Source organism: Labrus mixtus, chromosome 7 (genome assembly GCF_963584025.1).
Source record: "Labrus mixtus chromosome 7, fLabMix1.1, whole genome shotgun sequence".
Lineage (NCBI taxonomy): Eukaryota > Metazoa > Chordata > Actinopteri > Labriformes > Labridae > Labrus > Labrus mixtus.
In genome coordinates, this window is record NC_083618.1 from 12,502,567 (window position 1) to 12,562,931 (window position 60,365).

The following is a 60,365-nucleotide window of genomic DNA, read 5'->3' on the forward strand; positions in this document are numbered from 1 at the left end:
TTTAGGCCTAATGAAGCAACTTGAGGTGGGAACAAACCGCATTGTCAAAGAGTTCTAAAAGAAATGTTGGGAGTAAAATGTAGGCAAAATATTAGGGTAGCTTACTAAAGAAACAGAAGGTTTAACTCTCCCTGATATTTAAATGCATATTAGTAAATGTAGGCCTATAACTAAAGCAAATGGTTAACAAAATGAATCCCATCATTTCATTGGCTACAGTTCAAATCAGCAATCACAAAGCATCTATGGATTTACATGAAACTTAAGCTTTTGGAGAAACCTGCAGCACTGGCCGGAGTTGATGAAGTTATGGTTGAGCTGATTAATCCTACTTACTTTCTTATTTATATTAATGATTTGTATTTGATCTCAAAGAAAGCATTTTTCATCTTGTTTGCTGATGATTCCAATATTTTTCTATCTGGTAGTGATGGGCAAAGATTGGTGTCCGAAATGAACAGTGAATTAAGTAAAGTTGACCTGGTTTAAGGCAAACGAATTATCACTCAATACAAAAAAAAGCTCATACATGTTATTTATACCCAGAAACCTACAGGCCAAATTTACTTTTCCCAATGTGTATATTGCCAATAATATCTTAGAAAGGGTAACCGTTACTAAATTTCTTGGAATTCTCATAGATGAAAATCTCATCTGGAAAAATCATATAGGCCTAACACTTATCTCAGGCAAAATAGCAAAAAATATTGGCGTCATCAGAAGAATAATGCATCTGTTATCAAGAAAAATCCTTCTTCATTTATATTACACTATGATCTATCCATACATCTCATACTGTAACATTGTTTGGGCTAGCACCTTTACCTCAACTGCATTTTTTCTCTGCAAAAACGGTTCATCAAAATGATCGCTTTCTCCATCAGATTTAGCAGCTCTACTCCTTTGTTCCAGTCCCTACGAATTCTCCCCATCTTCCACCTAAACCAGTTTCAGTTATGTATTTTTGTTTTCCAACCAGTCAACAACTTACTCCCCGTCTGTTTTCAAGATATATTTCAATTCAATTCTCAAATCCATCATTACAACACAAGGTCAGCCAGCTTACTTCAGTCTGCATTTTTCAGGACATCGTTTTCTCAATTCTCTATCAGATTCAGAGGACCTCATTGTTGGAACAATTTACCCAATCATGTTAGAAACAGCACCAGCCTCAACAAAAACAAACCATTTATTTCCTGCTTGGCCAATTAACCAATGCGCCATCATAATCTTTCTCTGCCATAAGAGCTTATTTTCCTTTTCCCCCTCGTCTTTAATTTGTCTCTTTCTTGTTTTGCTTTCTTTTACACCTTATTGAGCATGTGTTCTTGTTAGCTTTATTGTTTTTCTTGGACTACATTAATGGTATGTCTCTGTGTTACATGTTTCTCTTTAGGAGGGCCACACAAGCCCCTCTGGGTTTATTTGGCTCCTCCAGCACATTTCTTTCAAAATGTATAGTTTGTTAATTAACTAATCATTATGTACTGTCTGTTTTTCCATTGATCTATTATGTTTATGTTTTTTTTTTGTGCAATAAATAAATAAAATAAAAAAATACTTACCATAGGAACAACAACACTCCACGGCTCCTCCTGCTAGCCAGCAGCAAACCACATGTAAGGAAGTAGCTTACCTTGCTGTGTATTAATGCAGATCGTCCTCCTCCTCGTCGCTTTTTCACCTCCATGTAAGCGTTGTTTTGGTTCGTCATTTAATATTTACAGTCTGTGGTTCGTCCACACAAACATAAGACGTTCTCTCTCTGTTGCAATAACCAATTAACACAGTTTATATTAAGCGCTTCACAAAGTACGAACTTGTATAAACTAGAAACAGTGTAAATACCTAATGTCTTTTTTTGTTGTTTAACTCAAAATCTGACTTTAAATGCTGCCAACCAATTATTGTTTCAAAAACCAGCAGCAAAGTCAACGGTTACGTCATTACGTTATTGAAAGGTGTGATGGAGATAATGACAAATGGACAGTTGGAAATCCTGTCATGTTGAGGTTGTGTGCTCAAGAATCGCATGCCAAATTCCTTTAGTCAACAGAGATTTTAATAGGGAACAGTAGGCTACAATGTTTTTTTTTTTTTGGTATAGCAGCACATTTTCACAGCTCCTCCCACCTTTTTAGGGCCAATGACATCTAAACATCTCCTCCAGCTGCACCAACAGTTCATTCCTTATCAATTTAAGTGAGTTAATTTTGGAGTGTCAAAGAGTGCAGAGAAAAGGTGTATTGTGCTAAATTTCGTGGTGGGACGCGGAGCAGGGATGCAAAAGGTAGGTTCCCTCCCCCATGGGTGTGTCCACTACTACCGGAGGATCTCAGTGTATCCACCTGCAGAAGCCGCTTCCCGGCACTACACACTTGAGCGTCGCTTGCGCACGGGAGAAGCTGGGCTGTTACTCGTCTCCAGGAACAACTCTTTGTTTTTAACCTCCTTCAGTGGGAAATACGGACTCTTTTGATGCGATTTAGAGCTCACTTCAAGTTAAAGCGGCCGTGTCAAGTTAATTTAAATCCAAGCTTTGTTTGGCTGTGGGATAATCGTGCAGGATCTGCCGCGGATACACTGATACTCCAGCGTGCGGACGGAGGAGCTCAAAGGATCTGGGTGGATGGTTTTAAATGTTTAACAGCTTCATCACCACAGTATTCACTGGACGTAACTAAAGGGTAGGTCATAAATGAAGTGCTTAATTTATAGGGTAGCCTTCATGGCCAGTCAAATGTTATACATTCAGGCTATTCAGACTGATGTGATCCTAATTCAACAGGAAACCACATTTGTAGAATCGAGGATACATGAGTGATGCATGAGCTGAATATGATAGAAAACGGCTCTGATATGTTTTTTAAAGTTCTGATGTCTTTTTTTTTTGTTGCCCTGACTATTTTCAATATTTAATTTATTAAAATAAGAGCCTAGTTTTGTGCGTATTCCCTTGCGCGTGGGATGTAGTTTTAGTTCCCTCATACGAATGTATGTGTTTGAGTTTCATAGAGTTTTTGCTGTAAGTGATGCTCTTTTTCAAAGATCTGCCATGCACAGCGATGTCGTTTATATAAGAAGCCCTCTGTGCCACTTTTCACAATTTAGAGTCCTAGGTAGGTCTCATAAATGTCACGTGGTTCATGTTCATGCCCTCATAACTCGGAGCTCAGTCGTCACGCTTTATTTTGGTGAACGGTCTTGCTTTGGAGTTGTGCCTTCAGAGCTCAACGTGGAACTTGATCTTAAACCCTGACTGTCAGTTTGACCTCAGATTCAGACCCACGTTTACGAGCAGATCAGTGCAGTGCATGGATAATCACAGCAGAATAGTATCGCCTATGTGTTGTACTGTACCCAAACGTGGCACACTTGTTTCTCTGGTTTTTACGCACAATTGTGGCTCATTTCAGTCGCGCTGATGACCTGGATTTCTGTCGATAATTTTATGGGGATATTATTAACTTCAGCTCTCTTTGTTACTCTTAAAGCATGTTGATGCGCCTTGTGTGCACAGCCAGAGCGCACAGAGCAACTCCTGTACTGCTTGTGAAATTGCTTTTGCTGTATTATTGACGAGGTATTTGCAAAACTATTTTGCACGAGATAGAATATATACTATTATGCGTTGTTTGCACAAGAGCTGAGGGTTGAGAGAGAGTGGCTTGGCTCTCTCAGCTGGATGGAGACTCCCTCCATTCACTGTTTCCCTGGTTGTACACAGAAGCAGACAGAGGCAAGAATAATTGTGGGCGGTTAGGAAACGCACAGTAAAAATGAGAGACCAAGCAGAAACCACAGAAGCAATGATGACATTTCAATTCTGAACCATAGTTGAGTTTCTTCCCAGACTCCTACAACCCTCTGCTTTTCTGCTTCAGGTAACTTGGCATATATTGCACACCATAATGAAATTTAACAATTGTTACATGAAACAGATCCCATCTTGTTTGTATTTATTTATATCTTGTCTGGTTTTGGTTTAAGAGTCACTGTTTTAAGAATTTTCTATGTATCACGGTAAGAAAGGAAACAGGTCTATTGTTGCAGCTCAGTGGTTGTAAACTGGTCTTTGCAGATGGTTTCTGATTTGGAAGTTCAAGCCCATTGTCTGATGTGCGTCCCTCTGTGTCCCTCAGCTCCTGTGCTCTTCCTCCTCTCCGCTGTTAACACACAGAGGGATAATGTGGGACAAACTGTGCTGGCTGCTGGCCCTGCTGGCCCTAACGTCTGGGGCTTTGCCGTCCTCCATCGAGCCCCTGTCTGCTCCCAGGATTTTCCTCTCCTTCAAAGGTAAGACACTCACAACACTATGATCCGCTTTATTCAGTTTTTGTGTTTCTTTGCAGACAAGTTGATTTGATCAGGGAGTAATAGTGTCTTTTAGTGTTTTATTTCTCTCTCTTGTTTTATAACTGGAATGGGTAAACTATTGGCACTAGCTGAATTCAGGACTTGGCATATATTCCCTCCCTGCTTCACAGAGAGTTTGATTGTGTGTGGATGAGGGATGAGGAGATGTGCTGCTGAACATTCAGGGTCAGAGAATGTGTCTTCATTTAATCGCCTGGCTGCCATCAGTTGCCTAAACAGGCCTTTGTGTGGCCTCGGCTTCCTTCTGAAATCAAGTCAGATTTAACACTTGGCTGGACACACACTCAGGGCACAGATCCAGGATGTTATGAATGTTTGCCGGTGCCACATGAGACCCTGTGTGTGCATTGAACTGTCTTGTTAAAATAGGTCTGAACGATGTAGTCTCCTGAGCTTTGTCATTGGAGGGCTGGTGTAGCCATTGTGTCCATGTAAAGCTTTTATAGAAGTTTTTATTGCAACTGTTTCCTATAAGTACGCCTGTGAGTGTAAATGTGTGGAATTAGAAGCATTATGAACATTAGTAGCATTATTAAATAGGAACTGTCTTTTCTGGAAATCATTGAAAATTGGATTTGAATAATCCTAACTGTTTATATTTTAAAGAAGAAGCCGCATAGTTAGTCCTGAAATGGCTGAACTTATTTGTGCTAATTTGTTGCTCCCGCCCTTTTTTTCTTCTTCTTCTTATTTTTTGCCAAATTAGCTTTTTTTTTGCTGCTACTCAGATATGCCACTTACCTGTTTTCCCCTTAAAATCCCATCTCTTTCTCCCCATCTCTAATAGAGTTGGATTTCACCCTCTACTGGTCTCACATTCACTTGTTAGAAAAGGGTTCATTTTTTTTCTGCTGCTTTTAATTGAGTTTCTTTTTGTTTTTAATTAGTTTCTTGGGTTACTTTATGCCTCACGGAGCAACTTCAGATAGCTGGAGACTAGAAATGCACCTTGGCTTTGCATTTGCTAATTGTATTGGTGTTGCACCGTACTGCTGGGAATAGCTCTGTAATGTGCTTTTATTAATTATTTATGTGACCGTGAACTTAACCAAATAATAGGTTTTAGCTTCCCATGATATCTGTCTTGTGGTGGCATACAGATTGGTTGTAATAAGATGTAATAATAAGTAATAATGAGCTTTCATATTTAGATTGTAAAAGAAGACAAGCTTCAAGTGGAGGCGGCCAATTCTAGCAACTGTTAGAATGCATCTTTGTTGATTTGGCTTCTGTCTGTGACCCAGCCTCTCTTGTTTTTTCATAAAGGTTACACACTATCACTTCCCACTGATTATTTGCATTTTATAAAGCAGGGAGAGAAGATTTTGCTGCTTTTGGCGGAAATCCAACATTTTGACACAAGAGAACCAACCCTTTGTCTTTCCTTTTTAAATATTTGCTTTCTATCACAGCATCAGGCAACAGATTATATGCATACATACACACACATCTTTCTAAAGGAAAATGATAATATCTTGTTGGCATATATACAGTATTAGAGATGCATTTCAGTGTGACCATCTGCTATAAACGCTCCCCTTGAAATCACATTCTGCATACACTGAAATGTATTAATCTCTACATTTCCTGCCATTGAATTTAAACGCATATTTTCCTAAATCTCTTCAGACCTAAAAGCTATAGGATTATCATGTATGAAAAACTTTGTGAAAACAGATTGCATGTTAAATCACAGTGACAAACAAACAGCTTAAATTTCTGGCACACAGTCTGAAAAAAAATCCACCACCTTTTTCTTAAAATGGGAATTGTTTCTCTTTGTTCTCTAAATTTGATTAGTCAATTTCATAAGCCCCTTATTTAATAAATTGTATTGATTACAATTTTGTAATTGCACAAACGTGCAAGATAAAAAAGACCTGTGGATCTGTTAAAACTAAAGTTAACCATAAACAGCCATGAGCAAGCTAAGCTGATAATTTCTTCTTTTGAGGTTCCCAAAGTAGCTACTGAGTGTGTTAGTGCAAGATGAGTTATCGACTGTGATAAGGACCAAGAAAGCAAACAGAGGCTAAGACCAAAGGAATGTCTACGCAAAGCTCGCAGGGATCATGAACCAGGACTTCAAAAGAGACACACTTAAAACAAAACACACACCCTAATGAATCTAACTTAACTTTGAGTGTTAAAAAAGTGTACAGTAAGATTTATTACTATATATATATATATATATATAGAGAGAGAGAGAGAGAGAGAGAGATAATAAGAGTATCAAAGTTGAGATGACATAGAAAAACAAAAGGTCTTGTCTGTGTCTCCCCTCTCACAATGCCTGGAGGAGTCCGGCTCAGATCAGCTGTCTGAGAACTCCTATATTTACTTTCAAACAAGGTCTGTAATCACATGCTATTTTAGTGCGCAGGGCTCTGCGAGGTTGTGACCTCTTCGAACAGAAGCCATTCACACCAGAGGTTAACTGCCCTCAAACTGTGGGAGAATGGCACCATATTAACAAGTAATAGCTTGTTAAGCTAATCCTCGGGCCCATTTGAAAGTGTTTAACTTTGTTTATACTCAGCCCCTTTGGTCCTCCGAGGAACACCTGGGTACAAGGTTAGCTCTGGGAAAAAAACAGGCCGTCCTGTAATTGGACTAATTCTCACAATCTTAAGGTTACTCCAGCCTTTGCATTTTTTCCATGTCAGTCTTTTTGTCCTGCGTAATCGGTTGATGATTGTCACGACCCAACAAAGAACTCACTATCGGTTCATCTCTCCTGACAGTTTTGAGGGTCAGGACCAGAAATGGCGACATGCCCTCGTCGTCTTTATTCCTATAATAATTACGGGCTGATCCTGAGTTTGAACTTTACTGCAACAATAGACCTCATACCCCACAGATTATATTCTATAGACAGATTTATGTGTATACATAGTACATGAGTAGAGCCCTTTGTCTCCTTCAAGTCATTCCCCTCCGTAGGTGGTCTTGTTATTGTCCTTTTGACTTCTCTGCTGAGAGAAAGAATTACAGTCCTAATCATGGTATGAGTTGTGACTCCTCCTCAGATTGTTTGAAGGACACCAATGTTTTTATCTCCTTGTGACCTGTCTGCTCTCTCTGGTGTATGTAAATGTGACAAACCAGAGCCTAAGCCAAGAGTTACTGCAATCAGGTCTCAGCAAATCAATGAGCTGCTGAAAGCTATCTTGTCTGCTAGCCATTTAGGAGTTCAAACATATACCTTTCCAGACAAGGTGGTCACCTGCAACAATCCCACACATTGTCTGATTGCTCTGATCTGTCTCCTTCAAACACAAGTAAACAGACTGTATTTTAGCCTACTGCTGTGATTGGCTTATCACCACAGAGCTTGCAAATGCTTCAAAGTCTGCAAGTTCTCTCCCAAACCCTCCTGCTGTTCAGCCATAAAGTGATGTTACTAATTAGCCGTAACATCAGAACACATCACACATTATAGGGGCTTATATTAAATGCATCATTTGGGATTTTTAACATAATGAGACGTATAATTCACATGCTGTTTGTAAAGATCCATGGGGAGACTCAGAAACGTGCATATTCATATTTATTTTCTTGGTCTGCTATTGTTTTCATTTTGTATACCACCACAGTGTGACCCATGAGCTGATGTCTAATCAACTGGCACTCTATGCATGGGCAAAGCCAAAAAACATTTACACCAAAACATTTAATACGTTTTTTATCTTTACTTTTGTGTAACATATCATTTCACCTCATTTCAGTTATTTCTAAGACATGCTGTTCAAAGTGTATTTCGAATATATTTGCTTTTCCTCATCTAGTACAGATGCAGTTGTTATGTTACAAGAACTTATAAGGATAAGAGTTGATGACAACATGCAATTTTGGGGTCATTATAGAACACTATTGTTACAAGTTAAAGCTTAAATAATATAAATGACAAACAGAAGCTAAATTATCTTGACGGAAACAACGAGCAGCATGTTTATTGTTGCAAAACGCTGGTTTTCTAGTTTTTCAACAAAAGCAAGTACGCTTTTCACATCGGCTAAAGTCCACTGTGCACTGTTCAAACACTTTACTGCAATATCCAATCCACATCCTCTGTGTCTTTAGCTACCAGCTGTGCTTGTTTACTGCTTTCCCAGCAGATAATCATCATCATCAGTACATTAGGGGAACAAGTTTGTCACAGCCTCACTGTCTCTGTCCTACATGCATTCCAGTTCTGAGAAGTCATGGCAGGATGCTTTTATCTTTTGGTCACATCGCTGCTCTCTTGTACATACAGTACTCGGATGCAGCAGGCGTATGCATAACACATGCAACATTGTACCTGTTGGCAAAAGTCTGCAGTCCAGAACTCCCTCCCCTTTCCCTATTATCTCCATTAGAGAATGTCAGGGCACTGCAAAATGTTTCCACTGAGTAATGTGTGATGGCTGTGGCACGCAAGCCTGCAGCAATTATTACAATAGTTTGCTACTTTCTCCCTAGAGATGCTGCTGGGGGAGGAGAGGAGAGGAGGGGGGGGGGGGGTGCATCCCAGCAACCTCTGCTCTGCAGGATGCATGCTGTCAAAGTCTGATTATTCAGGAGAGAGAAACAGAAGGCGACAGCTCCGCGTGCTAAATATAGTGTCCTTTCTGTCTGTTTCGTTCTCTTTTTTATCTCCCTCTCCTCCTCTGCCTTTACTCCACACTCACACCCTCTGTATTTGCTTGGTGATAAGAGGTTGGCAGTGTCAGGTGAGGCAGGAGAGCACCCAGTACACCGCCCACAGCTGGAGCGTGCTGTTTTAGCACACTCGAAAGGCGAAATGGGAGAGGGGGGTCTCTAAAGTGCCTGGACTTTCCTTTAGAAGAAGGCACACAACAGTGAGGCAGCAAAGGAATGTTTGAAAGAGGAGTGGGTGGACATGTGCAACAGAAAGGTTTTACATATTAGCTCAGTTAACGTGCAGAAAGTGAAGCGCTAGATTGCAGCATTGAAAGGAAATACTGTGCCTCTATGTGCAGCTCTTTCTTTGTCAATCAACACATGCTGGCTCTTCACTCTTTAATGAGTTCACTCAAAAAATACACATACAAATAATTGAGAACTGATTGAGAACATATCTCGGCCTTTGCATTTTGATCACCCCCTGGGCGATAAAAATTCATCCAACATGTAAAAGGGAAAAGAAATCACTAAAAGTCACTCCGCTTTTCATTCAGAATAAAGCAACTGGCTAAATCAATCACATATCTAAGTGTTTGTGCTGGAGAGGAGCAGGTCTAATCATAAAGAAAATCATATTCCACTGTGAGATGTATCAAAGCACCGAACAGACCATGGATTTAGATCATAACATGTTGACCAGTGGCGGAGCTAGTGTGGCAACAGTGTACAAGTTTAGTTCAGGACTAGAGGTTTTCTGGGAGACCGGCATGCTGGAGAGCAAGAGACAACATTCCCTAATTACAATATAGTCATTTTCCCCCCTAAAATGTACATTGTATAGCACTAGGACAAGGTAAAGTGTTTTTTTGTTTTGTTTAGCTGTTTCTGTTTCTATGGAAAAGCTGTGAGCTGACTTTTAATGAAAGAAAAAAACTAAAAAAATTTAGTGTGAATCTGAGCCTTGGAATTGATTCATCTGACATTGTAGATCAGGACTCTTACTACAAGAAGAACCCTAGATGTCTAAGAAAGTTCATATCTCTGTGCAACCTCTTTACCATTAATAGGTTTCCAGAAATAATCAGTGTTAATGGCTTTCTGTCAGAGAGCTCATGTGTGTGGATCATAGTTTACTGCACGTACACTTGATGCCTGTGCTCAACAAAATGTCACTCCAGTCGTCTGTCTACTATTTAAAGGGGGACAACACTCAGCAGGGGTGAAAGACAAACACTCTGTTGTGGATGTGTGTTTTGGTTTGTTAGTGTGAAAGTGAGTGTGTACTCTTATAAAAACATCCTGGTGTCTGGTTTCTGCTGCATCCAATTTTGGAGATCGAAATGTGACAGACAGGGTAAAAATAGACGTAAGCCACAGTGGTACATAAGACAAATGTCATTTTTTGTTTCTATTTTGAAGAGCTTGATTGGCTCCTGTTGGTGAGTCTTGATCATTGATTTCCTTTGGGCCATTTAAATCATTACTATTAGAGGCATTCTGTATTAAACCTCATGGCTCGCAGAAGAAGAGGAAGGCAGGTTAGACCAAGAGGACAGCAATTGTTGTGGTTAGAGACAGAGATGGAGAATGTAAAGGTTTTACTGGAGGTGCTTTTCCTCAGATTCAAAGTGACATGGAGGAATTGGAAAGAGTCTTTTAATATTCATGGAAAGGCCATGTGGTTAAGTCTGCCTTGTTTGTGTGTGTGTTTGTGTTTGTGTGTTCACATTCTTGCAGAGCTTCTGCAAAGCTCTATATATATATGACAGTGCTTTGGTTCGGTTACCATAGCAGCATCTACCTGTCACTCCTCACAAACTGAATCGGGTTCAAATGCTTCTCTCGGCAGAGGAGAGGTGGGATGTAATCACAGCGCTGAGCTTATTTCCCCTGATGTCTGCTGCCTTGTCTGCTTGCAGGAAAAACCTAGAGTAAAGCAATGCGAAGGCTTCAGGGCTTAGTTAAGACAAACGAGACAATAAATGAGCTTAAACAATAGACTTTGAAGAGCCTGTGGTCTGTTCTTGTGAAGTTGCTGGGAGGAATGGAGAGTTTATTAAGGGAACACGTGAGGGATTGGTTTTTCTAGACGTGATCTCCAGATGTGGCAGAGGAGTGGGAGTCCTTCGGAGAGAGAGGGGAGGGGGATTGGGGTTCAGCCTGAACTAAAATTAAGGAGACACTGGGTCAAGGGCGCCTCTCCACTTGTTTACTCAGACAGCTATCATTCATTATCATTTGTCTGTCAGTGTCCAGATCCGGTTACAGCAATGCCATGACCTCGCTCATGTGATTGCCCTTGTGAACACTCGGGGTGGGAACTAGGAACACACACTCTGTCATGTATTCGTACCTACACTGATTGTGTGTTTGTGTGTGTTGCTTAAACACATCAAAAAGCAACTTACAAAGCTACTTTTTTAATTTTCTAAAATCATTCTCTCCATATCATTATCATTATATCAGGGTATTCAAATTCCTTCAGTGCTTGTTTTTACACAATAAAAACAGATACAGTGAAAACACAGAAAAGCACAAGACAAGCAACATCTGTAAGATCTGCAAGTAGCATGCAACAAAAGGAACAATATGTTGATCTTAAACCATGAATCATTCGACTGTTTCATCAAACAAAAGGAAATTAACTGGCAAACATTTTTATTCTATCTGCCAAAATCTATTGAATGAACAAGGGAAACACTTTCAATCAAATCTCTGGTCATGTTATTGTGATTCAGTATTTCCAGACTTTGTACTGCATGCATGATTGAGATGAGAACTTTTACACTGTTGGTGAAACTATACACAAAGCTTTTGTAAAGCGTTGTGTCATTTTAAAGATTGCATTAATATTCATAAAACTGATTAACTGAATCGTTTGACAATCTTCAAAACCACACTTGCTTGTAATGTCTTAAAAGGTTATCGTGAAATAATGAGAACTGTAAAACATTTCAGAAAATGTCAAAACACAACAAAGGTATTTGAGCTCTGAGTTTACCCTTTTCAGGATTGATGATTAGGCACTTGTTTTTGTTGTTTGTTTTTCTGCCTTTTCTCCAAACTACGACAGGAATGCTTACCAGTTTTAGAATAGATAATACGCTTGGTAAGTTGATAGGCTTAGGCAGGCATGACTTTGGAAATGGATAGATTTTCTAGAAGTATTTAATCAAGCAAAGTTGAGACCAGATATTAGAGCCTCTTATTTTTTCATCTTGCTTCAGTCTTTGCAAATGTAACATCGTTTGACTTGACTAGGAATGACCGTTGGGTGAAGAGCTCATACTGTGAGAAGGGACAAATGTTTATCCGTTCTGTGAAAGTGAAAAGAAGGGTCTGTCTGATGAAGAGAGAGAGGAGATACATTACAGGAGACATGCTGGAGGAGAGAGTTATATCTGATGAGCTATTGCTGGTACAATGTGTCTAAGGGGATTTTCTGCAGCCCCATCACAGTAATGTTATCTGAATTCAACATGACTAACTACAGATTTGTTCTCCTCCCCATGGACACAGACTGACATGTTGAACTCGAGGGGGTCCTCTAGGAGGGAAGGAGAAAGGGAGACAGAAAGACGAAGAGACTGAGATAAGGAGGGCAAGAGTCGAAGTCAGGACTGTCAGAAAGATAGAGTGAGCAGAGGGAAATATGATGGGAACGATAGAGCAGACACAGAAGGGGCGCTCTGAGCGTGCTAATGGACTATGGGGCATCAGTGTCAGGTTTGCTATCTCAGCCAGAGCAGGGATGGATAGATAGATGGAGGGATCTGAGAATGAGAATGAGAAGGAGGAGAGGAGTGTGGGTGCATGTAAAAAATCATACTGCAGACAAATTGTGTGTCTGCTTCTCAGTACCATACAATGTAAGGTCAATGAAAACTTCTGACTTTATTCAAACTAACATATTGTACAATGTGTTTTCTTTCCAGGTCCTTACTTTGTTAATTTGTCTAATTTATTGGACAACCCTAATGTTTGGACATGAAAAGTAGGGTGTGGGGGGGGGGTACATTCATTCCTTAATGTCTTTATTCTCATGAAAAAAACATAGATACAAGTTTAAAAAGGACAAACATACACACTTTGTAACAACTCTTTTGTGCTTCATACAAATGCATGCATGACAGCGTGTGTTGGTTATCGATACCTTGGGAATGTAAAGGGCTGTAATGTTAGATGGATCATCCAAGGGTAGGTGTTGTAAGTATTTTGGCACCGTGAACCATCTAAACCAAAGCCCAAAGAAGGGCTCTGAACTGTACACATATTCGTCAACATAAAAAAAAAACTGATGTGAAGCCAAAGTACATGTACGCGTATTTGGAGTAGTTTCTTCATGCTGAGTGTTAAACGTTCAAAGTAGTTTTCACTGGCAAGCTTTAATTGCACATGCTTCCTTTTGTAGATGAAAGGTCAAACTTGTTTTCAGGCAGGCGTCTGACAACCTCAACCTCCTGTAATCTGTCAGGTGTGGGACGTTCAGGCAAAAAGTCCACCAACCCTCCGTGTGTGTGTAGCTGAATGCTGGATGAAGACCAAGTATCTGTCTTTGAGATTATGGGAGAAATTAGTCCTGTGGTTCAGTCTGACCATGATCCTGTGGGAGGCTGCAGTAGTGCTGTTTCGCTATTGGATTAAAAAAAAAAAAAAAAAAGCCAGAGCATTCCTCCTCCCCATGTCAGAGCTGTATTTCATCTTTTGGCTTCAGCCTTTGCCTTCCTTCATTTCCCCCATATTCTCTCTGCAGGATACATAATTGGTGAAAACTGAGCCTCTGTCAGATGCTAACATCAATACAAAGCCCACCTTCAAGGTTCGAGATGTAAATGCTGGGTAAATGGCAAAGCCCTCCTTGTCAGATTGATCTTGCTTCAATTGGATTTGTATTCCAAATGTTCCATTAGCTGCTGTGGCTTCGAGCAAGTATAATGCCTTAGTTTGAAGGTCAGACCTTATGAGTGAGATCCCCCCTTGTGTGGTTCGGGAACCTCCCAGAACCCATCTCGTCCTGGAAGAACAACAGAGATGAGCCGAGCGGAGGAAGAAGGGGCAGAATGTGGTGAAACATGGGGCTTCTAGGCCTTGTTTTCTGGGTTCATGCACTGATGGGCTCACCGATAATGTGCTGATTGTGGATGGGAGGAGATGGCCTCTCGTCCCTGATCATTGTGGCGGTTGCATTGACTTGATGCCAAGTTTTTTTTTTCCCCCCTGTTCACGCCTCTTTGCCTTGGCGCTTTGTTAGCTAGCCCTGTTCTCAGGAACCCTCTCTAGGTGTCCCTAATGGTATGTTGGCAGTGTTGTCCATAGTATCTGTGCCATATGTGTGTGTCTGTGTGACTGCATACATATGTATGAATGAGAAACAGGAGTACGGGCCTCCTATGTTGCTGTTGTTATTGTTGTTGTTGGTGTCGACGCCTCACTCATCCCCGTGAATGGACTGCTTGGTCTAAATAGAAGAGGGGCGTTTGTGTGGGTTGGGTCCATCATTCATCCACTTCATTCATGTCCCTGGGGGAGCAGAGGGGGGAGTGGTATACAACACTGGCACGGCATATTCGCTCAAAGCATCCTCTTCCTCCCTCTGCTCTCTCTCTCACTCCGTCTCTCATCATTCTCCTCCCTCACTTTTTCCTGCTCTTGGCCCAAATGCTGAAACAGTCATCAGACAGAGCTTGGCAGTGATCCTTGGCTTTCATGTTTTGTAGGATTTCATTTGAGATGAATTGATGTGCTCCTCTGTGCCATGTGCTTCGCCTCACTACAATGATGGAAGACCACAGACAGCCCCCTCAGAGAGCTCATAGGAAGTGGTACCTCCTGGCACAAATACACAGAAACAAACTCTTTTCCACAGCTGACAGATCGAGTTTTAATGTGGTCGACTCAGCTGAGAATCCCACAGAGGAGACAAAAACTGTCTTCTGACATTGGGAAGATCTCCAACTTCAATGTTGCTTTGTTCAAGTGTAATCGCATTTGGAGAGTATAAAAAGCTTGGAATTCATTAGTCCATGGCTTCTGATTATACCATTGTCACTGGCGTTAAGATTTACTGCACAGTGTGAAATTTACCTTTTCACCACCGTGGCCGGATTACACTGTCCTATTAAACAATCTGTGCATGACTAATTAGTCGCAACCAATTGCAATGCATTATGAGCAGATTAGTTGCTGTGGTGTTCAATAGGATTGTTCTCCAAAGGCCATGTTGTATTGCAGGGAAACATTATTGCAATATGCAAATCATGTACAGAGATGCATGTGCAAGTTCTACCAATTAGCTTTGCATTAGCTTCTTATAGTAGTATTTTTTTGGTTTGGACTCCATGCTGGTGTTGTTTCTAAACAAATAAAATGATTATGCACGAATCATGCAGCATTTCCAACTGCATCATGCAAGTATGAGGAGATTTGTTTGTTTGTGTGTAGCAACTGCTCCTAGAATGTAAGTGTTTTATTCTGACATTGTTGTTGTTCCAAGTTTTGATCAATTTGGAGTTGTAATTGTTTTTTTTTTTCACTTGTCCTGCAACGTTTTTTAGCTCCAGCTTTTGTGTGAGATTGGATACAGGCCCTACATTGTATAATTTTGAAGTCGTTAAAGTCTAATTCAGGCAAGACATGGCATTTGTTTCAGCAAAATTCTGATCCATTTCAAGCAGAGGCGGTTTGCAAAGGTCAATTACCTCAAACTGAATATCTTTTATTCATGTATAAACGTATATTTGTATTAAACATTGAGACTTTTTTCATCATTAATGAACAAAAAGACATGAACTATAAAGATAAGGAAGCAGCTGGGGAGATAAGTCCTGGCTTTGCCCACCATTAATGTCATTGTTGGGCTCCTGTTTCGTATCATGAGATGGACTGTCCTTGACTCACTTTCAGTATCACAGCCGTCAGAAGCAGGCAGTAAAATTTGACCTGGCAGGTTGACTTGTAATAAACGCCTTGTCCCTTTATTTATTTATTTTAATGCAGGGCCTGATTGCGTGACGATCAAAATCAAATTCCTCAGCTCTCTCAACTCTTTCTTGTCTGAATGTTTGGAATGATTCACTGGTTCTTCAGATGATCAGAACCAGACTGCTGGAAAAGCTACAAGAGAAAATATGGCAAGCTGCAAAACAAACGAGCCCTTAGCAGGAAAAAAAAAACTTAACTGCTGTTCAGATCTGCTGAATGAAAAACAGATAAAGAAGATAGAAGGGAGTGTGAGGGAGAGCAAGTGTGACTGCTTTTTAAATTAAAAAAGTATCTCTCTCCATTCCTGGTGTTGGTCCAGTGTGTGTTTGGTAGCCTTATCAGTACAGAGCGGATGGCTAAGTACTGATTTATGAGCACACATGACAGTGTAAGATAAGAGGGTTTTTAGCCTCTATGTGTCTCCTTCAACACCCCATGTGTGGACAGATGGAGGGACTGTGACCAAGATTTCCCACTGTCATGCAGGTTGCCTCTCAACTGATAAAAATCTTGATTTCCGCTCAGAATTTTCTCTTGATATCTCGCCATCTCTCTCCCTCTCAAATCAAAACAGGTACTTCCAGCTCATTTTGTTCTTTTGTTAAAAACATTTCAAGCATCTGCCACCTGTATACATTTGAAGTACAGACATGTTGCTTCAGTAAAAGTCTGTTGCGCTGTAAGAAATGTCTGGTTATGAGATGCTACCGCTATGGATTTTGATGTGTTGCATCATGACTGTTTAACTACTGGAAAGGTCATTTCAACATTTCTTATCTCGCTCCATTTCTCTGCACACTTAATCTCACTGAGCACAACTGCCAACAATAACATGCCTGAGAATTTGCAGCCATTTTCTGATTAGCTGTTGGCATTTGGTTGAAAAAAAGCTTGTAATCAGGACAGGACAGGGGTAAATGTTATTTGCACATTTCATGCTGGTGTGCAGTACCTGCAGTGTAGTATTGACTTAAGGGCTTATGGAGCAGAGGTTTAAATTGATAGGGTACACATTAAAATCTTGAATTGTTTGATTGATTTTATGAATCTTTTACTTACTCTCTTGTTGCAAATAGGTCATCAGTTTTGCTACCTTTGCCCAATTTGTCGCCATTTGTCATCTAAATGTTCAACTGCACAATTTAACTTGAGAAACGTATCCCTATTAATATAAATGTAATATTTCTCATGCACACATTGCAGTGTAGTATTGTCATTAAAGGGTTTTTGTTGAGAAGAGGCCTAAATGTGGATTGTGTAGGACAGACATGACATCACTCACTTGTGTTTTTATGCATCTATTTCTCTCTTTCTTGCTACAAATAAGTTTCTAATTTAGCTACTTTTGCCTCCTTAGCCCGCAAGATCTCCCCTTTCAACTGCACAAATATAGAGGGAAACTTTCTATCCCTGATCTCTATTAATATGAATTTAATACTAACTAGAACCTTTCAAATAATCTCTCCATGCTGCCCCCAAGGAGCGGCACTCTGAGCAGCGACCCTTATGGTCATGGGTGAGAAAAAGGTCAAAGGGTCATGGGGTAGGATGTCCCATCTGTCCATCAAACATGAAAGCAGCAGAGTCTACAGGCGCTGGTGTTTAAATGGGAGGAGGGAGTGCGTCAGTCAGCACAGGGAGTAAAAAGGCGGGGGATTACACAGACAGACAGTAATCTATAGGTCTGTCAGCCTGTCACTCAACCTGACCTTGGCTAGCTTTGCTTTAATTGCAGGTTGGGATGAGAGAGTGGGGCCCAGACAATTCACATTATCCATTAAAGATGTAATGGCTGCCAACATGTCTCTTCTTGAATTACTTTTTTTTTTTTAACCTATCGGAATGTAAATGGTCATTTAAGCCTGTAACTATTTTGAGAGAAGCCTCCAAACTTTTAAGTAATGCAGGCTATTCATGCATGGGAAAATTGTTCTGTGCAACATTCCTCCGCTCACACCGAATTTAGTACAAGGATGCTATAGAAGAAACATTTTTTCAAAGCTGATGGCCCTTGGGTGGTCTAAACTGACTGCTTCCATGCGAGATCACACTTCTACACCACACCTGTTTGCTTTTTTCTGCAACTTAGATTTAAATCTTCCTTCACACCACAATAAACTCAGCTTTCACCTTGTTGAATAATCCTCTTCACAGAGAGCCTTTGAGATAGAATTAAGACAGGTTGCGAATGGAAAAAAAATGTAATGCTGAAAAGTATTTAGCATCTTGCAAAAGCTTGAAAAATGTGACTTCCTATGCTTTATTTTTTCCATCACAATATTCTGTTGCATTTCCACTGTCTGCATTCCTTTCTGCTATCTCTTCCACCACTTCAGCACTCCAACTCCCTCCATTCCCACCAACCATCATCTCCTTCATACAGCCACTCTTCCACTTTGAAAAAGATGAATGCCCTTGACTGACGGTCATCATGTCCCACTTTGTTTTCTCCACTCCTCTGCTCCCATTTATGCCAAAAAGACAGACAGACAGACAGCAAATGGATGAGTTAACATGGACGCTCTGTCACTCACAGCATCCAGTCAGCTTGTACTCCCCAGTAGGTCTCTCTGCCTCCCTTTCTTCCCACAGCTCTCACCAAACTGCCCTGCTGTGTTTCATTCAATGTTTGGATTGATCTGGATCTGGCAGTATTAAATGCCTTTGCCATGCTTGTAAATATACCAAAATAAAATAAATAACCATTGAAAAAAGCACAAACAAAAATGGTTGTGATGAAAAGAAGCCGTAGGATGCTTTCCACTGTTAAGAATATAACTTTGGAAGGTCAATTGTTGCATACTTGACCTTGAAGCTAATCATTCCAAATAAAAACTTGCTAAACTAAGAATTGCTAGACTTCAGGCCCACAGATAGAATCCAAGACATAATGATTCAGTGATAGATGATACTTTGTATTAGCAGAGTCAGTGTTGGAATATGTGAAACACTAGCAAATAACATCTCCCATTTGTGTTGCTCAAGCTGCTCACACCCGGGCCGTAGGAAGAAAACATAATATTGTTCTTGGGCAGTTCCCCAGTTCAAACAGCTCAAGAGTTACCTGTAATAACCTGCCTGGGAATAACTGTGTTTTTATTTGAGAATAAACTCAACAATCATCCAACTTTGTTGCTGGATATATATTTTCCTTAACCAAGCTTGTGGTTGTAGCTTAAGAGAACGGAAAGGCAGAGTTTGTGCTGTCAGTGTAATTGCCCTAAGTATTATCTGCCGAGGTCGAAGCCTTATTGATCTGGTAGTTAGCCGGTGCACAGTCAGCCACAAAGGGAATAGATTATCAAAAAATGTTATTTTCAATCTGCTTTCAAATATCTTCTCCTTAGGGAGAGTGTTTAGCTGATTGACAGTGTAGATGGTCAAGATTTTTTCTAAGAACTGAAGTGACAGCTGCCAAACTTAGTATTTGCACTATATTGGATGTCTGAAACAAACAAACAAAAAAACAACAACAAAAGAGAAAATGTCAACCATGTAGGTTAGCTTGTAGTAAAGTCAGATAGTATTATAAGGTCAGCAGTATTCAACTTCTGAAAAACCATAGATCGTCATGTGTGCTGACCCCTCGATCTGTTGATGAGATACTCTCATCTTGATTAAAGTCCTGGACCAACCAGCACCGCTACATTGCCATCCCTATATCCAAACCTCTTGCATTTTAATAAAGCATTTCTGAATCTGAAATATTGTTGAAAAGATATTTCATGTTGAAGGGTAATTTTAGTTGGCTTACAGCAAACATAAATGCCTTATGGTTATGCATGCCTGTCTCAGTCTTTGTGGGGCAACTCACACTCACTGTTAACCAAGCACAAAGCATGTCAGACAAATGAGCAGGTTCTCTATGCAGGCCTGGACTTTTAAACCCCATACGAGGACCGTGCCATGCAGCTAAACAACCAGCCGGCTAATTATGGAGCATTATGCGGTTGTCCCCTGCTTGTCATATGGCATTAGTGCACGAGGCTCCACCGGGGACCTGTCCTGACAAGTACCTGGTCGGGGGTGACCCAGCTTTTGTATAGCAGCAATGTGGGGTCAAGTGGATGTGTGCAGCAGAAGGGAGGGCACTATTTTGTTGAGCGTGCACAGGCAGATGGGAATTTGGTACTTGCCCATTGGTAGCTTGTACTATGATAAATTCTTAGAGGATGGAGTCATGGAGGTCAACTAGCTGCCCTGGCTAGCCTTTTGGAACCGAGGGCATGTTTATATAACTTAAACAAACCTCTAATTGACAATCTAATTTCTCACTCAGTAAAGGGCACAGTACATGGTATGTCCTGCATTAGACAAAGGATCCAAAATGTTTTCATTGACATATCTAATTCAAAGGATATAGCAGGCTGTATCACATGCTCATGGACTCTTGAGTCATTTTACAAAAGACTAGCTCATTAAAATGTATTACAAAAAGCTTTTTTTGGTCCACTATGGATATATAATTGCAATTTTTCACTCAAGTGGCATAACATTTGTATGCGAGTGTAGCTGTTTAATCATCTAATTTGACATATCTCTCAAACAGACATGTTTGAGTCTTCATGCTTGAGTTCGATACTTTCATTGGTTGAAGCACAACCATGACATTCATAGAGAAATACATCATCACTGCACTCATCACGCACACATTTCCCCCTATCACCCTGCTTCTTCCACCTGTGGTATGCTGGATTATAAAGAAAGGCGCAAGTGTTATCTCAAAGGTTTGGTATGCAGACAGGGGCTAGTGCTCACTGGCAGGATCAGACAAGCTAAGGGAAAGGAAAGGTGTCAGAGAAAGCTAGGTGTTAAATCAAAATGGCATTAAGCAGGCAAAGAGAGTAAGATTTAAGATAAACCAGGATGCTATACATTTTTGGTCAAGCTTCATACACTATAACATCTCTTACACAATGTTGTGGATGATGTACAGTGTAAGGCTGGTGGAAATGCTCAAACAATCTGATGCATGACAGGAAAGTGATAAATGATGTTGAGATGTTTGTTTCCTCATCACTCCTCACTAAGAGATTATTTAGTTCTGTTTCATAAAACACAGGAAGCTGCATTTTTGGTTGTCTGACTTTGGCCATCGCCTTCTGTAAATTGATTAGCATCCAAGTGAACGGTGTTGTAAACAAAGTACTCAGACTTAAATCTCCGTCAGCAACATGCCATATATGTGTTACACTTTATTATTACAAAGTTTAACCGATCTTTACCCCAACCAGGTAAACACTTCATTGGGAGTACATTTTTGGTCATGGTTCAAACGATCAACATTTACTGTCTATAGGAAACAGGAAGGCACAGCTTTCTCCCATGTCAAAGCCCATCAATTTGCTGACCCATCCATCACCCATTACTGCCTTTTACTGTAGACTTCGTCTGCTGTCTGACCACTTATTGTTTCTACACGGAAGCCATTGGACCAAAGCGCCATCATGGAGAAGATCTCAGACCAGTACACCATTGTTGTTTGAACTTGATGCTAAGAGTTCTGAGACATTTTTTCCCACCAACTAGCTAATGCCAATGCAAAATTACCCCAAATTACACTTGCATAATTAGGGATGTGCCTGAGTTGAGTCACAGGTGAGTTTTTGCCTGGAGGTTTAATGCCGTCTCATCTCTCTTTGTCTGTTACTTGATCAATTTAAATTTAGGTAGAGTCAGCATTTCCTATTTGAGGACAGCTATCGTCAAGCTTAACGCATCTTCAAAAAACAAATGGCTGACGTCACTGAGAGTATATCCATGTTTAATACAGTGATGATGTTACATAAATGTTACATTTAGCTTCTGAATGGCATGTGAATGAATATGGAAGTCTGTATATCTTGACTGCCAAATTCTGAGTTTATAGCACTACTTCCAACCTTCCCATTTTTATAAACATGACATCAGGGAACTTTTCTCTCCTCTCTTTCCACTTCCTTTCTACCTTAGCTGGCAGCCAAGATCTCCGGCAATGTATTTGTGTATTTTGGCACAAAATCAGCGTTTTGTGCTCCATCCAACTCATGATTAGAATACACATTGTAGAGCCTCTGAGTGCTTTTTATGAGCTGTGCTTGTGCTCTTCTAACAGCAGCAGAGTGGACCTCAGAGTCTCTGTTTTGGCTGTACAGTGGAACTTCGTCAGAGTTGGACTCAGAGTTTCCATGGCTCTCTCCTACTTGTTTTGATAAATGAAAGTTCTTGGGTTCCCTGTCAGACATCTCCCCCCCCCCCCGGACCTCTTCCTCCATTCTCAATCCTCTACCACACCATTTGCTGTTGTTGGTGAGAAATGACCATGGGGAATATGTTGGATTCTCAGTGCTAGACTGGGAAGTGGAACCACCCAGAGAGGGTAGAGTTGGCTGTTGTCCCCAGTGGACTGTGAGTCAACACTTGCTGCTAATGGTCTCTCTAAATTGACCTCTTATATACCCCCCCTCTTGTTGCCCCCAGCTGGAATTACTGGCCATGACCTTGATTCACAAGAAAGCAGGGGACATTTTTTAAATTAGATTTTTTCAGTTGTCATTAAAAGCAGCTGTAAGAAAACAGATTTATTGACATCTTATTTTAGGAAAGATGCAAAATGTAACCCCCCGCCCCCCCAAATTGAATAGGAGAAATCCATAAATAAGAATGAACAGACTCTCCTGAGAATGCATTGTGCATCTCTGTGTGTGTTCAGCTGACAGAGAGGGAGAGTATTTGTTCTGAGTTTTGGGTCAGAGGTTAGCGAAGGAGAGGAGGGTTTTTCACTCATTCACACTCGCTCTGTCTCATTATTCAGCCCTCTCCATAATCCCTCTAACCTGTGTTGTCACCACCGACTCACACCGCCGCCCGACCAGCACTCTGCCAACGACAGCACAGCTACAACAACAAACACAGCTTCATCATCATTACAGAGGCTCGCAGCATCTGCACAACCCCAATCACACATACACAAATACAGACATTCATGCACACACCAGCCAACCACAAGCCCAGACAGACAGTGACTTGGAATAAAGCATTTTGTAAACTACGTAAAGAGCCAACCAGTGTTTTTCCTGTCCTCCAAAATCTAGAGATCAGTCTTGTAAAGGAAGAGATTCAGCTAGAGATGCACAATGATTTCCTGAAGAGTAGGGCTCTATTATTACAGCGAAGTAGAAGTAGAAGCAAAAAAAACACAATTATTGCTTTTCACATCTTTGTGATGAGGTGAGATTAAATGTATCCTTAAATTGTCCCAAAATTGATTAACAAGTTATTTAATATAAATCACTGCAGCTACAAGTGGAGTTGTTCTGATACTGATACCACTGTTGGTACAGGCTTCCGATACAGAGACTCCATCAAATACAGTATTGGATATTTGGGAGCATGCTAGTCAATGCACCAATCCAATACCATAACCAAGAAGAATATAGAAGATCAACTGGTAAATAATATTAAAAATAACTGTGTGGTGCCAGCAGAGAGTAGATTGTAGGTAAAAGTCAGCAAAATGTCAGCAAAGAGTGTCTTTCGACCTTTTCTAATTTTGTCTTACTATTTTTTTAGCAAAATATGTTGGAAGGTCACTTGATATTGGCCATTACACGTATTGGTATTTTGGAAGGACATTTTTTATATTCTCTAAAAACAGTATTCTTCCCACTTCCATGCATTTCTTAGGAGGTTCATTTTCTGATCTTTCTGTTCTCCTCCTCTCCCACCCAGTATCATCATGACCACCCTGCTCTCTCCTGACCCTGCTCAGAGCAGGCACCCAGCCCGACCCCCGCACAGATAATCCCGATTTATGCTGAAAGTGTGTAAGGAGGGCAGGATGAGCTTTCACCCCAGACCCCTCGTGTCCTTTAACCTTTCAACTGCGGCCCTGAAGGACTATTCAGGTCAGCTGTTTGCGGCTGTGTGTTGAGGGAACACACATAGCATTCAAATTAGCCTTTTTTTGGAAATCCATCTGCTCGTTTTTTGTTTTTTTGGCTGGGTTTCTCCTGAATGTAAAACCAGTAACCATTCACAAAATATGTGTTCATATTCTTTATCTGAGTCTTTATTTCTTGACTGCTAAACAAAATATTGCTCATTTATAATACAGGATTTCGTGTGATAAGTGAAGAGAGTTTCATTTTAAAAACAAAACAAAAATATTGCAAATCTCCCCCTTAGTCAGTAATTTCACTGTATTCTCCCCTTTTGCCTTTATATACAGTACAACACATGCGTTTGATTAAGGGTCTTGGCCAGAGACATTGGAATAATGAACACCATGACCTTTCCTGTCTGTTGAACCAGAGATACTCTTTTAGTCCCTAAAGCTTTAATTAACCTTTCCTGTCATCCGAAACAGCAGAAATAGATTTGTTATAATCTCTCATATCCACTCAGGAAGTGAACTCACTACTTAAATCAATCTTTCTCTGCCTTTGATTTGTGCAGGGGGAGACAGGTGTCTCTGATTTGATCTGTGGATCAGAAAGCTCTACTTCTAACTCTGTGAACACACACACACACACACACACACACACACACACACACACACACACACACACACACACACACGCACACATACTCAAACACACATACACAAACATGCATACAAAGTGATTCAGTGGCAGAAAAGCGTGAAGAGCATCTGAGTGACAGCATCCGGAAGCTCAGAGATAAGACATAATCTGGTGCCAATTATTTGTCCTTGACAGGCGCAGGTACGCAGCAATCAGCTCCAGTGACATGTGTTCTGAGTCAATAGTCCTGGCCCCCCCGTGGGTGGTGAGAGACTGATTATGAGGTGCTGAACGCAGGCAAACACAAAGCTGCGACAGGTTCGGCTGATAAGGCTCCTCATGACAGTTTTATCTGCAGTGACCTCTCCATCCTGTGTGTAAACGCTTACAAAGATACATCGGCCTCAGATATTTAGAATGCACTATCGGTGGACTTGCCCTGGACATACTTGTACTTTAAATCTTTGGCAGTAGATATTTGAATGGCACAGATAAATCCAGATTTCTTCATACGTAAAAACCTAAAAAGTTTGTCATTTTCTTCCAGAAGGACTCATATGAGAACTCAATGGAAAACAAAAATATACTAATATCGCCACCTCCAGACAACTTCTTGAATACAATACAAAGTTTTTAATTATGGTTAAAGTGCTACTTTGAAATTCTTAATAATATTGTTCCCTTTCTTGCCAAGACTAAGTGAATAGATAACATCTTACCTCTTTCATATTTGTCTGTGATGTGTTGAGTCCAGTGCTATTAGCCTAGTTTATTTTAATGGCAAGCTGGGGGTAACACATGTAAGCAACCATCCACCTTGACCTCCACAGTAAGGAGTTTTGCAAGGACCTCTGCCAATGATGAGCAGTCATAACTCAAATATTAGCTCACATGTAAAGTTTATTCATAGCTCCTTTGAGGAACTTTCAGTTTGTGTCAATTTTGTCAACCCCTGTAGACAGAAGGTATACCATTTATCTGACTTTGCTGACTTTTGACTGTCAAATGTATTATTTACTGTGAATCTTCGCTCAGAAAAAGTCTTTTTAAAGAGAAAAAAATGCTGTTGCAATGTTAATTGCCTCAACTGACATCAACTCTCAGACAGCATTTACAGACATTAAAAATTATGATCTAAAAAAAAAGATTGTCACTGTTGGTCTTTTTTTTTCCATTTGCAGCTCATAAAGAGGCATCAGTATTACTTTTAGCACGTTTCATAACCAGCTAAGAACTGCTGCAGCTACAAAGGGACCCATCGGTGCACGCATGACTGCAGACAAGCTTTAGCAAGGTGTGGCCACACCTCTGTTTTATAAGAACAAGCGCAGATTAGGGAACTCAGACAACATGCCAGGGATGCCTGGACAGGCATGTGGGATTTTCTGCTGCCTGCTTCCTCAGAGCTCCCCTTTTCTTTCACCCGAATCACACACACACACTGACGGGAAGTAGAAGCGAGATCTGCAAAGCTGATTGCATGAAAAGAAGTGGCAGCGGTGTCTGGGAGCGGCATCTTTCATTATCTCTTTACAAATAGAAAACAGAGGTCCCTTATGTCCCTTTGAAGATGACCCTAGAGGACCAAACATGCTTTGCAGGAAGGCTGCATACCTCTGCTGCAGAAAAAAAGCAGAGTGACCACAGTGCAAAGAGATCACATCAACAGGTGGACAGGCCACAGGCTCAGTTTACTGGCAGATGTTCTGGGCCCATAGCTTCAACAGATTTTGGTTTTATATAACAAAAAAAAAGATCCACAACAAACTGAGGACTGTTCCACATGCACACTGAAAAGGAAAAGAAAATTCAGTTCTGTCTGCCTGTGTGTCTGGTTGTGATTATTACAAAGACCTTGCTTGGAAACTGGATGATATACACCAGGTCTTAATAGTCAGACACTTGTACCCTATAATTGCTGAATTTACCAGCTAGTTATACATTTAGGTGTTTAACATAATGTCAAGGCTTCTCAGGGTGTTTTTCTTTGTAACATTTTTCTTGGCTTCAGAGGGGAAGAGGGTAATTTAGGCTGAGCTGTGACACACAGGAATGCTTTTGATGAAATTGTGCTGACAATAGGGAGTATGAGCGCTCTGAGGTGAACTGTTATCATACCTCACTCCTTATCTCACCACCCGCCACAGGCATTATGTCTAAATAAATGTGTTTTAGCATGTCTCACTTTGCAAAGAGGTACTATTAATCCTGAGTGAAAGATTGCCTCTTCATTTTCAGATTAAAACAAAAATATGCAACAGAGTTAATGTAGAGTATAACTTTGATAGTCTGCCTATTTTACCTGGAGTGACATTTAGTCTTTTATGAGGTTTAAACATGCTCTGGAAGGAGTGCCATCTTTTGTGGATGTAAGGAGATTCTTGTAAATGACAATCAGCCATTGTTAACTTATGATTCCCTCAATTATGTTCCATAAATTATCATCTACAATGCAATTTTGTGTTCTTTAAGTGCAGGGTTATGATGAGACTAGACATGTGTATACATGTATCACCCACTGACTGTTTGTACACAGTGGCCAGGTCTCTCTTCTTAGATTACAAATAGGGTACAATTAGGGTTCAGAAATATGCAGACCTCCATGAAACGTTTTCCTTTTCTATTATATCACTTTCACCAAACATATGTTCATTCAGGTTATTTTAATCGGGAGAAAATCATTTTCGCACCAACAGAGCTATAGATATTGCTCGATTGATCCTGAATTCAACACCAAGACAAGAGAACGAGGAGAAACATCCAAGGCTGTCTGACACTTGAAGTCAGTTACTGTTAGCTGATAATGTGTTTTGATGAATGTTTATTCGTGATATAGTAGGCTAGGCAGTCTGCCTGCCCTGTCTGTTTCATCCTTATGTCTGAAGCTGCTGCCGTGTCGAACTTGTGACAGCCAGTCACCACGAGCAGCTTCTCATTCAGATTCGAGTGTGAATCTGAGTGCCGGGGTGATAAATGTGGGATGTCAGCTGGTGATGTCTGGTGTCCCTGAACCTCTGGTATCGTTGAGCCGCGGGGCCTGTTAGAGCATGTGGTTGGCAAGCAGACAAGGATAGGAAAAGAGACGGGTTGTTTATGGACAAAGAATGGAGAAAGTAATGTTACTGTGTACTGTTTTTAAAAGAGCATAGATGCTTAACATAGGACCTCGAGTGTGGCTGTAATTCATCATCATGTTGCTGTCATCACCTCAACATTACCTTAGTTTGCCGTTCTTATTCATGTGCTCTGATTGATGGCAAGGTGATGTGGTTATAAGTAAAATATCATACATTTTTTGGTGAATTTGGCTCTTTGTATCCAGATTTTAAAAAAGTATACAAAACAAAAAATGTTCTTGAGCAGCTAATTTGTCATTAGCAACGGGAGACACACTGATGTATCCGTTGACAGTGAAACCAGACCAACTTACTTTTAATAGAGGTGAGTAATGGAGACAGTCACCATGCCGTGTGCAACTGTGATCTGTTTTATGTTGCACATTATTAGTAGGTGGTGTAAGTAGTTTGTGATTCATGTAACAGGGGAGTGGGTACACCATCCTACTCTTTTTAACTCCTCCTAACAGCTTGCTGTGGCTAGTCCCCACAGCTTTTAAAACTACAGACAACTGGCAAAAAAAAAATCATATGTGATTTGCAGATTTATTTTTGATGACCGATTCGTTTTCTGTCTTATCCTCAACAACTAATGTGTTGAATTCAATTTAATTTGCTGACAATAAACCATTGTCACGCCAGTTGAACCACCCTTGTCTTGCTAGTTGAACGGTTTAAATGTAAATTGTAGGGTGTGTTTTACCTTAATGCAGCTTTGGCACGTAGAAAGGTAACAGTTAGGCTGATATTATTCAACTAAAAGAAACAACATTGCAACTGCAACCATGCAGTGTTTCCATTAAGTAGTTGTAGGCAATACAGATCAGGTTGCCTACCAGTATGTGATTGACGAACTCCACCAATGAATACCATCATAATGGTGTGTTCCTTTTGATCTTGGAACTCTGAAATTCTGAGTTGCCAGTCTGATACATCATCGGGAATGCCCCCCTGAAGTCGTAATTCCAACTTACAAACTCAGAGCAACTTCAGTAGCCTGAGTTGAAATCCAACATGGCTGCTACGTTTAAACTGTAACTATTGTGTTTATCAGTATCGTGCAAATTCTCTCTTTGGACATGTTGTCATGTTTTTGTTTATTTTTTGAGCGCATATTATCACGTAGTTTGCTCATGGCCATGTTGCTTCTCTGTCTTGCGACTGGAATGCGGTTAACGTGGGTGTGACGTCATTCCCAGCTCCGAGAACCGACTTCCGCAGTAAATGGAACGCACCATAGAAGGAGATAATTCAAGACGTTTAATCCATTAAGAGGCTTGACTAACTAAAAATATAAGAAATAAGAAATGAAGTGAAATTATATTGAAAACTTAGGTACTGCAGCTTTATCATTCTATTAAAGTTGATATTGACTTAAGTTGTTAACTAAAGTGTCCTATGTTTTTGGTATCTTTGGTACCAGGCCTACAATGATTCCAGGAGAGTATAGGAGACAGTTTTAGTGCATATGTGTTTGGAGGAAACCTGTGAAAATTACACGGGTGACAGCCATGTCTCCTCCTATTTACTACCTTATCCAGCCCAGTGTGGGCCGTTACGCTGCAGCATTACAGCAGCATTTCACAGTTCCTGGAGGAGCTCAGCTTATCAGCAGCTGAGAAGCTTTCTGGAAGAGGATTCATGTCAGTATTTCAAGTTGTCCTGTGCAGGTGGAGAACATCAAGCTATCTTTAAGTCATAAGACATTCTGCCCCTCCGGGTGTAAAAAAAGCTGCTGTAGGAAGTCTTTCTCGTCTTCAGTGGGTCTCAGACCTGGCTGAGGAGAACAGTAGGGGCATTTGTCTGGTCCCATTGAAGTGGAACATGAACAGGTCCTCAATCTGGTCCTCTACTTTTCTCTGCAAATAGAAAAGCACAAGTGCAGGCTCAACTTTCTCAAGCTCCACTTTCCCAAGCGTAGTTTGAAAGAAAGTAATTCTGATAGCGAGTCCTCCTATCAGATTCTCTAACAGCTTGGGAGGTAATGAGAAGACCAGGAGAAAAAGCTGCTTTCCGTTCACCAGATCTCCACTTATCTCCCCTCACACCCTGAGTGTAACTTAAACTCAGACACACACACACACACACACACACACACACACACACACACACACACACACACACACACACTGCAGTGATCTGTGTATGTGAGCCAATTGAGAATTTTTTTATTCCAGTTCTAGCAGGGATATAGAGGATGTGGCAATGTTATGAATGATATAATGTGACAATAAGCGTAGGAGTGTCCCCTCTGCTGCAGTTAAAATCGAGAATTCACAAAAACAGATTATTGGAAAGGCCAACATCCGCTCCATAGCTTAATTTCAATTCAAAAAAGCTAGAAGGAAACCAGGGTCAGACTGGACAAAATGGTCATTCAGAAACTTCTGTCAACACCAATAGTCTATTGCTTATCTGTTACCATTCAGTTCTGTTACCATTCAGTTTTGGCTCTAGTGAGAATTTCTGTACGTCACGTCGCTATTTTCAAGCTTTCATCTCCAGATAGTAGCCTGCTACCCACAATGGCATGGTCTAGTTTTTAGAAATTTTAAGGGGATCTAAGGGATTGTTCAATCATTATTTAAACAAGAGGTTGGAGCTGGAGAGGAGTAAGGGGTTACAAAACACTATGTTGTCAAAGTTACAGTTCACTCGAGGCTTATTCACAACTTTCTAGTTAACATGGTTCATAAACAAAAAAGTGTTATAAGCGCAGACAGTGAAGCTAATTAGTGCTAATATAGATGTAAAACAATACTAACATTTAGTTAGCTGAAAAATCCAGAGGAAAAACTTTTTTGTGCTGTACCAAAGGTAATTTACTTCCTGATACTATACAAACATTTTGAAAGAAAATAAGGAACTTCTTAAAGATCGAAGAGTGATCCAAAACAGCTATAGGGAACGGTGAAATAGACAACTATTTGATGTCACATGGTGGATATTACTTTTGACTGGACAACTGAGCAGTTTTTTGTGACATGAGCCATTCAAAGGCGCAGTGCTGTCGTTATTTCCATCACCGTGGCTACAGGGCAACACTGCGTTGGTTTACCTATGGTGCGCCTAAATGGACAAAATAGCATGCAATTTCAGACCTTTAGCGCATCGTGATTAACAAGTTAACATTGACAGCCCTTGATAGAATCCATCCCCTCTATAGTTCTTCTGGATAATTACACCCGTGTAATTTTCACAGGTTTCCTCGAAACACATGTGCAATAAAACTGTCTCCTATCCAATAGATGAGCTATTGAGACCTAGTCTGTTTGCTGTAAATTATATTTTCTCATGTACATTTTTTTGTTTTTTAATGTGGGGGTATATGGGGATTGACTCTGGTTTTAAGCCAGCCTCAAGTGGCCATTCGGGGAACTGCAACTTTTGGCAGTTCTGTTTCAGCTGTGTTTGTTTGTGTGTATATCCATGAGATTTTAGATGTGTTATGTACAATGATAGATCACCTCTACAGAACAAAGAATGAAATACGTTTGGCAAACCAAACGACTTCCCTGTGCCAAAAATAAGAAACCTACACACATCTCTTGTGACCATGTCTGTGGTTTGTGTTCCCAAGTTTGAATGTGTGTTTTTCTAATGCACTTTTATTGGCAAAGCTTGAGTAAAACCATTTATTTATCTTTTTTGCCTCTATAGAGTTAAAGTCTACTGGCACTGCTCACCACTTCTCCTTTTTGCTGAACTCGACCGACTATCGGATCCTTCGCATGGATGAGGACCACGACCGCATGTATGTGGGCAGCAAGGACTACATCCTCTCTCTGGATCTGCACGACATCAACAAGGAGCCACTCATAGTAAGAAGTGTCCCATATGAACAGTATTCCTGGATGATAGGAGCAAATGTACATCTAACCAGCTTGTATGTTTCTCCCTGACAGATCCACTGGCCTGTGCCCCCTCAGAGGAAGACTGAATGTGTGTTATCAGGGAAAGACACTAATGTAAGTATGCATGTGTGTCAATGCAGGAATAGTCAATTTTCAGATGATAACCAATTATTTAATCAATTAAAACTGTTTCGAACCATCCCTGTTGATCAAAAATGTCATGTACTTCCAGGCACATGTTTCTATATAGTAAGAATTTACTGCCTAGTTCTGTTTCATATTATTGAAAACTTACTATTTGGGGGTTTAATTGTTGGTTATTTAAAAGTAGAAATGTTGATGTCATGTTTTTCTAACATTTAAAGATGTAAAGACTAATAAGCCAGTCGAAAATATCTGCTGCACATTTAAACCAAATTGTATCCATGGATATTCTCCTCTGTAAAAGTCAGGGGTTTGTCTTTGCTCTTTTTTTTGGCAATATTAAGGAATTAAATCTGGCACTTTGGTCAAAGGGCCTTTTTACAAGCTCGTTCCAATGTGTGACTTGCTGTGAAGCTCTTATTTACTGTCGCTGCATCCCTGATTGCTGATCGCGTACAGCTGCCACCAATTAATCTCCAGCAGGAAGTTGGAACGTGCAAACATTCAGTTGTCTTCATTTAGAGCTGGAAACATATTCCATGCCCAAATCTGAGACATGTCATGGATATTTCCTTTTTTTTTTTTTTTTTTTTTTTTTTTTTTTTTTTTTTTACATTATCTTGTGTTATTTTTTCACAATAATTATTTTTAGCCTTTGTTGTGCACACTGACACTGAAGATGAATTAGCCACCAAAGCTACAGGCGCGTCTGAAGTGTTAATCGATTCAGACATTCAAACACCGCCACCACCCGCCCACGAGGAAACTCATCATTGATATTCATACAAAAACCTTCTCTTTTGATTTTGTTCACATATGCTGATCCCTTGAAACACACACAGACACACACACACACTCCTCTTCCCTATGTAAGGGGTGAAGGCTGGTAGGAGCAGTGAGCAACAAGAGTGATAGGCAGGCTAATAACCCGCTCTCCCCTGCTGGTAGAGAGCTCTGGCTGCTGTTTATCCAACTGGAATGTTCTGTTATGCGTGTTTGCTGACCTGCGCTCCCACTGCCTCTGGCTACAGCGACTGGGCCTCTGTATGTTTGCGTGTGTATGAATGGAGCCTATGTGTGTGTGTGTGTGCTCGTGTGTGTGTGTGTGTGTGTGTGTGTGTGTGTGTGTGTGTGTGTAGGTGGTGGGTTTGAAATTTCATCACCAGAATAAGAAATAAAATTGGCTACTCAGAGACGTCTTTGCGATCCTCGCCACTCTTTAGGGAATGACAGATGAAGACAATTCGAAAGCAATTCAGAGGAGATGTCTGCTCAGGCGGGAGGTCAAAGGCAATCATCCCCACTGTGCTCTCTGTGGGGGGCCAGGACTGTGCGCAGAAATAAGCGTAAACACACACACACAAACACGTCCTCTCAAACCTCGGACTTGTGCATCTGCCGTGTTGCAAAGATCTGCCAGAATATCTCATCCCCTCATCCTGCATATAATCTTTTTTTTTATTCTTGGTACATCCTTTCTTTTTTGGACAGCTGTCACCAGCAGCCAAACAAATCTGAACAGATATCATCAGACTGTACATTCTGTGGCTGGAGTTTAGATTTGGTCGGGTTGACAGCAGCTGTGTCGGAGCAAAAATCAGGATTAGAAAGCTGCAGACCTCGAAAGCATAAAGCATTTTTTTATAGCAGCACCTTTTTTACACAATATTCTTACAACTTACATTTCTAAATAAACCTGCGTTCTTGTTGAGATGTCAAAAAGCCTGCAACAGTAAGCATGTCTTTATGTCTCGCTCTTAAAACCCCCTGATTGGATTTTGAAATCTCCAGTTTCTAAAAAAAAAAAAACAAGCACATTTTCACTCAGCTGTTTGGTCTTACCTAAATGCTTTGCAGTCGTCAAATCTGACAGAACATTAAATTGCTTTTACCCTCAATCCCTTCAGAATGAAAACACAGTGCACCACTCAGGAGAAATGCTTTTCTTGGTCTCTGCCACACAGTTATACAGTGTTTGGAAACATCTCTGCCTCTGACAGTGTGGTCTGATGTGAAGCCTGAGCCAGGCCGTCTCACAGAGCCAGAGAGCAAAACTGCCAAAAACAAGGCAGCCAGCAGTGGAGATGATAGATGTGAGGGTTTTAAAGCCAGGCAAAGGGGTTATTGACCGTCAGTGGGGCAATATCTGTTAATATAACCACTTTTTGGGGGGTCTCATAGATGGAGGTCTTTATTGTACATATTACATTTTTTCATTCAGAAGGGAATTTGAAGGTCTTTTTTTTGTTCATAGTCAAAAAAAGCAGAAATCATGAAATTTACAATTTTAGTCCACAGCTATTGATTGAAAACTTCCAAAGAAATGTTTTTCATGATGGAAAATGTACAATCTTAGTCCATCGAGGTGAGAAACTGTGTATTTTTGAAGGCTTTTGCAAATGAATGCCTAAAATAAGGGAGAGCAGAACGATTCTAAATCGCCTCTTAAGATCAATGTTCATTTCAAAGATTATCAACAACTGCCTTTTTGTTTCTCTCTGTCAGGGGGAGTGTGGAAACTTCATCCGCCTGATCGAGCCATGGAACCGCACCCACCTGTACGTTTGTGGAACTGGTGCTTACAACCCCATCTGCACCTATGTGGACAGAGGACGAAGGTCACAGGTAACCAAAGACAACACCGGCCAGCCATGGAGACATTTTGACCTTTTTTCTCTGCACTACTTTTTAAAAAAGATCTGTCTATATATCTTGGGTCAGAGAATGTCCTTCTGCTTTCCCTTCTTGGTTTCATGGTGTCTTCTTCTCTACCATAATTTTCTGCTTCTTATATTTCATCGATTTGCGTTGGTATACAGTCAAGGAGATTTCGAAGGAAAAAAACTCAGATGCAGATCGTCTTTAGATCTCTGTTATTATTACAAAATTGCTGTTGAGGTACCTACTGCTACCGCTTAGAGATTGTTCAGACACCAATCTTCTCTGTTTTCAGAGAGAAAATCATGCTGACATTATATCTCCAGCAAATACCTTGTATTTTAACTCCCCCCCACCACCTGTTTCTACACTGCAGAGCCTGTGGCCTGTCTTTCTCTCTGGCTGAGAGCCTCTGAAAGGCCATCATTACCGATTGAGCCTCTCATCCATCATCAGCCTTGTAGCTCTGCCCTCCCTCCGTCCCATCCTTCCCTCCCTCCCTTGCTCCCTTGCTCCTTGATAGCCTCGCAGAGCTGCTGCAGCTGTCGGCCTGAGTACAGTCCACACACAATTTCATTCGCCACTCTGCCTGTTTAGTCTCACTGTTCGAGTGCAGGGTTCACATTTCAATGCAAAGGTCACTCAGCCTGTTGTCATTCAGCTTCTCCCTGAAGACCCAAATGTTATGTGACTTCACACTGTAAAGATTTTCTTCAGCGACAGTGGATGTAAACAGAAACACATCGTTGAGAAATTCTTCCATATAGTACAGCTTTACTTGTTTCTAGGCCTAAGTCATATCTCTGCTTTTCCCTTTCCTTCTTTCTTGATGCTGTTTCAGGGTTCAGCTTTATTTATTTATTTGTTTTACACTGTTGGTTTTAACCTGTCCAGATCTCAATGAAACACACAAAAAAATCCAAACCAGACTTTTCAGTCTTGGTATGTAAATGTTGAATAGGCTGTTTAATTATAATGTTAATACTTTCAGAAACATCTTTTTAAAGTAAAGTTTTTTATTTGTTTCATTTCTTCTTTCATACACTGCATCCGACACTTCTGGATATACAGCATTATTTCAGTTGTTGCTTGTCTCATATTGATGCATTTCCTTCACTGTTTTCTTTTTTAGCACTGCATGGTTTATGCATGGAGTTTCCTGCTATGTTTGCATAACACTGAGTCTAATCCAGCATTAATTACTAAATGATGAATGGCACCCACTGAACTCTTTATACTCTGCTCACCTTTACATTGACATTTTCTTTGTCTTTCCTTTTTTAGATTTGTTCATCTTTGTGGAGTCTTCTTGTTTTTTTTTCTCGGCTTCTTGTTTTACACTTTTCTGTTTTTTTCCCTTAAAGTTAAAATCAACTTTTTTTTTATCATCTGACGAATGTGGTAATGAGATGGACCACTGTGCCATGTTTCTGTTTTAGGGGTCCCACTACCTACAGGCACCCCAATCTGGAGGGAGAACGAGTCGGGCAGCAGACTACAGCACTACATCAGAGCCTTTGGAGGCGAAGGTGGGGTGAAGGGAGTTTTGTAAAAGCTTAAATTTTTGTGCCCACCTGGAGTATTTTTTTTCACTCTATGCCTTAAAAGTAGAAATGGCTCAGGTATATAAAAATGGTGTCCATGGATCTTCAAGCTAGGAAACATCCGCTATCAACGTGAAAGCTGTGAATGTTTTTCTTTTTGGGGGTGGCAGAAAACTTGCTCCCCTCTAATAGCACTCAACACAAGAAAATGCTTTGTTCATGTCTTATTCTTATAAGGTCCGGAAAACATCCTTTTGATGCTTTTTTGCCTCCTAATTGTGCCTGTAGCTGTGTCTCATTTAGAGGGTAGCATCTTTCAAGGGACTCAGCCTATGAAGGACCCAGCCCTTTTAGTCTGTAGACCACTCAGACCAAACTGAAATGAGACGGTCTAGTGTACGGAGGATTCCCCGTTTGCTTCATCACCCTTCCCACCTTTACCCTTTTGTTTCTAAGTGCCGTAATCGTCTCCTGGCAATCTCAGCAGCTGCTCTGGGACTAGTTAAAGTGGTGTCTGTCACATAACTTAACCTATTTTAAACATCATTTGAAGATAAAAGGCCCCTTATGTTTAGTTTTTTTACACAGGTATTGTTAGCTATTCGATCGAGTTGAAAACAATTACTTACATTTAAATTGATTGAATGTTAAGCTACAAAATATGAACAGGAAGGATCCTTGGTCGGCCAGGGAAAGAAGGACGCAATGGTTGGCTAAATTTGAAGACATTTTTCCAAATGGTACAGCCTTAGACACGCCGCTGTGACATTATTATTCTTCAAATGTGCCCTCTGAAGGATGCAGGTCTGAAATGGGACATAGCCTTATGTTTTTGTTTTGCTTTATAGCACTGGTTTGAAGTGGGCGGAGCTTAGTTCACAAAACATGACACATACTTATATGCAATAATAAGTTATTTTAATTGTTTTATCTCTAAAAGAATTACGTCTTTCACTGTATCCTGCCATGCAACTTGACGATGCAGCAACATTTCTAAGACCACATCATAAAAAGCTATCCCCTGCAATTTGATGTGACAGTATTTTCAAAGTCTTTTTATTGCCACACATATACTGTATCTTCTTCCTGGAAAAATGTCCAAGAAAAGGTAAAAAAAAGCAGCTTTGAAATGTTTCTGCTTTCCCTCACGTATTTCTACCTGTCAGGCTTTGATGTGCCCGACAAAACTCCATGTAGACACCTACTGAGTGTTGACACAGATGTTCAAGATGTCCTCTTGCACTGTGGAATAATGAATTCTTGTTTGAGCCACTAACATCAGAAGCACGCTGGATGAGTTTTTTTGGATTGCTCTCAGCATATTCCTCTCACAGATAACTGGCTTTGTGTGCTTTTTGTTCCCCTCAGCAGATCCAACAGTGCTGTGAGGGAGAGAGAGAGAGTGTTTTAGGGTCACAGCTTGTCATTGTTACTGTGTCTCCTCACTGATCACATTATTAGTTTGATGTTACTGCTTTTAACATGTAACTATACTCAAAGTGCCTTTTACAGCACATGGTGCCTTAAAATAAAGTCCTACCCCAACACACAAAAATTATTCCTCAAGTACAATACATCTGTAATCGAATGGGAAAGGAAAATATGAAAATAACTAAACGTGTTTTTCTGAATAATTTATCATTTTAGGAATACATTTTCCGACTTGAACCTGGAAAAGTGGATTCTGGGAAAGGAAAGTGTCCTTTTGACCCCAAACTTAACAGCGTGTCTGCTTTGATCAGTAAGTCCTTGTTTTTCTATTCCTTCATACAACTTAAAAAGGCAGATTCAATCTGAAATACACCTTTGGTTTTAATTTGATTGTTTTTATAAATTCCTCAAAAGAATTGAAAGCAACCATATTAATTGTGCAAGTCACAGTAGGTTGCAAGACGCATCTCTAGGATGCTCTGGGATGGGTTCATTGGGGGTTTCACGTCGTGAAAATTAAGTGTGAAAACACCCAGTAACAGATTTCTAAGCTCTCTCTTTGAAAGTTGTTCTTTTTCTTAGGAGCAGCAGCCAATAACACGAAGACACTGTCTTTACAATTATGTTAAGTAGAACGATTTTCATATTTACAAAAGTTACAGTAAGAGGTTATTATCCTTTCCTGCTAAGGTTTTCAGCTCTTGTACAGTAATAGTTTTTTCAGCCCCGTCACTTGTGTTTTCAGTCACATATGTGTGTACTCTCATGCAGTGGGTGGTCTTCAGTTGTCAGCAGCTTACAGGTGGTCAGACATGGTTGTGGATCAGTGACCTCCTGCCCTACATTTCTATGTGTGTGCATAAAAGAGAAACAGAGAGCGGTGGCTGGAGAGACACGATCTTTTGCTCAATGTCAGCTCATTTCCAGATGAAGAAACCCAAGAAAATGAGCTTGAGGTTGTGTTAAATAACTAGAATGGCAGAGATAAACCACACTGGATGGCAGGGGAAGCTGTACTTCCCCTGGTTTTGGTGACAGGAGCTTTTAAACACCAACTTATTTTCTCGGCGTATCCTCTTGTTCTTTTGAAAATATCACTGCAGTGGTGAGACTTTTGTAAAGAGGCCAAAAATGTCCATGCTTGCAAAGACTTTTCTAATTCTTTTATCTTGAGATCACAAGTCATTCATCACGTTATCTCAAGAAAAAAATCTTTAATGTCAACATAACAAGAGATACCACACAAAAAACCTAAAGATTTGTATTTCCTTTTACTTACTGTACTGGTGTTATACATATATATATATACATATAATATATTTGAATAAGAAACCTATGAAGAGACATGACATGTAGTGAGAGAGCATTGGGGGTGACATATACCAAACAGCATGGAGTCAAACCTGGGACCAGTGCAACAAGGACTGAAGCCTCCTAATATGTGGCATCCCCTATAATGTCTAACAATATAAAAAATTGTCATGCCAGGATGTACAGATAGTTCTGTAATTGTAGCAGCAGATTTCAGCTGAAAATGCCACTTAAAAAGAGTCAAAAATGACTAATGACAAACGACCCTGACAGCCCTTTTGAACTTCTTGATTGTTGATCTTGGGGAAATTGGGATTTTGCAAGACATGAACCCATTATCTGAAGTAATCTGCCCTTTGTTATCTCGTTAAACGTCTCGTTAATCTTGCAATCAGGACATCAAAATAATAGTTGAAAGCAGAGTCCCCCTCTGCCTCCATAAAGTGGAGACTCCACTTTGTTTCATTTACAAATAAACTCTAACACAATTTAATTTTGTCCAAATTTGAAGTAATGACACCTTTACAATAGTGTACTATTATACTCTGTTGGGAGTGATTCTTTTGGGATTCAATTTTAAACTATGATTGACCTCAAATGCAGCTGTCAGTACCTTTCGTAAACCCTGCTGTCCTTTACAATTACAATAATTGGTTTAATGAGTGTGATTAAATTATGATTGCAACATAATTGTAAGAACAACATTTGTAACTTAAGCATGACTTTTCACACGGTAAACGACATTGGATGTGGGATCATTTAATTAGATATTTAGTAGTGTAATTTATTCTGGCACTGTGCTGTTGTTTTGTTAAAATACAAAAAAATCAGTCGGTGTAGAAACTGATTAGTTTAAATCCTGCAGATTTTGTATGAACAGCTAGTGTGATTTAAATGAAACCTAGAGGGGACGATTAGATTAGATTTCAATTAGATTGTGGTAGACAACGTGCTCTTCACCTTAACCTGGAAAATGTATCATCCGTCATGACATCACCTCTGTAACAACCTCCCTTCTTTCTTTCTCTCTGTGTGACTGACAGATGGCGAGCTGTATGCGGGGGTCTACATCGATTTCATGGGAACAGACTCCGCTATCTTCCGTACGCTGGGGAAGCAGACAGCCATGAGGACAGATCAGTACAACTCCAGATGGTTAAACGGTAACGTCTCAGCTCACGGCTTCTTCTGCAGCCAGCATTCATCCTTTGACTGATCTCTTTCCAGACCCTTTTTTTTGTTGTTGTTGTTGCTGAGCTCATGAAATGTATAACTGTACTGTTTCACCTAACATTCCATTTGTTTCTTCGGCACCACCCTGCATATCCACAATCCCTTCAGCGTGTCTTCTAGGAATGAGATAGTTGATCTTTACGGCCTGCTCCACATGACCACATGACCATTCCACTAAAGCATGAAATGCACTAAGCTGATTGTTGATTGCATGCCTGTGGAGCCTGTGGGCGAGGTCGGCAGTGAAGTAGCAGAGGGAAAATGTTGAATGTCAATAATTACTCAGAGTGTCTCTGCTCTCTAATGATCCATGATTGTCCCAGCGTTATAAATGCTGGTCGGGGGCTTTGGGTTGATGTTGCCAAACCAATCACGGCCTTCCCCAGATTTTCCTCTGACCCTGTTGCCCTGACAACAGTCCCCTGGCAGTGGTACGCTGAATCGGGACACCTGAGTCCCACTAATCAGACAAGAGGAATCCCCTCGGATAGTTCCCCTCCCCCCTCCCTCTCCTAGTTTTGATTTGTCCTCAATTGGGACCCTGGTTGGTTGCAGTGGGGAGGGGCCCCCTGTGTTTCATGTCCAGTGGTGACCCACTAAGTCAGCCAGTGGGAGCGCACTGTGATGCCATTTTGAGCGTTGTCACTAGGAAGAAATAAAGGGGTGGGTTTATGATTTGGGTTAAAGTGCTGTTTTTGGCTCCAGGCTACAATTGCACGTTATTCATTGTTACAACAGTAATCATTCTCAATAGAGTTCACCCAGTTTCTTTTGGATAATGTCTATAGATAAATCCATGCGGAATACTCACCTGATAATATTTCTCTTTGCTTTAACACTGTCAGAGTCAACTTTAAATTCTGGGTAATAATTCAATGGCCAGCAAAACCTGCATCCTGTGCAGACTTTGTGGTAGTCCACAGAAAGCCCACATAATGCAAGTAGTAGACTTCACTTGTGAATTACTAGAGACTTGACTTCGTTGGCCAACAAGGGCAGATGAGTAGCAATGGCAAAAAACTGCTCACTCAGAGAAATTGGATGGAAATTCAAAATAAATGCAAACTCAAAAAATATATACAGTCATCGGAAACAAATACAGCAATGCAATCGTGCTGCAAAAAACCCTGCAGAAAGCCTCGACAAATGCATTAACAGCAAACTCACTTCGAATACATGAATGGTGTTATTCAAAAACACAAAACCCAGAATCCAATGAGAGAAAAACATTGTATATTCAGTCATTACAAGAGAAGTACTCCAGGTCTGTAGAGGGCGCCGAGTGGAACTAGATTTGGCTGAAATGGTTTTTATAAATTAAATTATTTACACAGTTTGTTTAGAGAGAAAAAAAAATTGCCGCCATTGTCTGAATTCCTTTTTTTGGGGTCATTTCTCATGCGCCCTTCTTAAACCGCACTTACTTCCCTTTTAAGACACTGAAGTCTGGAAATTTTGAAATTTAGCTGTGGGCAATATGACCTACAAGGCTGCTAATGTCTCTTTCTGTCTTGTTTTCCTTTTGTACAGATCCCACATTTGTCCACGCACACCTCATCCCAGACAGCGCTGAGAAGAATGATGACAAGCTCTACTTCTTCTTCCGGGAGAAAGCCTCTGAGATGGGCCAGAGTCCCATGACCCAGTCCAGGATTGGGCGGATCTGCCTGGTGAGTTATCACACCAGTCAGCAAACCTCATGTTGATCATCACAGCTGAAAGGTTTATGTGTCTCCATAGTGGTTAGTTTATAGCCTCATACCTTTGTCTTAGTCTTTTAGAGGGACAGAGAGAAGTTTCCAGTTATCATCAGTAATCTCTGAGTGTAAACAGTAACACTCAACAATTACCAGTTACAAAATCTTTTGTTTGCATTCTGTGATTTCTGCTCCTCTGAATGAAATGTTTGAGCGTCAGAGTTTACTTTGGTCAAGATGTCTGTAAACATGCAAAGACAGCCATACAAAGACAGATCACTGTGTACTCAGGGGGGGGTGTTGTGCCCTGGAGTGTTGTTCTTGACCAAAGACGCATAAATAATGAAACCCTGTCTGAGACTTTCAAACCATCTGCACATGGAGCTCAGGAAAATGTCCCTCAACACATCCAGGGGGCGATTACAAAGTAAACACGACATAATTTGGAAAGCAGCTCAGTTATTTTTAGAGTTAATAAGAGACAGTGTTTCAACTTAGGGTCATTCAGCTATCATAGCCAATAAGAACAATGTAAATAATTTCATTTGTTTCTGGAAGACATTACTACATATCTCTATTTTACTTAGAAAAACAGGACTTTCTAACTACTTGATGTTACAGTAGGTAAAGATAGACACCAAATGTTTTCCAGCTCTGCAAATTTGGACTCTGTACATTGTGCTAAGTTCCAGCCCATGAATCATTTTCCCACAGCCTGAGTCTTTACCTCAGCAGTAGTCGTTGGCTGACCTCCTCCTGTGCAGATGGGCCAAGCTGAAACCTAGCGCTGATCTTTATTCACACAGGCACAGTAAAAACAGAGCTGGTGCACTTAGTTTTGGACAGTTGTTTCAGACAGCTGTAAGTCAGACGTTGGTCAGCAGACGCTGAAAATATGACAACTGTTTATATCCCCACAGAACGATGACGGTGGACACTGCTGTCTGGTCAACAAGTGGAGCACGTTTCTTAAAGCTCGACTCATCTGCTCAGTGCCAGGAGCTGACGGCATTGAGACACACTTTGATGAACTGAGTGAGTTTGAATTATTGTTTCTCCCTGTAAATCTTTGACCCTTCCAGGACATCTGTGTAGCTTTCTTTAATCTCTAGATATCACCCAGGTGGGTCTTTCATCCACCACCTGTTAATAAGCCTCAGGGAAGTTTTTGTAATCAATGTTAGCTTCAAAGCCAAGTATCTTAAATCATTTGTTGTCTTTCTTAAAGATAAAATATTCCAACTCTGGGAACATTTAACACATCTGCTTAAAGTTGGTCTGAAGTATGTAATGAATATGGCCGTGACCTAACACAAAAAGTGGCAGCTGGAAAGTGAGAACTCTTACAGAAGCATTTAACTAAGATTCAACACAAGGGTCTGCAGATGGTGAGCTTGTTGACAGATTCAGTGCCAATGACTCTCTCATTTGTAGAGCTCCCTTCACATTTTCTCGCTCCATTGGCTTTGCATACTTTCATCATGATGTCACAGGTTTAAGGTTTTCAGCGTGAAAATCTCGGATTTTGCTGCAAATCTCTCACTGTACATGGGGGCACATATGCAGCATTTACAGCAGCATGTGTCTTCTTATGTACAGTGTTACTGTGGAGAATCCCAGCGAGCTGCAGCTTTAGATTAAGGTATCACTGACTCATACATGTTAAGCCTGACATGTGTCTTCCTTTGAACATCAACATGGCTCCTGTAGGTGCTGAAAACATCTGTAAAGGTAGCGTCCTGACTGTAAGACTGCAAACGTTTTGCTTTTAAGGACCATCAACATGTTTTTTTTGCAGAGAAATCCTACCAGAGATGTAAAAGCAAATACACACACGAAGACAGAGTAATCAAAGTAATGAGCAGCTGGGATCAGTCCAGCCCCCTGCGGATCATCCCTGCCTGTCCGTCATTCCCATGACTGACAGGATTAAGGAGGGATTTGTAGTATCCTTGAAATTCTAATGACTGCTGGTATGAGCAGCAAATCTTTGTCTCTCCTCCACTGTTTTGTGCCTGATTTTAGGAGAGGAAAAATCACTCACTGGGTATTAAAACTCATTTAGTATAGAAAATCAATTATTAGATAGACATAACAAATGATTGTAATTTCAACAGAAACCTTAAAGTCTAATCCAACTTATTTTTTCTGGACTCTGGAGAAGATAAACTGAAATGTTTTTTTCTCAATCAATTTTTAAGTCTTTTTTAAGGCAGTATTTTTTTGTATATTTTGGGCTTTTCATGCCTGTATTAAGAGCTCAGGACAGTGAGTAAGACAGTTGGGGAATGACATAAAGTAAATGGCCACGGGTAAGAGTCAAACCGCGTTCCGCTGATTCGAGGGCCGCAGCCTCTGTATGAGGAATGTCCTGTGCGCCAGTATTTTACAGAAATAAAATAAAATAGTTTATTTAATAAAGGTTACTGTCTTTGGCTAATCGTACATGGCACCTTTTGGGGAAACTCAATGCAGCAGAATTAATTAATAACATAATAAAACATAATAAATACATTAATTTTATATTACAACAATGTGATCCATGTTACCTGTGTTTCATTTAAATTTACTTTTATGTACCTCGTAGTATGTTCAAGTAGTCTTGACTACAACACTACAATGTATATGATATAATGTAGCTCTAATTGTTGGCCAAAAGAGCAAACATACATTTTATTGAAAGTGTGAGAAAGGACAATATTATACTGAAATAATTCTCAAAATATTTTCCCAAATGTATAACCTGACATGCAACACATGTGCTGAAATTATTTGTGTTAAACATGTCATCTGAACACAGCACATAGACAGCTAAAACCTACATGTATGGAATTGATTGCACTTTATACCTTTATATGGTAAGAATATTAAATAATTTACCCTGTAGCTGTGCACCAACCACAGCTATGAGTGATATGTAGAGTAATGTGTCTTACTTCTGCTGTGATGAGGCTTTACAAGATGCAAATGTGTGTTGTGCATTAGGAGCACTCAGTCAGTGACAGGAGAGCGCTCCTCTGTCAGCACTGCTGTACTTTCAGCAGTGCATGCACTATGCAGCAGGTCAGTTGTAGTCTGGGGGGGGCAGACGAACACTCGTGGTGAGGTCATTTGAAGTCCTGAGGTTCAGAGAAACATCCCACAGCTCTGCGGGTCGTCCTGCCCACAACCACAGACGCTCTGATGGAAATTTGTTCTGTCTCCAGTCCTGCTGGTCCCTGATGGAGGCCGGCAGAGGCTTCAGAGTGGTTGGATGAGGACTCGGGAGAGAGAGTGGAGTACATTGAGATTGTGAGGCAGTCAGCGTTTAACAGGAGAAAAAAGCCTTTAGTGTTGTAATGATACAAAGAGAGAGGAGGATTATAAAGTCAGATGCTGGCACAAGAGAGATGAAAATGTCTGCAGGATAAAAAACGAGAATGGATGTGTGGGCGATAAAGTTTTATTGCCTTTTCTGAAATGTAATTATGGAGTGAAACATTGTTTTTTCATTGAGTTATTTTTTCATGTCCTTATAGTCCACAAATCCCCAAACAGCTTTACTATACATGGACACAAAGATTCTTTTTGTTGTAGCTTTTGTTTGTTTTTTAATTTTCCCCCAGCAATTTTCGGTTGCACATCCTTTAAAGTAGTTATCAAGAAACGAGCGATCTCTGCAGAACTATAACAGTCTTTTCACACAGTGATTTATTTATTGAATGCACCACTTCTTTGTTTCTTGCTTTAGCTTTTAAAACCTTATTTATCCCCTCACTGTCTTCTTTCTACGCTCACAGCAGTCAGAGATGTTTGCTTGCTAATGTGATGCTGCGAGGGCCTCAACTGTCTCTCGATCTGTCATCATCAGAAACAAAAGTTTCAGTGACGCAACTCGTTCCAGCTCTCTTGTGATTTATTTCTCTTCTCTTTCACTGCGCTCGCTCTGTAGCCAGCAGGCCTGTCAAACTGGCGTCAGATGGGTTATGAGTTTCTCCTTTGTTTGCCAAAAGTTAATTCTTGCTTTAGTGTGCAGCCATTACCTGTCATTTTCATACCTTGGCGTGTAAGGAGTTTTTTTTCTTGTCTTGAAATGATTTGGAAGCCATGATCAAAGAAGAGTTGGTTGATTTTGCAGCTTTGCAGAGTCAGAAATTATGTTTGCATACAAGATATGTGAATTTAAGCTCCCCTCCCTTTTGTTTATTATGGATAACGCCAAAGGGCACGGGTACTTTATACCCTCAATTCCACATGTATAATTGTGGCTTACCACTAAGTTTTTTAACATGCTGCCACTGACGTTATCTCAGGTGATATTTAAGAGATACATTTGAGCACTCTTTTTTTGGGAGTGTCAGACAGATAGATGTCTAACTTCTGTTTCCTTGAATGACCACGGACAAGATCTCCGGTTAAAACGGACAGGAGTTTACACCTCTTTATCGTTATAACTGTTTCTAAAGACTTTTACGACAGCTAATCCTTGTCCTGGTCTTTTCAACTTTTAAACATGCAATATGAGCCTTTACAAATTGTTTTGTTTAACATTGGTGCAAAGCATGACATCGACCTGTGTGTGGCTGAAGTGTTATTCTTCTCAACTTCTCTAATTTATATTTGTCTCAGTTTTCTTGCGTGGTGTTTTCTCTTGCACTTTCCTCTCATTTAGCCATCAAAGAAGATACGCTGGGTTCACAACTGCCTCAACCCCGCAGTCATCAGGGTGCATATGGCTCCTATTAAAGTCATGTTACAGCAGAGATCTCTATTTCACTCATATTCCCTGCTGAGACTCAGGAACTGGAGTCTCCACATTGAAAGGGTTTGGATTCAGATCTCATTGAGGCTCTGATAACCACGATTTATGAGGAACCCTCGCTTTACTCCCCGTCCCAGGAAGCAGTATGTGGGAACCAGGTAGAACCTGGGAGCTAATTCAGTCTTGTAAATACATTAAAAAAACTTCCTCTTTTCATTATTGGCAGAATGTATCTTACAGAAATAACTAAATTCTTAAGTAGTTTAAAGAACTTAATACTCCCATTACTCTAGATTTATCAAAGTAGTCACACATATGTGCTCTCTCTCCTGTTATTTGACAGCTGTGATTTGGAGCTACTTTGCTAATTGAGATTTTACATACAAAAGCGTGTGAAGCATGTTGAATTCAATATTACATGTTGAATATAATATAATATAATAAGACTAAAGCATTGACTCCACACATTATGTGGCTCCTTGTCACATGTTTAAGGGTCTATAAAAGACTGATTTCGCCTCTAAACTTCTCAGATCTCCTAGCTGCTAAGAGCTAAAAAAAAAAAAAAAAGAAGCAAGGATTATAAAAACACCTACAATATGAACACATTTTTGTTGCAGTGCAAAATATTAAAAATAATTCTGCCCATAAATCGTCTCGCAAACCTTTAAATCTTTGTAAATTACCTTTGCCTATGCTGGGGACCACTGGACTAAAAAAAACTGTATTAAGTTGTTAGAACTCGCTTTAACTTCAAAGAGCAGCAACATTTAAAATCAGCATGTGTACTGATACTTTAGACATCATATCTGACATTGGAAGATTGCTTATGCTGAGTAAAAAGGAGCCTTTTTCTGCTGTGGCATTTCTCAAACTGCTCTTGCTTCAACAACAGTATTATTTTTAATGCACCGTTACTGAAGAATCAGAGTACTTATTTCACCACTGCGTCTTGTACTTTATGACTGACATATTTTCATAACTTCTTGTCTTTTATCTATTAGGGGATGTTTATATTCAGCCAACTCAAGACACCAAGAATCCTGTCATCTATGGAGTCTTCTCAGTTTCCGGGTGAGTGATTGACAGCTTCTCAAACTCTCTTGACTTTCATGTCAGTTTGGAGGGAAGGTGTATTTTGGGTTCCGCCTGCTGCTTTTATTTCATTTTCACTCAGCCTGGAGGTGTCAGCTCTCTCTGATATTGAAATGCTGTGTTGCGTACAGCTAGTCAGATCCAGGCTACAAAGAGAAAACAAGGCAGTGAATGTGGAGCCCAGAGGGAGTCTCGCTCCTCTGAGAGGCTGACTGAGCCTATAGCTCCTCGTAGGTCAGGTTTGATAGCAAGTTGTCATTCAACACACAGCATTAAAATTCAGGCAGACATGAAAATTGAGACTCTGACTGCACACAAAGCAAGGAGAGCTTCGCAGGTAGTCATAATAAACATATCTTGATTAATGTATTTGAAAAAACAAACACTGTTATTGTTTCCATCCTCTCACATTTAAACCCAGCTGATAAAAACACAGGCCGTTCTGATTATAGAGGCCCGTGACAGGAGTTACAAACATAGTACACCCACCACTGGAGCTCTGGCGATTCTCTGCAGAATGTGGGTGTTTGTATGTCAGTGTGTCAGACAGCTTGACTCGGTTTGAGAGTGTGTTTGTGCGTCATAAAGCTTCAGAGCTTTACTGTAAGAGGCCAGATGAGTACATGGGAAGGAAGTAGATTCTTGCCGCCGCAGAGACGCTCAAAGCAAACCGTAGTCATTTTCTCAGGGAGCGAGTTGAGCCGCTGTCTCTTGTGTGTTCATCCCTGTTCTCTCCCGCCCTCCTCCAGAGCCGTGTTCAAGGGCTCGGCTGTGTGCGTTTACTCCATGGCCGACATCCGCATGGTCTTCAACGGCCCCTTTGCACACAAGGAGGGGCCCAACTACCAGTGGGTGGCTTACACTGGGAAGATCCCTTATCCACGACCTGGCACTGTGAGTTATACACAATAAAAAGCATGAATACATCCCAGTCATCCTTTTTACAAGAATATTTTTACAGTGTAATTGCAGGTTTGATTTCTGGATATTTTTCTTTATTTGTCTATAGTGTCCTGGAGGCACTTTCACCCCCAACATGAAATCCACAAAGGATTACCCAGATGAGGTGATCAACTTCATGAGAAACCACCCCACCATGTACAATGCTATATACCCAGTACACAAGCGCCCCCTGGTGGTCAGAACCAACGTGGATTATGAGTTCACCACCATAGCTGTAGATCAGGTGGCAGCTGCAGATGGAAACTACGAGGTGCTCTTCCTGGGAACAGGTCAGTGGCTTTCTGCTAATCTCATCATGTTTTTAAAGTGCATTCTGAGGTTGTTTTTTTTTTTTTTTTTTTTTTTTTAAGTTTTAGTCCTCTAGCCTTCAAGCTGACTCAGAGAATCTGCTAAGAAATCTTAAAGTAATTATCTGTTTAAAATAAAAGAGATATTTAGTTGATGTATGAAGTGAGTGCAGTCTGAGTTGAAGGCTGAACTTATTTGTCGTTTGTGTTTTAAGATCGGGGGTCAGTCCAGAAAGTGATCGTCCTGCCCAGAGATGACCTGATAACAGAGGAGCTGGTCTTAGAGGAAGTCGAAGTCTTTAAGGTGGGTCATCACTTCTTCTGTCTCCAACTTTTTCTCTACTTTCTGTATTCTTTGTTGATTATTGAAACAAGAATTGACAAGCTTTTTTTTCGATGTATTTTGGCAGGTTCCAACATCAATCACCACCATGAAGATTTCATCCAAACGAGTATGTTACTTTAAAGTGTCTCAAACAAATAGTCATCACAAATAATCAAATCAAAGCAGAGTGTTTAGACATTTGAAAAAAAAAACACGTGTTTCTGTTAAAAATCCTGTAAGACAAGGACAAGAATATTAGATTTGAAAGTTCCCGTTGTTTTCCACTATTTATTTGTTTTACAAAGGAAACAAATTGTTGCTGTAATCAATTGGGAAGTGTGTCATTTTTTGTTTAATAAATGCAACATGTACAGTGAATACATGATTGATATATTAATGGTTAGTCATTGCAATTACTTCCAAGCAAAACTTGGCTTTAAACTGAGAAGTTATATCAAGTAAATTAGTCAATTTAGTGAATAAGTAAATTGTTAGGAAGAACACTTTAGGAGAAACTTCAAACTTCTTGATTTTTCCTTCTTTAGTCTTTCCATGAAATCATTTGGTATTTGTAGACTTTTACAATATTGTGACACATTAAATGTTAATATTGGATTATTTTAATTTCTGATTTTGTCTTTTTTTTAATAGCAACAACTGTATGTGGGCTCGGTGTTGGGGGTGACCCACCTGGCTCTGCATCGCTGTGACGTGTATGGGGAGGCGTGTGCTGACTGCTGTCTGGCCAGAGACCCGTACTGCGCCTGGGACGGCAAATCCTGCTCAAGATACTCCAACTCTCAGAAGAGGTGAGGAGTACGATAGTAGACACAAGCATACATGGTACTATACTATACTGTACTATATTCGAACATGTAATATCTTCAAATATGTGAAGTTAAGCTTTTTATTTTTGATTGTTGATCTGACCCCTCTAGACGGAGCCGTCGGCAGGATGTGAAGTACGGCAACCCGATCCGCCAGTGCAGAGGTTATAACTCCAACAGTGAGTATCAGGCTCCCTTTGTATTAATCCAACACAACAGCGATTCAAGTCAGATACCAATGTCCACTTCCACTGTCTATCTTTCCATTTAATCCATTTCTCACCATGACATAATTTATATATTATTTTTTAGCCAATAAGAATACTGTGGAATCAGTTCAGTACGGGGTGGAGGGCAGCACTACGTTCCTGGAGTGTCAGGCCAGATCTCCTCATGTGTCTCTAAAGTGGCACCTGCAGAAGGAAAACAGCGACAGGAGGAAAGAGGTGAGCTAAAAAGAATCTGAATGATTGCTTTCCCCATGATAGGGGTCTGGTCATAATCTATAAGAGCAAGGATAAGACAAATTCATGAATGGAGTGTTTACATTTCCCTGCATCTTTCCTTCCAGATCCGCTCAGAGGGCCGCACGCTGAAAACAGAACAGGGTCTTCTGGTCCGTTCCCTGCAGTCATCTGACAGCGGGATCTACCAGTGTACATCCACGGAGAAAAACTTCAAACACACTCTCGTCAAACTGCAACTCGTGGTCCTCTCCAGCCGCACAGTCAACAACGTGTTGGTGGAAACGGGCAGCCCGGCCCTCCCACCGCTGCAGTCCAGTGCCTGGACACCTAGTGTGGGTCAGTACAAAGACCTGCTGACCATCCTGAGCCAGCCAGAGATGGGTCTGATCAATCAGTACTGCCAGGACTACTGGCAGCTCGGCGAGGGCAGCCTTGGGGACAACAAAGCCAAAAGCCTGAAGGAGCTGAAAGAACAGAAGAAACCTCGCAACCGTCGGCATCATGACGAGCAGACGACTCCAGCTGAGACATGAGGAGCTGTATTTACACCTTATCATATTCAAAAACCACCTGTCTACCTTTTCACACCTCCTCCCGAACACTGCAACTCTCCATTTAGGGAAAGACTCCAGATAGAAAAATGAAATTATCATAAAGGATGACTGCAACCAAAAGCAACAGCATCAAACATGAAAATACACGATATTTATTGTAGGCTGTAAAAAGTAATTCTTTGTACCTATCTAGAAAACATGTTTTTTTGTGAATAGGTAAATCTGTGCAAATATTGTTGTTATTATAATGTTATTGTTAGTGTTCTAGTGTAGATTCAAATGTGTTTTTATGTTGAGAAAATCTTTATGTTTGGTGTTTTTGAGAAACAGCAACCACAACCCAGGACATTGGAAGTATCCACATATGGACAAGGACAGAAAGTGTTTGAGGAGGCCATGTTGGATCACATGACCCTTCGCAGTATCAACTGTCAAAGTTGGAAGTGGAGTCTCCTGTTAAACTCTCAAACTTCCCTTAACTAACTCACCTGAACTCTTAACTATAGAGCAGACAGTGTTTGTATATTAACTGCATCATACGAGCTGCTGACAGAGGGATTACTGCATTTCTTGGGACATTTGTGGCTAAAAGAAATGCACACAGACTGAAACTGTGACAACGTGTCACTATCAAACAGTCTCATTTTCATAAAAGTTACCTGTGTGGCAGGTAAGACGTCTCTCCTTTATGTTGTGGTCCAGCCCGGATTAAAGTAACGATGGTACATCACCCTGATTCTTCCAAAAATCTGTTGCTGCCAATTGTTTGTTTAGTTTCTATGTGAATATCACATCTCAATGTTGTATCCTAAACAAACGTGATCTTTGTGATAAGCTGTTTTTTTTTTTGTTTTTTTTTCAGGGTAAGGGTCTTTGAACGAGACAAAAGCTGAAAATATAACATTGCCTTCTCTTTTCTTGTTTTAGAAAAGAAATTCCAGCAGGCAGCTAAATGTGAGTTTGTGACAGTTTGTGATTTAAAAAAAAAAAGAGTCAAGCACCTTCTGTTGTCAAAATGGTACTCATGATAAACAGTGAACACTTCACATGTAAATGTGGCATTTGCAGTATATTCATATAAGGCATGCAGTTTGAATGCTCAGAGCAGGGGCTTGTCTAGGGGTGGCCTGGAGTGGCATTCCACACCTACCTTGAGATTAGATTTTCCAACCCGGTTGCTCCCCTTTAATATTAAATTATGATTAGCTAAATGTCCTTCCAGAGACTGGACTTAAGTCTTTTTGGAGTCCTTATTATATTATATTCTATTTTCTATTTTTTTTTTTTTTTTTTTTTTTAATTAAAAAAAATACTATTCACAGAAATGTCACGACTGTACGACTATACGGTTTAAATGGTAGAGGGATAAATGGTTAATAAATGCTATTCAGATTTATGTGTGAGCCTACACATATTTCAGGCCACCCCTGCATAATTCAGAACCACAGGTCAGCCCCCCCTGCCAAAAAAGTCTGGACACACCCCTGGGTTTGAATTTTTTTAAGCTTATAATGTATCCAAGGTTTGCATTCCTGACAGTTTTATTCCAAACTTTGGTTTCACTGACGTCAAGTGAATATTAATCATGCAATAAAGTCTCCACTCCTGTTACAGTAGATAGCAGCTACATATTTGCAGCACTTGGGAATAGACTACTTTGATCAGTGCTGGTTAACAGCGGAGCTCTCAAAGCTACTTTTCTGTCATTCAAACACAGTGCCATACTGCTATCGTACATGCCACATGCTTCATAAGGAACTGTTTGTACTGAGCAACTTCCATACTGTAAAATGTTAGAAAAATGTCATAAATACAACCACTAATGAGCTAAAGACCACTACACCTGAAGAGAAACAACATGTATACCAAAATCTTCAGAGGGTGGCTTTTCATTGTGCATGGCATGTACAGTGTATGTATACAGTATTTGTCTAAAATACTATGTTGCCGTGGATGTCAGTGAATGTCTTTCATGTTGTGGGAATATGGATAAACTACCAGTGCAAGAAAGAGGTGCTCATCCTACAACTTATTGTGGGACTAAGTACGGAAAGGTCAGAATATGATTTCATCTCTCTCTCTCTCTCTCTCTCTCTCTCTCTCTCTGTCGCATTCTCAGCAGATTTGTATATTATTTCAAACACGTGCATCTATTTTATTTTCTCTGTTTGGTAGACTTTACTATGGTTCATTGAGGTAAAGTAACGTATGAAATAATGCACAGTCGATGTTATTGTTATGACTTGTAAAAAATACTATCTTTTCTTCCTCATCAATGTTACTGACTAATAAATTAAAGCTCTATATTTTATAATAACAGAGGTTCTGATCTGTTGGTGTGCACTGTGTGCAATACCACACTGAAATAACCCATAGTACTATTCACAAATATATTTAATAATGAACTACACAATAGAGAAAAAATGTGCGATAATACCGATGTTAAAGTTTAATTACATGTTGAATCAAGGTAATATTATTTTCATTTTTAACTTTACACACTATTAAGTTGCTTAAACTATACATTTGTTTCATATTGTATAAGCTTGTAGGTTGTTTTAAGTAACTACAGCTTTTGCATATTCAATGGAGTAAAGAAGAACAATATTTACTTTTTAAAATCTAGTGTGATAGATTTAAAAGTAGCATGAACTATTACTCAGTATTCAGTACATTATTTGTTCAAATGTCTTTATTGAAGTTATGCTACTGCAGTGATTTAACTAATGAGTACTCAAAAAAAGAGCAAAATGAAACAATAGTACAAATGAAAGAATAGAAAAAGAGATAAATAAATAACTACTGTAACTGTGAAGGTAGAAAACACACACACACACACACACACACACACTCGCACACTCAGGTTAACATGCATACTTTGTTAAATGTGAGTAGATTATAATCCTTAACCAGCCTCAGATTGAGGTCAATGAGATCTGTCAGGTGAAACCACAAATCTCTTTAAGCACTTCACAGCTCACCCTGCAGTCTACAGTCATATTAAACATGTCAGAATGTCTCTCTTCATTTTTTATGACTTTAACATTAAAGGTTCTCCTTTTTTATTTCACTTAACCCAATTTGCCGCCATTGTTTGGGGGTATTATCATTTTAATCCAATTGCAAATGTCATACATTCATGCCTGAATTTAGTCCCACATCAGGTTAGATTTTTTATTTGTTTCTGATATGAGAGGAGTCTAGTTTGGATGACTGTGTTCTTTTGGCACAGACACTCAGCTACAAGTTATCCCACTTGTTATGCTCCTCTTTTAAAGAAACCCTAGAAGAGTATAGAGATAAGCACTTGAGCCGATGTTCATCTTCCGCTGAGCGCAGCAAAGTCCCCCTAAAGGTGAGAGAACACCTTCCCTGATGTAGGTCTGCCACTCCTCGCATCTTTCCCCCTGCCCTCAAACGCTCCTGTCCTTGTGCTCCATTGGCCGTCTTTGGTCAGGTGGGATTGGGATGCCCGAAATCCTCTCCTGAGACAGGAAAATACTCAAACATTCTCCAGAGTTTACTGCGGGCAGACGCATCAGCAGCACAGTTGACTGGACATACATCCATTTTTCCTGACAGTTTTTTTCTGGAAAAGTTGGGATGGGGGCTGGAGCGAGCGCTGAGGACAAACGCTCCAGAGAGCTGGAGAAGAAGCTGAAGGAGGATGCTGACATCGATGCGAGAACTGTCAAGCTGCTGCTGCTAGGTAAAGACAGAGGAGCTGGATTCAATTACAGGACATCTCGCATATCGCCTTGGTTACTCATATCTAAGGGCCCATTGGAGCCCCATGGTATAGCTCCAAATATAGCTATAGCAAATAGCTCATAGGTCTATGAGGTTGGGTTGAAATGTTCTCAACTTAATCCTGAATTATCAGCACAAACAGATCAGACGTTCTTTATAGTCTCAATAACCTTGAAATAATTAATAATTTATGTTAACTGTGATGATTTAAACAACATGTTTGAGCCAGGTAAAGGCTTTATGAGCTGTGTCATTGCTAAGACACTTTGATAGTCATGCAAACCAATCCCTTGTTAATCCTGAAACAACAGGCACTCTAACACAAAGGGATTAACTGTGAAGGATGCAGATACTCTACCACCCAAACCAAAAATTTCAAATTCAGTACCCTGAACACATCACTGGCATTGTTTAATCTTCTGTTTGGGTAGGAATTTTGGGTGATTTAAAAAAAAAAAAAAAAAAACCATTGGCCAACATATTCTGTAACGTTTAGCTTGTTTAGTAATGTTGGAATTCAGTACATTATGGAAAGGAATAAACTGCTCACAATGTGTCAGATTGCTATTGGATATCGTTTCATGCTCAGCTTCATTGTCTCCTTGTGAAAATATAGGTCAGGGAAATTTTTCCCCCGACATCAGCTTTAAACGAGATTAGAGCCTGAAGTAATAAGTATTAAGATGTGATGAGATCCTCTGTCTGTAAAGGTTATCTGCAATTTATATCCTTCTATACCACATGAATCAACTGATTTATAATTTTTTATACTAATAGCACAAAATCAAAGTTATCTCAGGGCACTTAAACATACAGAGCAGGTCTAGATCATATTCTTTTTTTCATATTACTAAGAGAGACCCAGCACAAGCCCTTGGAAACAGAGGTAAATAAAAACCTTTAAACGGCAGAAACCTCAAGCAGAATCAGACCTATCAGTGAACAGCCATCTGCCGCAACTTACAGTATGAAACCAGAAATATGAATAATAGCACGAAAACCAGAGATAAGATGCAGTCATATTTTAAAATGTGTTAAAAATTTGGAATACAAATGTAGTAATTTTGAATGCAAATAACTGCATCCAGTATTTTTATCTTCTTAAATAGGTGCTGGAGAATCGGGAAAAAGCACAATCGTCAAACAGATGAAGTAAGATATTTGACTTTTCATCAGTTTAATGTCTTACTGACTGTATCACACATACTCATGTAGTATTTTCTCTTCAGAATTATCCACAAAGATGGTTACTCACTTGAAGAATGCTTGGAGTTTATTGTCATCATCTACAGCAACACCCTGCAGTCCATCATGGCCATCGTGAAGGCCATGAACACATTCAACATGAACTATGGACACTCAGATCAGCAGGTAACAACAGCTGAAAGAGATTCCAAGGTGTATATTTATTTTACGTTCCTACAAGAGTATTAAACATATTTCTGCTCTTCAGGATGATGCCCGAAAACTGATGCACCTTGCAGACACCATTGAGGAGGGTACCATGCCTAAAGAGCTGGCAGACATCATTCTGCGTTTATGGAAGGACTCTGGCATACAGGCGTGCTTCGACAGAGCCTCGGAGTACCAACTCAATGACTCTGCTGGATAGTAAGACACTAAGATTTTCCAAAATGATCCAATCAAGACTCACAAATGGTTTTGCAATTACATTTTTACATCTCTCAGCTACCTGAATGATTTGGAGCGGCTGGTCCAGCCAGGCTACGTGCCCACCGAGCAGGATGTGCTGCGATCAAGAGTGAAGACCACGGGTATCATCGAGACAACGTTTTCCTTCAAAGATCTACACTTCAGGTCAATGCAGTATTTCTCCAGTGGGCTAACTCATCATAATGTTCTCTGATTGCGCTAGAGATATAACTTGCTTGTGTTTCCATGCAGAATGTTTGATGTTGGTGGTCAGAGATCAGAAAGAAAGAAGTGGATCCATTGTTTCGAAGGTGTGACCTGTATCATCTTCATCGCTGCTTTGAGCGCCTACGATATGGTGCTCGTTGAGGATGACGAAGTGGTACGATAGCAGAATATTTCAGACATAAAATTCTAAACTTGTTTATACAATCAACAGTTGGTTTGGCTGAAAGGCTCATTATTGGAACTATAGGTAAAAACACTGTTTATTTCTTTTCAGAACCGAATGCACGAAAGTCTGCACTTGTTCAACAGTATCTGCAACCACCGCTACTTCGCTGCTACCTCTATCGTTCTCTTTCTAAACAAGAAAGACGTGTTCATTGAGAAGATCAAGAAAGCTCATCTGAACATGTGCTTCCCTGAGTACGATGGTGAGATTATCACAACATGCAAACTTCACCACTTTGAAATGACCAGTGCATCAAATCTAGTGGATCTAATGGCAGAAAATTAGAACTACGTGATCAGCTGAAAAGTAGAATATTGGGTTAGGGTTAGGGTTAGAGTAGGATTAGGGTTAGGGTTAGGGTTGGTGTTCTCAATTTGGTAGAATTAGTTTTTTGTATTTACAACAGGAGGGTTAGGGTAAGGGTAGGGTGTTACCTTACAATCATAGTACACTGCCATGTTGTTTGTACAGAAGCCCAGGAGAGACAAACCAAGTCTGTTTCTAAATATTTGCAAGTTTTTAAGCCATTGTATCTTCTGTCACACACACATAAGTGGATAAGTTATCAGTTGGTTGTAATTTGCAACCTCACCACTAGATGTCTCTGATACAATTAAGGCCTGAAAAAGTTCTGATTTCTCCAATATCTTTTCCATCAAGGCCCCAACACTTACGAGGACGCTGGTATCTACATCAAAATGCAGTTCTTGGACCTGAACATGCGCAAAGACATCAAAGAAATCTACTCTCACATGACCTGTGCTACAGACACAGAGAACGTGAAGTTTGTGTTTGACGCCGTCACTGACATCATCATCAAAGAAAACCTGAAAGATTGTGGTCTCTTTTAAGAGCCATGTTGAGACATAATAAAGGTGAAGTAAGTTTGTGCAGTATTGTACTGATAATTAAGATTTCAAAGGTTTGGACCAGCTAACAAGAAGCATATCCTTTTTTTATTCCAGGGGTTCTTCAAGCGCCGTCACATTACAGAAATCTCTTCTCTATTCAAACTGAGGACTGAAGATGAAAACTTTCCCCTCAAACAGAAATCCTCCAACAAGTGAAAGCAAAATCGTTTTTTTTAAACAATTTGTTTTGTTCAAAAGTAAGTTGAAGCTTTAAAGACTTTGTTTTAACTGAGAGAAGAAGACAACTCTTGCATCATAAAATCCTGTGCAGAATTCAGACAAGCTGACTTCTAGGCAGGCTGATTTTTCATAAAAGTCTTCTGAACTTGTCTTTGGAGGGCTGTGCAATCTTGTAGATAAGACATCTGTCAGTATAAAGTGATTTAATCTTACATAAATAAATGTCTGGCTAATGCATTAAGTATTTGCTTCAGTAACCAATGAGTAAACAGATAACAGAATCGCCCTCCTGCAACACTACAACCTGTGTAAGAGGTCTTTTTAAAATTGCCTTTAGAAATGGCTTTTATGAACAGAAAGTAGGCTACACTTTGCATTTTTAAGAAGTGTTATAGAGAATGTAACTTTCTGAAATAGTTGAGCCAGTGTATATAATAAATGTTTTCTAATGGACAAAATATGAATGAGGTAACACCATGTGGGTCTAAAGCCATGCTGGGTGGTAGATGCTCTACAATGCAAACTAATTGTTTTAGCCAACTATCCTGTATGGAAACCAATAATTGTTAACCTCAACTGAGCTTAATAAAGCTTCTGTAGAAAACTGAGTTTTTCAAAAATAAAAGTGACACAGCAATGTCTCGTTCCCAATTTCTTGCATAATAATTTTACATAATAGATTCCTTTTCTGTATCTTTTTAATTGTATAAATATATTTTATTTATTTTACAAAATTCTAGGACATCAAAACCCTGACAGGGCAGGATATAACACAAAGACAACCACACACAACAGGACAAAAACAATCAAAACAAAAAAAACAACAACAATAGTGATAGCTGTTCTGTGAGGCAGACACTGAGGAATTAACTGAATACGCATCAGATCAGATGCCCCTCAACAGGACATGGATTGGGCAGGGAATGGAGGGTACCTAATATAAATTGCACGATTACAAGAATGATAAATATACCTATATACGGAACCTTTAAACATGTATACACATACATATGTATACATAGACATACATAAACACATTGATTGGGGTGCTGGTGGCGCAGTGGTTAGTGCGCGCGCCCCATGTATGGAGGCTGTCGTCTCAAGCGGGCAGCCCGGGTTCACCTCCCTCCCTCCCGCATGTCATTCCCCACTCTCTCTCTCCCTGATTTCTGGCTCTATCCACTGTCCTATCTATCCATTAAAGGCACAAAAAGCCCAAAAATAAATCTTAAAAAATAAATAAATAAACACATTGATTTAGATGCCGATATATTGGTTTCAAATTGTGATATAAGATATATAGAAGATATAAGTACCAAAAGAAGAAAGAAAATATATACAAATATGTAATATGTCCAGTGTGATATAGACTTACCATCAAAACCTTTTACTCAAAGCAGACATGATAAGGCTCAAAGGACATCCTCAGCCGCTGTCCAGATCTTCGAGAAAAGATGCTGCTTGCTCCATTGACACCAATTTCAAGTAATCTTTAAGCCAGCTGTCAATACTTGTATTAACAATTCATCTTCCTCACCTTCCAATTAATAAGTATTATCCGTTTCACAAATAGAAAAGCTAATCCGATCAAGTGTTATAATTCTTTTGAGGTTACTCTGTCTATCTTATTTGAAGGGACCCACTGTTGAATTTAATGTGAAGTTTATATTAAATACTTTGCATAAAAAATCTTTCACATTAATCCAGAATGTCTGGACGTCTGGGCGGTGCCAAAGTTGATTATAAGAGTGCCGGTCACCCCACTCCCATGCCAGCACAAATCTGAAACATAAAATATTCTTCACTTTGTGTGGGGTGATATATAACCGCCACATAACCTTCAATTGGATTATTTTGTATCTAAGACATTTTGAAAGGTGATTTGAACGACTCAGTATTGCTTTCTACTGATGTGTTGTGAGGTGTACACCCTTTGTGCTATAGTGTAGACATATTACAGTGAGAAAAAGAATGACTCAGTAATTTGTAAAGTTTTGACACTTCCTCTGCCGGTGGCAGATGTAACAGATGTAACTGTAACAGATCAATGACATGATATTTAAGAGTGGTTTACCTCCAGCTGTAAATAATGTCTTTTTCCTTAAGGGGCAAGAAGGCATGGATACACCACTGATTTTTAGACGCTGATGTTACAATTTAACCACTTCTATTGAAAATTAAAGGATTTTTTATATTTTATTCATGTCCGGGGTACCAGAACCAGAAAACGTTTCAGACAGATTTAAGACATTGTTTGATGAAATACACTCACTTCTTGCCGAGTTAGACAAGAATAAACTTAGTGAAAACACTATAAACAGGAATAAACAACAAGCTTACTCGGTCCAGATTTCAAAAAGCACCTTCTTAACTGACAAATATAAATGTTACATGACATATTTTATTCATGATCGCTGTTTATGCATACCCTGCCTGAGTTCTAAGCTAAGCTAACCACTGCTGGTGGTATACAGTGGCATATTAGTCAAATTTGTTTTATGGCATCAATTCCTATCAAACTCATTTTGTTGCTTTCTCATTAATAATAAACTATGCTCTAACCTATATACGAGTGTCAAACCGCTCTGCAGGCTTCGTAAATCTGCAAATTCTGTGCAATAATCACAAGATAAAAAAATGGTACTTAAAAATACTGCCACCACTGTCACCTCTTAATCT

At 40.0% G+C, this 60,365-nt stretch overlaps 2 protein-coding genes across 7 annotated transcripts; both read left to right on the forward strand.

Annotated features, from left to right (window-relative positions):
* Positions 1-2,153: 2,153 nt before the first annotated feature.
* sema3fa (sema domain, immunoglobulin domain (Ig), short basic domain, secreted, (semaphorin) 3Fa) lies at positions 2,154-53,055 on the forward strand. Of its 6 annotated transcripts, none has more exons than XM_061043009.1 (19): positions 2,154-2,290; positions 4,143-4,296; positions 31,268-31,428; positions 31,513-31,575; positions 34,111-34,230; positions 35,703-35,792; positions 37,455-37,548; positions 39,593-39,712; positions 41,313-41,452; positions 42,400-42,514; positions 47,225-47,294; positions 48,065-48,209; positions 48,325-48,547; positions 48,781-48,869; positions 48,976-49,017; positions 49,542-49,699; positions 49,829-49,896; positions 50,030-50,163; positions 50,289-53,055. In XM_061043009.1, exons 1-19 carry the CDS (start codon positions 2,282-2,284, stop codon positions 50,715-50,717), a joined length of 2,424 nt encoding a protein of 807 aa, XP_060898992.1. In that variant the 5' UTR covers positions 2,154-2,281; the 3' UTR covers positions 50,718-53,055. The 6 variants fall into 6 exon arrangements, with proteins under 6 accessions (XP_060898992.1, XP_060898991.1, XP_060898997.1 ...); XM_061043008.1 differs by having other exon boundaries at positions 49,542-49,698; positions 49,813-49,896; XM_061043011.1 differs by lacking the exon at positions 2,154-2,290 and adding an exon at positions 2,307-2,687 and having other exon boundaries at positions 49,542-49,698; positions 49,813-49,896.
* A 1,098-nt stretch (positions 53,056-54,153) lies between these two features.
* gnat1 (guanine nucleotide binding protein (G protein), alpha transducing activity polypeptide 1) lies at positions 54,154-57,927 on the forward strand. Its single transcript, XM_061043015.1, has 9 exons — positions 54,154-54,447; positions 55,598-55,640; positions 55,718-55,859; positions 55,942-56,099; positions 56,178-56,306; positions 56,394-56,523; positions 56,644-56,797; positions 57,256-57,470; positions 57,561-57,927. Exons 1-8 carry the CDS (start codon positions 54,342-54,344, stop codon positions 57,444-57,446), a joined length of 1,053 nt encoding a protein of 350 aa, XP_060898998.1. The 5' UTR covers positions 54,154-54,341; the 3' UTR covers positions 57,447-57,470; positions 57,561-57,927.
* Positions 57,928-60,365: the final 2,438 nt, after the last annotated feature.

What these genes read in the sequence shown, in the direction of transcription:
- gnat1 (XM_061043015.1), top strand. Translation starts at nt 54,342, where the DNA reads ATGGGGGCTGGAGCGAGCGCTGAGGACAAACGCTCCAGAGAGCTGGAG. An exon ending in TGTCAAGCTGCTGCTGCTAG is followed by an intron (nt 54,448 to 55,597) that starts GTAAAGACAGAG and finishes CTTCTTAAATAG; the next exon opens with GTGCTGGAGAATCGGGAAAA. An exon ending in CTCAATGACTCTGCTGGATA is followed by an intron (nt 56,100 to 56,177) that starts GTAAGACACTAA and finishes TACATCTCTCAG; the next exon opens with CTACCTGAATGATTTGGAGC.
- sema3fa (XM_061043008.1), top strand. An exon ending in GGATTGGGCGGATCTGCCTG is followed by an intron (nt 41,453 to 42,399) that starts GTGAGTTATCAC and finishes ATATCCCCACAG; the next exon opens with AACGATGACGGTGGACACTG. An exon ending in ATACTCCAACTCTCAGAAGA is followed by an intron (nt 49,699 to 49,812) that starts GGTGAGGAGTAC and finishes TTTTTGATTGTT; the next exon opens with GATCTGACCCCTCTAGACGG.